We start from the raw sequence: 72089 nt of genomic DNA, 5'->3' as shown, positions 1-72089 counted from the left end.
ATGGAAGAAAGTAGTATCTCACCCGAGTCATAGATCAGTCACTAGGGATGTTTGAAATGCCGGGCTTCACTTGGCAGATCCTCAGACCTTCCCCCACAGTATTTCTAAGGTAGAGCCCAGGCATCTCTTTCATAGTTCCCTCAATTAGTTGAAAAGATTGTGTATCAAATTATTCTGGCCACAAACATATCTCTAGTTAGGACGCTTAAATTTTGCAATGTTCATTATTTGTCTGGGGTGGACGGATTCAGACCGACCAATAGTCCCCCGAACACAGACTATTTAACAGACAATGCTGGATGCCAGAAAAGTCAAAGATGAAGAAGATATTGTCCAGCCTCCAAAGAGCTCAGCTTTGCAGGAGGGGGAGCAATCAGAACTGAAAGCATGCGTGGACACCATCCCCAAGCCTCAGCATCTTAAAGGGCTTCGTTTTTCTCCTCCGTTGACTGCATCCCTGCCCTCTCTTTCTGCCTCTGTCCATTCTTCTCTTAGGTTTTCTTCTCTTTTGTCTGCTCTCTCCTCTCACCCAGAGTTTTTAAGGTCTCCAGCCTAACGAACACGTGCACATGGAGAGTTTTGATGTCTGAGCTAACAGCGCTTAAGCTAGGGTTTCAACATTAAAGGTTAACTTGGTGAGTTTAGGGTGGAGTTGGCCAGCTGACCTTTTTTCACGAGGAAGGATGGTGCCCCAACCATCCTTCATTTCTTAATGAGTCCCAAATAATCAAGAGCATCAAGGGATATTTTCTAATACAAATAATCGACTCTGAAGGAGAATGGTTTCAGGCTTGGATTTGAGTTTGGTTTTGCTTTCATTTCCTTTCCTTGGAAGGATTGTTAGAGATTTTCCAAAGTCATGCCTCCCATTCTGTTAGGATGAAGGGGAAATGAATGACTTTTTCTTTGCACCGAGGAGAAAAGGCACTGTGTGCGGGAGTGGTCTGGCACAGATCTTGCCTGTTTTGCCTGGCTTATGATCCTCACGTTGACTCATGAATCTTTTGCTTTCAGAAGCCCAGAGAACATAAGAAAGGACAATGCCATGCGGAGAGGTAATATACTCCAACTGCCACAAACCAGCTACAATTAAAATAAGCAATTGCGCAATTGGGGGAAATGTAGAATTATAGGTTATTAAGGAGATCAGGGTAGACATGGTGGCTCACGCCTGTAATCCAAGTGCATCAGAGGCTGAGGCAGGAGAATTTCTGGGTGCTTAAAGCCAGGTTAGGTCACAGACCAAAACCTTGTCTCAAAAAATATTTTTTAAAAGTTGAAGAAAAGTCAGAGATAAAGGACGGAATTCAGCCCTTTCTGCATAGTTGTTTCTGTTTTCAGACCTTTGTCCTGGCTAGTTCTGCAACCAAACTGACACAAGGTAAAGTCATCTGGAAGGAGGAAACTTCAGTTGAGAGAATGGGCTTTATAAGGTCATGCTGCGGGCAGGGAAGCCTGTAGAGCATTTTCTTGATTAGTGATAGATGAAAGAGAGAGAGGACCCAGACCACTGTGGATGGGGACATCCTGAGCTGGTAGTCCTGGATTCTATAAGAAAGCAAACTGATAGATAGGTCCCAGTGCTGAGAAGGACACTGTACTGGAAGCCTCATCCCTAATCCAAAAGCTGTCTCTAGTTGACAGCCACTCACAAAGGAAAATGCAGTTTCCTCCAATGGAGTCTCATTGGAAGTATAGACAACACTTAGGGCAAGCCCCGTGTCCTACTGAAGATGGCCAACACATCAGTGGTATTTTTGGAGATGCTTTGTCTCATAATGCTTTGCTGGGGAATTTTTTTTAACCTTACTTGTCTTTTGGTTACTTATTATGGTTTCTGATTTTGAACTTCAATGGTGTGTGTGTGTATCTGTCATGATTTTACTTTTTTATTCTCTTTATTTGTTTTGCTTTATACTGACTATTTGTTTTCTAAAGAGAGAGAGAAAGAAGGCGTGGAGTTAGATAGTGGGAGAGTGGACTGGGAGGAAATGAGGAAGAAGAAACCATAATCAAAATATGGTGTATGAAAAAAAATATTTTCAATTTTAAAAAAGCATCTGAGCAAGCCACGAGGAAGAAGCCTTAAGCAGCGCTCCCCGACTGGAGGAGCTTCTGCCTCCAGGTTCCTTCTCTATTTGGGTTCCTGCCCTGACTGATTTCAATGACTGACAAGCTGTAATATGGACGTGTGAGTAAAATAAACCCTTTTCTTCCCAAGCTGTTTGTGGCCATAGCGTTTCAGAACAGTAATAGAAACCCTGACTAAAACAACCTTCCTGTTCAAACTCAGAGTGGCGACTCATTCTGTGAACGACTCATTCCGTCTGTTCACTCTTTCTTTTAAACCATTGCAAACCTGAACTCTTAGAAAAAGGAAAGACTGTATGGTTTTCACTACCTGAATAAAACTTATCTGCTGTGCTCCAACACTGTCTAACAGCCATGAAGACAGAGGATCTCCTCCCACAGAAACAAAGACTAGAATATTTTTAATTGAGGTTGAGGGATTTAAGCAATCTATGCATCATAATTGCAAACCTTGGACTTCATACTTCCGAAATCTACCAAAGCCAGGCAGGGTGGCACATGCCGATAATCCCAACACTTGGGAAGCTAAGTTAGAAATATTGTCTCAAGTGTGAGGAACAGAGTTCAAGTCCTCAATACCCATGTAAACGCTAGGGAGTTGTGGCAGGCCACTTGTAATCCCTCCAGAGTTGAGACAGGGATTCCCTAGAGGAAGATGGCCAGCTAGACTAGCTAAAATAGCTAGTTCTGAGAACCCTGCTTCAACGCATAAAATGGAGAGTGAGAAGGAAGGCCCTGACAACCAGCTTCTGTCCTCCAGATCCACACGCACACACACACACACACATGCAATTTTCTATTTTAAAAAGAAGAAAAAAAATGATGATTTTTTTTTTCAGTGCTAAGGATTAGACCAAGGGCCTGACACGTGCTAGGCAAATATTCTGCTACTGAACTACTAATTTACTTTTATTTTATGCAATTATTAATATTCCCAATTATTACTATGCAAATGGGAATGTCGGAATTTGTATTAGAATTGTGTGAAAAAATGTTCAGACTTCCATATAACAGCTCATACCAAACTATAAAAAGAGAGAAATCTGGACACAGGTATGTAAGGACAGGAAACAGAGGAAGAGCACCAGAGAGAAGGTAGCCTGAGCAGAATGTCTTTTGCAGCCTTCAGAGGCACCAACCTCAGGGACACTTGATTTCCAGTTTCTAGCTTCCAGAAATGCAGAGCAATGAAATAATGTAGTGTCAGGGTTGCCAGTTCCGGCGTCCTAAATGATTAACATATTTTCCTACGAGTTAAACTCAGAAGCTGCCCTAACTACCTGACTAGGGGAGCCAGTACGTGCCTCTTGCACAAGTGTAAACATGATTTACACCCTTCCTTGCCCTTAAAAGTGTCTGTGTTTGCATAGCCACTTTACCTTCCAGGCCAACCCACAACCCTTCCTGGAAGCCTTCAGCTATGAGGTTCTTCCAACCACTTTGATGTCTCTAACTACTCCAGCCCTCCCTTGGCACAAGGGCAAACAGGATATTCATTTAAAAGCTTTCAACTGGTTTTGTTTTGACTAGTTTTAAGCTCAATAAAAATAAGAAACTCTTTCCTCACTCAGCATTTACAGTTCTCCTGATCAAGCTGACCCTGGGTCTCAAGCATGCTAAGCAGGTATTCTAATACACTTCTGCTCCATAGCCAACCTCTACTCTTTTTTTTTTTCGAGACAGGGTTTTTCTGTAGCTTTTTGGTTCCTGTCCTGCAACTAGCTCTTGTATTCCAGGCTGGCCTCGAACTCACAGAGATCCGCCTGCTTCTGCCTCCCGAGTGCTGGGATTAAAGGCATGTGCCACCGCTGCCCAGCCCAACCTTTACTCTTTAATAAAGGATTATACTTCCTTAAATTACCCTCTCCCAGAGGGCCGGTGGTAGTGCACACCTTTAATCTAGCACTTGGTAGGCAGATGAGTTCAGAGCTCTGTGAGTTCAAGGCCACCCTGGGCTATACAGATTGAGTTTCAGGACAGCCAGAGCTGTGACACAGAGAAACTCTGTTGGGAAATAACAAAAAAAAAAAAAAAAAAAAAAAAAAGAAAAGAAAAGAAAAGAAAAGAAAGAAAGAAAGAAAGAAAATTACTATGTCCAAATTTAAATGGTATTTGTAAATAAAGTTAACACACTTCATAAGTGTGTTTTTTGAGACAGGGTTTCTCTGTAGCTTTGGAGCCTGTCCTTGAACTAGCTTTCGTAGAACAAGCTGGCCTTGAACTCACAGAGATCTGCCTGCCTCTGCCTCCCGAGTGCTGAGATTAAAGGCGTGTGTCACCACCACCCAGCTATGAAGTATATTAGCTTTCATCATTATGAAAATAACTCAGAAGCAAAGGTTTATTTTAACTCATGGTGGCGGAGGGTTCAGTCTTGCTCATTTTGCCCCATGTAGTGGAACAGAAAAAAAACATCATGGTGTGTAGTAAAAGAGGACCTCATAACACCCAGACAGGAAGCAGAAAGTGAGCATACCGGGAAGGGGCCAGAAATAATATAACTCCCCAAACCTGTCCTGAGTGACCTACTTACCCCAGTCAAGTCCCACCTTCCAATATTTCCAGAACTTTCCAAAATACTGCTGCTACCCTGTAAGCACCCTTGTCATACATGAGTAATTTTTAAGGAGATTCTTCATCTCCAAATCGCAATACTAAGCCATAGACTGTAGGACTCTCCAGGTTTTCCTTAAGAAGCAAAAGGTGCTAAGAACAACCAAGCTGCTCTGTCTGAGTGTGGCATCACGATGCTGACTCCAGCATGAATACGCAGAGAGAAATGGAACACCTTCCTTGTGTGCGGGTATTAGGCGTCCCTAATAACGTTTGACAAAACTGAAGCAGCACTATAAAATTAAAACCAACAAAAGGAGATTGTTCCTGCAAACAAGGCAAGTCCCTGTGCCAACACCGGTGGTGAAACACACTTATATGGGCTGAACCCTATCACAAATTGCATGGCATGCAGGTTCATATATAGCCTTGCTGTGCCAGCCAGGACACCACAGACAGGTCTAGGAAGCCTAGTGTGAGACTCTGGTGGGAGAAGGAAAAAAAAAAAAACATTATCTTGATCTTCGGACCGATTTCAAGGTCAGAGTCACACAGGAAAACAAAGTCAGTTCAGGAGCACGCTCCTCAGTGCTGCCTGGGTACTTGCCCTTCATTCTCTCCTGTCAAGGAGGATAAACCTTTGATGGCACCAAGTTCAGATCCCATCCTAGGAGAGCTGGATGTTTGTCAGCATTCCCTAACATAAATGTGAGGTTCTCCAGAGGTGACACCTACCGGGAACTGGCTAATTTTCTCTACCCAGGTAGAACCTTGGCTGAAGGTATATGTGTGGCTTCTCATCCCAGTGGGGAAAATAGAGCAAAGATAGTGAGACTCTTTCTCAACATAGATACTGTTTCTTGGTTAAGTTCTAAACCACACGTGTGTCTGCAGCACTCAGAACCCTTGTGTGTGTGTGTGTGTGTGTGTGTGTGTGTGTGTGTGTGTGTGTGTGTGTGTGTGTAAGTATGTGCAGGTATGTGCCTCCTCACCTCTACCTCAAAGGAGCCCAGGGCTCCACAATCTGCCTCCTTTCCCAAAGATGGTGCTGAGAATTCTCCAAATAGTTGCATCTCTTTCAGCTTGGTCAACTCTGATCTCTCTACCAACAAAAGCCATACATCATCATTGCAGATGGGAGAAACCTCCAAAGAATGCAGGAGAAAGAAAGGGGGTAAGGAAGCGATCCTGGGAGAATGAGTTACTGGCCATTCTGACTATTTAACACAGCAGAGTCCCAAGTTCACCTTTGACCTAACTTGCAAAGATGTCTGCTTCTTTGGAAACCACATTGCTATGACCATGGACATAAAATATAGACACTGCTCTGTGCAGGAATTGGTTGCAGGGCCGTCTGCATAGGTCTGGAGAGAGAACAAGAAACTTAGAACTTGGAAGCTAGTCTGTGCAAGGAAAATCTGTTCCCAGTTCTTATTTAAACTGATTTATGCTGTTCCCAGTGTCTTTATTTACAAAGCAGCTGCCCTAGTTTGCTTTCGGTTGCTGTGATAACCATCATGACCAACGACACCTTGGGGAGCAAAGAGTGTATCTGGCTTCCTGAGCATAGTCCATCACTGAGGAAATCAGGGTAGGAGTTCAAGCAGGAGCTTGGAGCAGAGACCAGGAGGGAAGGCTGCCTTCTGGTTTGTTTCCCATTGTTTATTCATTCAGCTTGTTTTCTTGTACAACTCAGGACCGTCTGCCCAGGGATGGCACCGCCCAAAGTAGGCGGGACCTTCCTACATCAATCATTATTCAAGAAAATGCTCCCACAGACTTCCAATAGACCAACCTAATGGAGGTGATTTTTCTGTTGAGGCTCCCTCTTCCCAGCTAACTCTAGTTTGGGTCAAGTTGACAAATCCAAACAGTTCAGCTTATGTGACTAGTGGGGATGGGGTTGTGCATGTACGTACGTGTGTATGTGGGGGTGGGGAGGGCTGACCTGTTTCTAGGAGGAGGTTTAGAACACTGCAATAAGGGAACAGAAATAATGTTAGTGTGAAGTCTGACAGTAGGCAACCAGTTGTTGTCTAGGGAGCAAAGCAAGGGAAGGGTCAGTTTACAAAGGATTATGTGGCACATTTACAACACAGAGGACTCAGAAAGAGACACTGACTTCTCAGAGGAGTCCAGCTCATCTGCCGCCTTGTTTGCCGCATCCTGATATGTTTCTCTTATACATCGTGACTCAAACGCAAAGAAATATTTATTACAGCTTACCAGCTGTGTCATACACAGAGGTATCTTGACCCTCCCAAAGTTCTCTGTGTTTGTGTCTCTTTCCTTCATACTCGGGATACTGAACACTTTCAGACTCTGTAGAAAGTTTGCAACAACTACGCTAGTTATTGAAAATCGGAAATATTAGAAAAGGTTAAAAGGACGTTAAAACAGTTATTTAAATATATATATTTCAGTGCCCAGAAAACATTTACTAGCCCAGGATTATAGTTTAAAAGTAATAGAAGCCTCCTTAATCCTAGTTATTACCATGAGCAAGTTGTTATCAACGAAAAAGCACAAAGGTTAGTCACCACGGTGTTGTTTTAACACTTGGCATAAAAAAATATGTGTCCAAAAGTTCATTGAGAGAAATGCTGAGGGATTCTAAATCCAGAATCCACCCTTCCCCCAAATGCAAAAGGTAAATAGATTTGATTAAACTGAAATGAACAGGAAAATGGGATAATATAATTCATGCTTTATGAAAAGCATAGTCCTGCAAAATCAGTGAGCAAAACCCCGACACTTTACTGACTAAATAGAGTATGTGCTCTGGACCAGAATCTGCTTATTTAAGCTGGTGTTTACAGATTAAAGACTCCTAGGTAGTTGTAGGGTAGAATCGGGACCTTGCTAGTACACAACTAAAGACAATGACTCCCCCTCTTCCAAAATCTATTAGTTGTCAATAGTTCAGCAGAAAAGGCGTGTGTGGGCCTGCCTCTCACACAGAGACAAATACTCATATCTCTCTCTCTCTCTCTCTCTCTCTCTCTCTCTCTCTCTCTCTTTCTCGCACACACACACACACACACAGAGAGAGAGAGAGAGAGAGAGAATTAGAAAGAAAGAAAGGAAGGAAGGAAGGAAGAAAGAAAGAAAGAAAGAAAGAAAGAAAGAAAGAACACAGAGCCCATCACTCCCCTGGCGTGTGGAAGAAAGAGGACCCTAAAGTTAGTAGTCAAAAGCTTCTTGGAGAGAAACAGTGTGCTTGCTGTATCTGGGAGCCACCTCATGCTCCTCACCGACCAAGCCACCCACTAAATGTCCTTCTCTTCCAAAGGGCTAGTCTTGGAGACCCAGCATTTCTGGGATCCCAGGAAAATTGCCCGATTATGACTGATTGGAACCCAGAATAAGGGTGTACTCCCTTAAGAAGAGTGTGAGGTTCTCGCTGCAGCAAAGACTTCTCAGAGCAAAGGTACACAGTGACCCAACCTGGAACATGAAACCCAGGTCTTAGCAATAAGGGCAGATGACACCAGAAAATCAGCGATCTTAAATCTTTCTAGGGCCCCTGACCTGGTTCTTACAGCCAGTGACAAGGAGGCAGGTGCAGGCTCCAGATGAGGAGGAAGGAGAAGCTGGGCTGAGGTTAGGTGAAGGGTCAGACACTGGATGCACTTCGTTTTGTTAAGTGTTGTGTGGATTTGCCTTCTGTTCACATGTGAGGAGAGTAGGAACCAAAAGTACTATATATCCATAGTCACCTCAGAATCAGAACTAACTTTTACTAATTATAAAATGAGAAGAGCTTGGCAGAAAGTAATTCAGTATTCATACAGTCATTTGATTATAAGCATGTAAGAGTAAACTAACAAGAAAATGTCAAAAGTTCATTAGAAAAATGAAAAAATACAAAGGGGCAATTATAGAAGAAACGGAAATGTCAAGATTTCAAAGCTTTTAGTAAATAGTCATGCCAAGCAAGACAACAATGGAATATTAATATTTCCTCTAACAAGCAAAATTGGGATTCTGGCAGAGTTAAGTATGGTGAGTGGTATAATTTATACACACAATGGACATTGGGAGTTGGGGTCCATAAACAGCTAACATTAACAAAGAATTAAGGCCTTTCTAAATCAGATCAAACACGTGTATACACTCTGAGGTCCAGCAAGTCTTTCTTGAATAAATGGCCCAGTAAATTCTCACTCACGTTTGTCAACAAACAAACAAAACAAAAGGGGGGATGTTCAAGGAGTCAGAAGTAATACTGATTGCACTAACAGACGGAATAAAGCATTTGTATGATGTATCAATCACAATGCATTTATAACATAGTAATATGTATAGATCTTAAATCCTGACTACTTTGTTTTAAAAAAAAAAGGTGAAAAGGGACAAGACATTACTCTTCTTAGTCTTTGAAATACATTCCTCAAAACTAAGAATACAAATCCTAATTTGGATGCTTCCCTAAAGTCTGCATGTTGGGGGCTTGGTGTTGGCATGGTGTCTTGGGAGGTGCAGAGACCACAACAGGTGGAGCCTGATGAAGGAAACTTAGGTCATTGGAGACATCCCTATAAAGGGACAGTGGGACCCCAGTTTGTTCTCCTTTGTTTCTTGGCATGAAGTTATCAGGTTTTGATCTAACGTTTGTCCCTGTAATTGCATGGTATTTTGTCACAAGTTCAAAGCAGTGAGATCATCTGGTCATGGCCTAGAACCTCCAAGACTGTGAGTCAGAACAAACCTTCTCTGTTTTTTAACTTGATTACTTCGAGTGTTTTGTTATAATAATGGCAAGCCAGCTGATACACAGACTTTCTTTTGCATGTGCCTGTATAATTCCAGTTGAGGCAGAAAGATCTCAACCTTAAGGCCCAACTGAGCTATATAGTGAGCCCTCATCTCAAAACCTAACAACTTTAAAGATACGTTTGAATATTTCTTCTTAAAACCTGAGATGCTTGAGAACACTTCTAATCTCCAAGTCCCAACTGCTGTCTGTTTTCTGATTTCCTTTAGCAGAATTTTCATTTCAATCTTTTTAGCTTATTCCTCTGACTCATTCATTTATTTATTCAGCAAGTACTTATATGTTCACTCAAATATCAACTGTACGTAAAGTATTAAGGCTATTGTGGTGGTTTGAATGAGAAATGTGCCCCATCGGCTCAAGTATTTGAACACTTGGTCTCCAGTTGGTGGCACTGTTTGAGGAAGTTTTGGGACGTTTAGGTTAGAAACTTGATAGAGGAAGTACGTCACTGCAGGTAACCTAGCACCTCCTCCACTTCCTGTTCTTTCTCAGCTTCTTTTTTGCTATAGACACAATCTATTAGCTTCCTGCTCCAGCCACCTACTACCATGCCTCTCTACCATTACAGACTCTTGCTCTGGAATCGCAAGCAAAAGTAAACTAATTCTTTTATAAGTTGCCCTGGTCATGGTGTTTTATCAGAGCAATGAAAAAGCAAAGATGTGAGGAAAAAGTCTTTGAGACCTGTTTCCTGGAACTTGTAATGATGGATTTGAACATTAACCAATGAAATAGTTCATATAATCTGAGCAGCACTGATTTCAAAATTAAGAAGTAGAAAACAAGTACAGCTAATGGGATAAAAAAAAAAAGTATAAAGGGTCTCAGTGAGGTGGGAAAGGCCTGCTGGGAAGTTTATGGTTGCGGTGACCTTATATAGAAATGGGCATGCCAAGAAGAAAGGATTGGTGGCACAACTCAACAATCCTGAAGCAGAAACCTAGAGAGTAGCAGCTAAGCAGGGACTAAGATGAACCAGCAATAAATAAGCCACAAAGGACTTGCGGTCTCTTCTAGGGAGCTTTGATTTTATCCTATAGACAGCAGGAAGCTCTTGGAAGCTTTTGAATCAGGAATTGAAGAGCTTTTCTAAGTTAAATCTCACATCCACCTCCCACCCAGCATCACCGTCATTTTCAGGCACACAGAGCTACACACACACACACCCTGTCCACTGAATTCTCAGAACTGGCTCTTCTGTGCTGGCCTCCTTGCTTCCAGCCTTCCTCCTCTTAGTCCTCCCAGCTCTGCAGCTGCATATCCTGACTTCACAGCTCACATCACATTTATTCCCCTGAGTCCTTTCACTCCCCCTTACTGCATGCATTGATGAATTAACTGCTCACCAAAGACTTCATGCAGACTGTCTGGACTGGAGTGACGATTGAGTAGCTCTCCCTAACCCTGAACTAGTGTCATGCTTTCGCCTCTATAAATGTTCACACAAAGATTAGCTTTTTCCTGATGGGAACATATTACAGTTCCTGGGGACTCTAGCAGCTGCTTTGCATTCTCAGGAAGGAAATTCATCCAATAACAAACAAGGGATAGAGGGAAGAAGGAGGGAAAGGAGAGAGGGAGGGAGAGAGAAACAAGGAAGTGAGAGAGAAGATGAAGGTGCTATTTTGAGCCATACAGACTGGCTGTTTCTCATATCGGGAGCATCTTTAAGCTACCTCTGCCAATTCTATTTTATTTACATTTTAAGACCATTTGGGGGATTAAAATATGTGTTTATTTATTGTGTGTATATCTTGAAACTGTGCTCACACATGCACATGCCAGCACACCGTGGCACACATGTAATGGTCAGAGGACAACTTACAAGGGTCAGTTTTCTCCTTCCTCTATGTGGATCCTGGGGACTAAACTCAGATTATTATTAGACTTGACAGCAGACATCTTTACCTGCGGAACCATCCACCATTCCTAACTTAGTCTTACAAGTACAACATAATGGATTTCTTCATGACATTTTCATACACACACACATTATACAGATAGATATAGATAAAGATATATCGTTGTATGTTGCCCATATTCTCTCTCTTCTTCCCTCCTGTTCCTCCCTCCCCCAAATAATAATCTCATTCCTGTTGGTCTGGACTCTACTCCCAGCCTGCCTGCCGAGCGCTTGGACTCCAATTCCCAGCCTGCTAAGCGCTGGCCCCTCCCACAGGGTATTTAGGCAGCCTCCCAGAGAAGGAACACGTGGTTTATTCTTAACAATTCCTGTTTTCTATTTTCATATATATATTCTCTCTCTCTCTCTCTCTCTCTCTCTCTCTCTCTCTCTCTCTCTCTCTCTCTCTCTCTCTGTGTGTGTGTGTGTGTGTGTGTGTGTGTGTGTCTTTTAATTCTGGTTATTTTAGTCACAATGTTCTGTCACTGGTCACCAGAATGATCCCAAACAAACATAACCTCCTCCTGTTTTGCTCAGAGCCAAACAGAACCAACCGAATGCAGAAGCCCTCCTGCAGTAGAGGTGAGCGCCACTCATTCACTCAGTAGCTGTGCGTCATGGCGCCTGTGTGAACCGCTGCACCTGTATACTGCCATGAAGAAGCATGAAAAGGAAGAACAGCAGCAACAAAACTGTGTTGAATGAAGCATCCCCACCCAGAGCAAGAAGATTCTTCACTTCCCTAATCATATCGAAATATATTTTGCCTTACAGGAAAGGAATTGAAATCATGTCATTTTCAAGGAAAAAATACTGTCTTGCTGTACAGAAATGCACAGCCATAATAAACTTTCTACTAGCATGGAAATTACTGGTCACTTGACATCTGACCCCAGAGAATCCATACAACATCCAACCATCTGTTTATAACAATCAAAATGATCTATGCCATTTTCTTCACACAAAATTATCTCCAATGTATTTACTGAGTGGTCAAATACTAAGCGGTCAAATAATAAAAGGAAAGGACATTTGCTAACTGGTCAGTTAACTAAGCACATTGTTTCATCATTAATAAAAGGGTTCCCCCCCCCCAAGAATTGAAGCAATGTTGTTTGCCATACATACTTCCCTGTGCAGTCTGATTTCTTAGTTCAGAATAGGTTCACCTAATCAACCACTAAATGCATTTGACTTGCAATAGCCGTTCCCCATGACAGGCCCTGAGCATTCTGTGCTGTCTAAAATCTCACAGAAAAGAAATAAACGCAAGCAGGAGCCATGCGAAAGTTCCTTGACTTACCCTCTTCATTACCACAGCCGGGATAAGCTTGGCTCAGTCTTCAGATGTTGACTTTTGTCCTTCGGTTTCCATCCACCACACAATCAGATAAACCCCAGCTTGTGAGAATAATGGAAAGGGAGCTGTAAAAAGAGCTGCCCAACACATTCCCGTGGGCTTAATCTAGAAGGGAGAAATGTAATGTTCGCAGAATAAAAAAAAAAAACATTTAATGCCACTTAAACCCGAGGGGGTGATTTCACTTTTAACAGGAACTGTGACTAAGGTTGTGTGGTGGGAAAATGATTAACGCACCTGTTGACATCTGCTCAAGAGCTCTCCTGCTCTAGATGCCTGGCTGCAGGAACTTATCCATTCTGGGAATGGACGTTGTAAATTCCTGGTCCTAGGGAGCCTGCTTGCCCCCGCTTGACTCAAGGGCCTAGGTATTCTAAGCAAAAATGCGTCTGTGAGCATTGCTAACTTCATGAGTGGCCGTTTTTATTCAATCATATTTCTGAAAAACTTTACTTTCCTTCCCTCTTCTGTGCCTCGTATTAAAAGATGAATTATCGCTTTGACCCTTTTCTTTAAAATTCCAAAGGTTTGTAAGTAACATTAACAGAATCTCTTGCAGCCTTGCTTGTCTCCTCAAACTTCTAAGCAAGTGGCCTTTTGAAGTGTTAGCATTTATTCCTCTGGAGCCTTGGGTTGTAGAAAGAAGGGAGAGGGTGAACATAGGAGCACCCAACTTACAGGCACCCACAAGTCTCCAGAGATTTTTAAGTTTTCTGTCTACATGGTTTGCTTTGAAGAACAACATGAATAACAATCATAGTCCTTCATAGATGCTTCTAGAAGAAGAAAAGAAATATACTCACCCCATAAGAGAGATGGCTGAGATTTACTGGACAGCTGTCTAGGCAGTGTCTTTAAACCAGGGGCCCCGCGAAGATGATGCGAGTACAGACTCCGGTTCTCCTGCTCCACTCCAGCAGCGTAGAGTAGACCACGCAATTGATGCTGGCTATATGGCCAGTGACAGTAAACCTGGGGTTGAAATTGGGCTGTGGCAGAGCAGAAGAGCAGTCCAGTTGTGTTTATGGTGTCATAAACTCCACTTCCCTGATAGCCCTTGGGACTGATCTTTAGGAGGAGATTGATGACTCAGCGTTCTTATCTTTTTTTTTTTTCTGCCAGGTTCTAGGAATCCAAAGACATCTTCCTAACCTCATTCCACCACACCCTGCCAAGTAAACCAAGTTTTAATCATTTCAGGGCTGTGGAACATGTCAATGAATTCATCTCCCTCCTCTCTCTTCACCTGTGACGGCTTTCATTTCGGTAGCGAGGATTCTGTGTGAGCTTCAAACGTTCCCTGAAATACAGTGGGTACTCACTGATTCATCTGCCATTCTCTCCTTCTTTTTGCCTAGGTACATTTAAGTAGGAAGTTGGGAGAAAATAATTACATGCACACACACACACACACACACACACACACACCATCCATGTAGTTAGTCATTCTCACAGTGCCTGCTATACTGTAAGCACAGAACAAAATCATTTGCCATTATTGGTCGGTTGTCAAAGATATATAAAGCAAATCAGGAGTCTGGCAAAAAATAAAAATAAAAAAATAAAAATAAATTGAAAAAAAAACCTGAAATTGCTTTTAACATGTATGGTCGTCATGTGAATATTTCCAGAAAAAAAAAACATTGTTATAATTTATAAGATCTTTAACTAAAGGGGTCAATGACACAAAGATAAAGTCAAATCCTCTGCTTCAGAGAATAACTGAAAATGTGGAGGGATGGAGAGATTGCTCAGCAGTTAGGAGCACTTGCTGCTCTTCCAGAGGACCCAAGTTCAGTTCCCAGAACCCGTGTTGATAAGCTCACAACCTTCTGTAATTCCAGCTCCAAGGGATCCAATATTGTGTCCTCCATGGGCATCTACACATTTGTGGCAAAATCCACATAGAGACACATACATAAGAATAATTTTTTTATTTTAAGAAGTTTCACTCTAACTCAGCACAGTAGGTATCTCCTCATCACTGAAGAATAAATCCTATGAAAAGAAAACCGCGTAGTCTTCTGTGGTGCGCATATGGTATACATAGACTCAGAACTGGACTCCAGGAGTCAGGCAAAGGTGATCTGATCTCCATAAAATGGTAAAGTTCAATAGTAATTATTTTGAGTAACAAAGTTCACACTTTTATTACAAATATTATAAGCAGAATATCACCAGAACAGAACGCACACAGACAGGTGACCATTGTACATGTTCAACTGAATGAGAGTAAGCTAACGATGACCATATAAGGTATTAACTGTACACAAAAAAGGGCATGGAAACGCCTGTAGCTTATATGGCTTTTACATAGTCGTAAGTAGTTTCTCTCTTCTTGCTTTAACTTCTCAGAAGCTGCGATAGCCCAGAAGTAATATCCCAAGTGCTGTCATCCTCCTTCGGACATGAGAGTTGGTGCTGGAAGGCAGAGAAGTCACAAGGAGAGAAGATTGTCCTAACGGCATTGGGAGAGACAGAAGGAATGTCACCTGGGCTCAAGTGGGACAAAGAAAGCAGAAATCCCACAGTATGATTCCAGTTTTCCATGCAATCCAAAAGTTTGTGAGCTGAAGGCTGAGTTGTCTAGTGCCCTGGGAGCTGGTGAAGCATCAGGAGGTGGGACCTAGAGAGAGGAAGCAGGCCTGAGACATGACTGTCAGAGTGTACTGGGGTTCAGGTTCTTTCCTCTTATCCCTTTGTCTTCCTGGGTTACTTGTGGAGAAACTTTGTTCCATGTGCTTCCTGACACATGTTTGTTTCACCTTGTCACAAACCCAGAGCTACGGTGCAACATGAACAAAAACCATGCACCAAGAGGAATCTTTCTTCCTGTAAGTTAGCCTACTCTAGGTGTTTCGTCACCGTAATGAAAAGTTGTCTGACGCAGAAAACTGGCCCCGAGAGGTGGGGCTTCTTGCTGTGTCTGGTACCCTAGATACACAGAACAACCATTTCCCATGATTATTATTCAGAGAGATGGGAATGAAGAACATCAAAAGAAATAGGTGGAAAATATGCAATTTGCTAGAAATAGAAGCATGTTGAAAATTGCCGCTAAAGAGACAAGTAGCACTAAAGAGAAATCAAAGGGGACTGGAAAAATAGCTCAGCAGGTAAGAGAACGAAGTGCACTGTGCTTCCAGAGGACCTGAGTCCATACCCAGCACCCACCCACATCAGGTGGCTCGCAGTCACCTGTACCCAGTCTGCTCCGGGAAATACTATACCTCCGGCCTCTGCTGGCATCTGCACAAATGTGCACATAACCCACACACAGACACACCTACACATAATTAAAAATTAAAAGAAACTCTAAATATTAAACAGCTAAATGAATGAAGTACTTTTCAGGAGAGCAGTTGCAAGGATGCCATGAAGGTATCTTGGCAAAGACGCCCCACTCATCACAAGCTCAAAGACATAGACGTGTGAACTCCTGGGGCTGGAGAGATGCCCCAGCAGTTAACAGGACTTGCTGCTCTTGCAGAGGATCCAAGTTCGATTCCCAGAATCCATGTAGGAGTTCCCAACTGTACTTGAGTCCAGGTCCACGGGATCCAATGCCCTCTTCTGATCTCCATGGCATCAGGCATGCACATGGTATATGTACATGCAGAATGCAGACAAAAACACTTATACACATAAAATAAAGTTTTAAAATATGAGCTCATTTCAATGACTTGTTTGAGAAATCCTGAGGAACTGGTGTGGGAGGTCCTTCTGTCTCTATGTTGCTTTTATTGGTTAATGAATAAAAGAACTGCCTTGGCCTGATAGGGTAGGACTTTGGTAGGCAGGGAAAGCTAGGCTGTATGCTGGGAGGAAGAAAGGCAGAGTTAAGAGATGCCATGGAGATAGACATGCTGAAACTTTGCTGATAGGCCACGACCTCGTGGTGACACACAGATTAATGGAGATGGGTTAAATTAAGATGTAAGAGTTAGCCAATAAGAAGCTAGAGCTAACGGGCCAAGCAGTGATTTAATTAATACATTTTCTATGTGATTATTTTTTTTTAAAGATTTTATTTATTATGTATACAACATTCTGCCTTGATGTATGCCCGCACGCCAGAGGAGGGCGCCAGATCTCAGTACAGATGGTTGTGAGCCAACATGTGGTTGCTGGGAATTGAACTCAGGACCTCTGGAAGAGCAGCCAGTGCTCTTAACCTCTGAGCCATCTCTCCAGCCCCCTCTATGTGATTATTTAGGAGCTAAGGAGCCGGGAACAAAGGAGCGGCCCCCTGCAACAAGGACTCCTGTTCTCCATACCACTTAGACCGTTGTCTCCGGTACATATCCTTATGTTCAGCTGACCAGGACTCAGGGCAGGCGAGCTGCGGTTTGAGCAGGTTTGAGTGGTATAGCTCAGGCTAGTGGAAGACCTTGGCCTTGTCTAAATGTTGTTGGTTTTGTAGACAAGTACAATGGAAGAATCGCTCAGCTATGGAGAAAGATAGCAAAGGAAAGGCTGAGAGGCCAGATGATACTACGGCTAGAAGCCCTGAAATTGGTCCCACGAAAGACCAATTGTGAAGCTAGGAGGCAAGGGCTGGGGCAGATAAGCTAACACGTCAGTAGGTTATTCATGAGTTCTGTAAATGTAATTGATAAGCGGAGAGACCTGGAGGCAGCAATGAAAACAGATGTGGTTTAATGTCTTTGTGGTGGTTAAGTTTACAGCGGGAAGGGCCTTCTTGTTCCCACAGGGAGCTGGAGCTGTGCTGACTCCATCTCTCTGACTTTCTGTCATTCTCTTGCTTCCTTCCTTCTCTCAATGGGTTCTAAAGCGGAAGCACGTAGGTCAGCACTGTTCCCTTTGTGTGGGGGGAGTGGATGTACAAACTGCGCTGAAAGCACCGTGCAATGTATTCACGGCTTCAAAGAAAGGGGATCCTAAGGTGCCTCAGGCCGAGGAACAGGCACGAGAAGACTCTCTACATGTAGCAGGGAAGATACATGCATCTCCTTGCTGCTTACCTTATCATCTTGGTTTTCAACCTTCACCCTGTCCTTTGTTAAGCACCGTGTAACCAAGAGACACTTTTGTCTGGCAGGAGATAGGCAGTGTGGAGACGCAGAAGCTACACTAGTCAATCACCGTATGTTCAGTGTCTTAGCCCTCAACTCGGATGTGAGCCTTTGGTATAAGCACTTTTAACTACTCTAAAAGAGAAATAAAAATGTAAAAGAAACATTTATCTGGGAAATAGCACTTTATTTAATTTCCTTCATTAGATTCGAATAAAATTGTATATATATTTTAATCATAAATCTCATGTAAAATGATGTCCATTTACCTCTCCTTTTAGCCCATAATTGTCATTCATCCATCACAGTGTCCATCAAGAGGGGCTGGGTGGGATGGTCACCTCATGTTACTATACATTATTCTGAGTTATATTGGTGCCATTTAAAAATAATTGTTTGTGTTCAACTCTTTGCTTACATTTCACAAGTTGCTTCTTTTTAATAGACCAAAAGCCCGTGTGTGCGTGTGTGTAGGTCTGTATCACTCTGACAATTCCATACATATGTATACTGAGTCAGGTTATGCCTATGCACCACTGGACCCTTTCATCACTCCCTCTGCCTGTGTGTGTGTGTATGTAGGTCTGGATCACTCTGACAATTCCATACATATGTATACTGAGTCGGGTTAGGCCTATACACACCACCGTACCCTCTTTCATCACTCCCCATCTCCCGCTGAAAATCTGGAAATTTCAAGCTCATACATAGTCCAAAAGGCAGAAGTATGATAAAACAATACAGAATCTGGGGGCAGGGGATCAAATGTGTCTAACAATGTTCATGAGTTACTTAAAAATAAACCATAATAGATTCAAATGTATTTGTATAATTGTAGATAAGAAATAACAAAGCAAAATACTGTCTGGAGTTGTCTCTGGGAAATGGAATTTCCATTTTTTTCCTTTTATGCTTTAAATTTCCCATATATGCACATGCAATTTATATAATCAGAAAAGGAGTGCACACTATTAAGATGTTGGTTGACAGATTTAGTTTTGTGTAGACTCTCCAACTGTTACCCTGACCTGGAACTCACTATCCAGAAGATGCCTATAAAGCAGGGCTGGTAAGCAACTGGGCACCAATGAATGATCCCACACTTTCGCACCTGTAGTTTTATGAGTTCACATCAGAAAAGCTATACTAATGTAAGTAAAACGATTGTTTTGAAATTTTAATAAGCATCATGCAATAGCTCCACCTTTCATCTGGAGGGCGAGCCAGCATATTTGAAAGCTGGTTACTGACTGGAATACTAAGCTATTTATTCACAAAGCAATGTCACTTCAACAGCTTGGAGTTTCCAAAGACTCATTAGCCCCGTGAAGATTCAAAACATGTTCAGGACCAATCATGACTGTGGTATCTGTCTTGGATTAAAAAGCAAAATGAAATATGCAGATTAAAAAAAACAATTAGATAAGCAAAAGAAAAAAAGAATGACTATTAAACCTACCTTAGGATATCAGAGAGAAATATGTATATTTATGTTAATAAATTTTATTTCTCAGCATTTTATAGAGGAAGACGTCTATGCTTATGTGCATGAGAGATGTTTGTCTAGTTTTAGAATCAGAGTGACACTGGCCTTGCAAAATGAACTGAAAAAGTGTTTATGTCTCATTTTTTTGAAGGACATTGTGTTATTTCTACCTTAAGTAATTGGAAGAGTTTTCCAGCAAGATTACATGACTCCAGAGGACTGTTGGAAGGTTTCAAGGTATGAATTTAGTTTTTTTAATAGACATGAGACTATTAAGGTTACATATTTATGAAGATGCCATAGTAGTTTATGCCTATAAAGAAATGTATCCACTTGATCTAATTCCTCAAAATAAGGTTCTATGTAATATTACTTTCACCCCCCACCCCGTGTTTTTTCGTACTGATCCCAGTGACTCACCATTATACTGAACAAGCACTATAGCCCCGAGCTGCATTCCCAGCTCAGTGATTCTTAGAGCTTCAGTGACGTAAATATTCTGAGTTTCTGCATTGTACCATGTGCTGCTGAGATTCTGTTCCTTGTAGTGTTCTTTCTTGTGTTGAGCTGTGATCATTTCTTTTGCTCTACCATCAAGTTCATTGGTTTCTTCCTGTCGTCTTTGTTCTACTAAGCAAATCTACCAACTCTCTATTATGTAATATACCTCTAAATGTAATATTTATGGGCTGGGCGTGCGGCTCAGTTGTTAGAGTACTTGCCTGGCATACAGGAAGCCCTAGGTTTGATCCCCAACATCACATAAACCAGGTGAGGTGTCACACACCTGTAATCCCAGCAGGGAGGTGGAGGCAGGAGGATCAGTCCAAGGTTATTTTCACCCAGCAAAGGCGCCCACCTACAGAAGAATTAGATTACATCTATTTCAACAAATCCCAGGTGGACCAAAGACCTTAATTTAAAACACAAAATGCTGAACCTGTAGAGGAAGCATAGAAACAACTCTCAAATGTAGATATGGACAACATTTGCTGGATAGAATTCCAGCATCACAGAGCAGGATTACGTAAAATCAAGAAGCTCCTGCAAAGCAAAAGCTTCAGTAGGGTGAAAAGATGAGAGACATATGGAGACTTTGTCACACTCCAGACAAGGAGCTAATACCCAGTATACAAGGAACTGTGACACACATAAATACTGCCAACCGATAAATGTCCTTAAAAGAAACACAAGGACAAAGAAGTATTTTTTTTAAAAAAAAATTATTTCTTACATATACAATATTCTGTCTATATGTCTGCAGGCCAGAAGAGGGCACCAGATCTCATTACAATGGTTGTGAGCCACCATGTGGTTGCTGGGAATTGAACTTAGGTCCTTTGGAAGAGCAGACAATGCTCTTAACTGCTGAGCCATCTCCCCAGCCTGACAAAGAAGTGTTTTGAAGAGTTTAATGTCCTTGGCCAGCAGAGAAATGCAAATTGAAATGTAGTGATTCCATCCCACCCTTGTGAATAGGGCTATCAAGAAAACAAATGTCAAGTTGGGTGTAGTGGAACACACCTGGAGTTCCAGGGCTACACAAGACTCTGTCTCAAAAAATGAAAAAACAGATGTGGGAAAACCTTTTGTTCACGGGAATGTAAACTTGTACAGCCACTGTCAGGGTGAAGTTCTAAACAAAAAAGGAAAAAGAAAAAAATATCCCTATGCTAGACGTGGAGCTACCATATGACCATATAACTAACTACCAGCTATACCATTGCTGGACATACCGTATCCAAAAGACTCTATATCCTGCTGGAGGCGTGTGCACGTTTGTGTTTATTCCTGTCCTAGTCACAAGAGGAGTAAATGGAATCAGCCTCAGTCTATCAGCAGACAAAGAAAACGTGACACAGGTAATCAAATTTTATTCAACTACAACCAAAAAGTTGTAGGAAAACGTATGAAGTAGCAAGTACTAGGTGAGGTAACCCAAGTTCAGAAAAACAAGTATTAAATGTTTCTCTTAAAATAGATCTGCTTTTAACAAACATATATCTGAGGGGGTGAGCATAGGCAAGCCAAGAAACTAGACAGGTCTGTGATGCTGTCAACTTGACAAGATCTATTGTCACCTGGGAGAAATTATTTTGACCCCAGCTGAGATAGGGCTTGCCACTGTGTGTAGAACCATTCTTTGGGCAGTAATCCTGGACCATATAAAAAGGTGATGGCCATCGGGCTGGCTCAGCAGGTAAAGGTACTGGCTTTCCATGCCTGATGACCTGAGTTTGGTCCCCAGGAAACGGCGGGCAGGACCAACTCTCAAGTTGTTCACTGACCACCACAGAGAAAACAAGTGTCCACATACATATACAAAGTTGCCATTTTAAAGGTTATCTTAGAGTGAGTACACGTGTCCACTGCCTCCTGCCCTTGCTGCTGAGACTTCCATAAGGGGAACTATAGCCTCGGCAGAGCTGGAGTGAACCTTCTCTGCCCTAAGTGGCTTTTTGATCCTGTTGGCATCACAACAGGAAAAGAGACTGAGACAGGGGCCCCAGGAGGTAGAAAAGGTTTAAAGAAGGAGGATGAAGAGGCTGAAACAACAGCCCTGTGTATGAACAAAACATCAGGGAAGCCTGGACAGGGAGGCAGATAAGAGTGAGGATCAACCACAGAAAAACATGCCAATCAAACATAACATTTAAAAAAGTAGTCACTCTGAGGTAGATACTATTTATTATTTCTCATTTTCCTCTTACTGACATCAACTATCTTTTCTGAATTTTGGACTGGATTTAATGTCAAAAATACACAAACATAAACAAATTATTCAGTAACAAAGCCAGCATTCTGTATGCAATACAAAAAGCAGTAATTGATACATAACTCAAGCATAAACAGTGTACTTTATTAACAATAAAACTGTAACACAATAACTTAGAAGTGACAGATCCAATAATGTAACAAATCAAGGACAAGACTAACAAACAGGCATTCTTCAGCTCACTAGCGATCTCCTTTAAACAGGAAAAGCTCCTAGTCTAGTGGTTCTGGCCAGCTCTGCACAGTACAGGAATGCAGACTTGACACCCAAAACAACACAACAATAAAAGACTAACTATGTGTAAAGCCCACCTTCAAATAATTGAATGAAATTTCTCTAGGGTGGGGCTCAAAAAAACAAAACCTGTTAAAGTGCTATCAGTGTTGAGAACTGCGGGGCTAAAGTAGTCAACAGTAACAAAATGGACTCAAACCAAAACTCAATTCACTGACCACATCATTCCTTTCACTTCAGAAAAGGGGAAGAAGGGCAGGCATCTACTTCTTACTGCTCTTTATCCAGTTTTTGGCTATATCCGTTGTCTCTAATAAACAGCAAATACTGAAAGATAAAACAAGCTACCCAAATGGAAATTCTCACTAGTTTAAAATTTATAGTCTTCTAAAACAATATTAGCTTAAGAAACAATCTCACACTTTAAATTTGCATAGATACTCAAGTCTACTTGTTCAACCAAGAGGAGCCAATAAAATGTACTAGAAAGTATTTATTAGCATCAGTTATATAAATGTTAAATGTGTTCATTCCATGTACCGCAAGAAAGCTTTTTGGTGCAGAGGAGCATTTGACAGAGCAAGAGAGGAAGAGCTGAGTGCTTCCTCTAGAGCTGCAACACCCTTTCCAAGATAAGCATCTCCAAAGTTAGAGCAGGAACAGAACCCCTTTCAGTAAAAATGCAAGTATTTTGCCTCCAGCTATATTAAATCCTTTAAAAATCTCCATTAGGATATTCAGTAGTAATTACAAGTATTTATGCCTGAAAATTCTTCCCCATTTTTCAGGTTTGACAACAGTACCATGTCAAATGTCAAGGACGGAAAATAACATTTCCTTTAGTTCTTCTCAAATTAAAAAATCCACTTCTTCAGTTTCTCCTGTCAGGGCTCCATGTCAATCTCCACGACTTCATTCTTGTCCTGAAGTGTTTCTGTCAAACTGTCGGCACTCACATCCTCAAGAGCTGCCAGATCAAGAGGTGGTAGAGGGTTCCTCCAGTACTGGAACGTATTATACTGCCAAAAGTCTTCACTGGGCTTTAAGGAAAGAAGAGAGATAAAATGTTAGCACTGGTTTATAAAACACCACCCCCACCACACACACACACCCCACCCACAACACAACACCGCACATACACACTGTAGGGAATATCTCCTTCGTTCAGTTGCGCAGGTTGACATGGCCAGAATCACAGCACTGAGGGCACGGAGTGGAGGAGCTGTAAACTTAAGGCCATCCTGGGCTACCCTGGCTCAAAGAGATCAGAGGACAACCTTCAGGAGACAGCACCCCCCCCCCCTTCCACCATGTGAGTTCTGGGGACTAAAGTCAAGTCCTCAGGCTTGGAAGCAAGTGCCTTTACTTGCTAAGACATCCTGCCAGCCCAATAACTACTTTTTAAATTTCCTGTCTGAAAAAGACTTAGATATGTTTTACATACTTTTTCATTTTCAACAAAGGCAGTTTTGATTTTGATAAAGCATTTCACATACCCAATCAAATCTGTGGGTTTGTATTTGCTAAGGGTTTAAATTTTTTAAAAAATTTCCTTTAATAGCATCTTTAAAAAAATTGTAGTGCTGTAAAATTTTGATTTATGTGTATGGGTATTTTGCCTGAACGTATGTCTGTGTACTGTGGGCATGCAGTTCCTGAGGAGGCCAGAAGAAGGCATCAGATCCCCTCAGACTGGAGTTACAAACTGTTGTGAGTCACCATGTGGGTTTGAGGAACGGCAGCCAGTGTTAAGTTCAATGAGAAATATAACCTACTTTTGATTTTTCCTGATGTTTAGGATTTAGACTAACATAGAGGCCAAAATACTTCATGACCTCCTATAAAGTTTAGTATATAAACGTGATAAAGAGAAGAACACAGAATTGACTATCAGTATGACTGACAATTAGGTCTATCAAGCCAAATGAACGGTGACCCCTTAAACTTTAAGCAGTTTACCCTAAATGATTACAACATTACTTTAAGTAATGAAGTTAAAATTGGCACAACATCCTTAAAATACTCCATGTAAAGACGGCAGCACTGGAGTCCACAAAGGCTGACGGTGACAGTCCTCAACCTGAACACCCTTGCCTTACTCGCCTGTGTTACATTTACACTCGCTACAGTAACTCCATCCACCGCAATGGCAATCACATGTACTTACTCCTCCAATGATAACAGAAATAAAAACAAGGGAAATTAACTTTGATTTTCTTTAACCCAATATAGCAAAAATATTGCTTCAACATTTCAAAACGTAATAAGACACTCTTTTTAAAATTAAGAATGTACCTTACACTTCTACTATTCAAAGTGGCTATATGTCAATGCTCAGGGGACACATGACAAAGTAGACAGCAGGATAAGCTGTCATGTTACAGTCACCCTTTGAGACTTTCAGGCAAAAAGAATTAGTCTTTGGGGGAATTTCTTAATATTGGGCTAAAGATACAATAAAGTCAAAAGACAGGGCTGGTGAGATGGCTCAGCAGATAACCAAATACATACATGAAAAACTTTTAAAGGATGTATCAAAAAACATTCCACTCTAATAAACAAATGGGGTCAAAATAGTTACCCTCTAGTTCTCTACTTACAAGTACAAAGGAAAAGGATCATCTGATGTAAGCCTAACAGTGACTGAGAACGAGCTGCCATCGGGTATACCTCACTTTGAGTAACTGGCAAAAATCTCCGATCTTACCCCCTTAGAAACATGAATTAGGATCTTTGTGAGAATTAAAAATTAAGACGGTAAATGCTCACTATTGCTGGATATCACATATTATTAACTCTCGTCCTAATAAGACATTTCTGAGCCAGGCGGTGGTGGCGCATGCCTTTAATCCCAGCACTCGGGAGGCAGAAGCAGGCAAATTTCTGATTTTGAGGCCAGCCTGGTCTACAAGAACTAGTTCCAGGACAGCTAGGGCTGTTACACAGAGAAACCCCGTCTCGAAAAACAAAAAACAAACAAAAATTTCTGCTGTTATTGGAAAGTATAATGCAATATTGGCTAAGCAATTAGTCTGCATAAAACTATACCGTCATTAAAGATATTTATATATAACATAAATGCACTCTTGGCTTTGTCTTGAGTATACACGTACATCAAACTATCCCCTCTCTATATACACATATAAGCTTTCTGTACACACACACACACGTACATACGTACATACATACATTGACTCTATATAAAACCATGCAGGACCCATCCTGAAGCTTGACAGCACCAAGTAGATACGATTACTGTGCATGGAAAGAAGGCAGTTCCTACATGAGACTATGAGGTTAGGGCAAGGATTTAAGCCCTAATCTGAGCAAAGAGAAATCAGACCAACACTGATGTCAGTATGCTTTTTGTTACAGTCTTTCTTTTCTCCTAGATGATATGCTCTTAATACAAAATCTTGTCATTGAAGGCAAGAGAGATGGAGAATTTCTGTCGTTTCATAGTTCTGCAGAAGAGAGGGAACTCAAGAACAGACCTAACAGAACATTGCAGGGCTTCATGACTGCCATCTGGCTGCAACTAACACAGGGTAAAAACTGCCATATCTAGCCAATGTGTGAGGCAAGACCCAACTGAGTTAAAGCAGATGCTGTGGCAGATATTAAAAGCTCCCTTTGAGCCAGGTGGTGGTGGGACACACTTTTAATCCCAGCACTTGGGAGGCAGAGCCAGGTGGAGCTCAGTGAGTTCAAGGCCAGTCTGATCTACAAAGTGAGTTCCAATATACTCTGTTACACAAAGAAATCCTCTCAAATAAACAACAACAAGCTCCCCGTGGCCAACTTGTCCCTCTCTATCCCTTATCAGTAGTGCACATATAGACAGACTGCACCTACACTGCACACAGTATATTCTGATAGGTAAGTTAATCTGCAAGTGGACAGCTTGCCAAAGATGGTCTGGAGAGGAAGGTCTCACCCTAGACACCATGCGCCTCTACCCAATGGTCGTGGAAGACTATGATTCTGTTTTATGGAAGCTGATTTTGAACTTCTCGCAAACTAACGAAAGTCTAAATAAGGCCCATGTTAAATTATATATTTACAACTCGAAACCACAACTAGAAACAGTCACAGCAGCATTAAAAGATAATCTCTACCCATACGTTCAACCCAGCACCTGGGAGACAGAGACAGACAGATCTCTGAGTTAGAGGCCATTCTGGTCCAGGACAACCAAGATTAAAACAGAGAAACCAGGCTAGAAAATTGAAACAAAAAGAGAGATAATCTCTCACAACCAAGGGGAAGGGGGAAGTATCAAATAAAAAATTTCCATTATCAGACTTCACACGAAAAACAATGGCAAAAGTATCTCAATTATTAATTTATGGCATGATTTTTAACTTTGTCATAAATGTTTAAGACACTAAAAAAGACATTGAGCAGATGCATTCCAGGATGGTTGAGGTGGTTTTGCTGAGTTCTGAGAATTACACTTGCCAAATACCCTAACCTCCACCAACTTATACCAGAACCACTTTAAAGGCAGGTTGAGAGTTCTCAAGTCAGGTCAAGACTGTGCAGTACATATACAATGTGCATTTATAAACTCATTTGGAGTTTTCCAGTCACATCTTACAAAGTAAAATTAGCATTTCATTCCATCCACCGTGTGAAAAGTTACTTCGTGTGTAACAAAGTACAGACCCTTAGACTCCCCCATTTTTTGTTTTGTTTGAGACAATGTTTCTTTTTGTAGCGCACCCCCCCCCCCCGCTGTGCCGGAACTCCCTCTGTAAACCAGGCTGGCCTCAAACTCAGAGATCCAATTGCCTCTGCCTCCCGAGGTTTAAAGGTGTGCATCGCCACTGCGGGCAACTTTGAACTTTATCTTAACCAAATTTTAAAAGCCTACTCTTTTATACACTTACAACACATATATTTGGATAAGTTGCACCTCTAGTGTTTTTTTCTGGCTCTCATGGCTAGCTGCTGCCCAAACTGACAGCGGCACCACCCTTTCTCATAGGACTGAACATTATGAGTTAACGGGTTCTCCTAAGACCAGACGACACCCTTCCCTTCTGCCCAGCCGAGCACCATGCTCAATTAACTGATGGATGCTACTGGAAAACCTACTACAAGTTCTACAATAATCGCCGTTAAACCAAGCTCTCTCCGGCTTGCACTGAGCTGACCCCTCAGGACCACGGTCTTTACCATTTGGTCCAGCCCCTCGAATGGGCCGGACTTCCGCAGTCTGGGACCCGGCTCCGGGCTGGTGCGGGGCGGACCTACCTGGACGTGCGCCCGGTCGGCTCCGCTGCCCGCGCTCCCCATCCCGTCGTCGCCGCCGCCGGGAGCTCGGCTGCCCCGGGGTTCTTCCTGCTCGCCGGGAGGTGGCTTTCCCGGCTCCAGGCCGCGGCAAAGTTGCCGCTCCTGGCTGCCATCCCCGCCGCCGCGTCGCTTGCTGGGCGCAGCCGCAGGCTCCACCATGGTCCCCGCGTCCCCCTGCCGTTTGCGGGACCGAGCCGGCGGGACCCAGAGCGGTGGCCCCTCGGGGAAGTCGCTGAGCAAGAGCCGCTTCCAAGGCACGCGGAATGTGAGCGGCTCGGCCGCACGCCGCTTGGCCATGGGCCGGGGATGGGTGGCACGCGGGTGGCGGAGGGAGGGAGGAAGGTGGCGCGGAGCAGAGGGCTGCGGCGCCCAGAGGGGGACCGGGACGTTGGGGAGCCGCAGCGAGGCGCCCGAGATTCGAACCTGCGCCACGATGCGCGCGCAGTCGCTCCGGCCCGACGCGGCGGCTGGTTGGTGCAGGATCACGGCTTGAGTTCCCGAGCGCCTTTGTGGCCGGAAGTGCGCGCCTCTAGGAGGCGGGGTGTGGGAGGATGTGCCTGGTGGAAGTGGAGCATGGCTCCTGCTGCTGTACCCTGCGGCCCTCTCTGCTCCTGAACTGGTATTTGGGCTCCCACGGGCGGGAGCGGCAGAAGTGACCGCTTAGCCCGAGGCTCCGCTTACCCTCCCTGCTGTGGCCCGCCCGATTCCAAGACCTTTCCAGTGTCTGGAGAAGACAACTGCAAACCGTGATGGGTTTGCCTCAGGCTGTATTTTAGTCGGTTGGTTTAAATTACTCTGTGATAGACTGCTTGCCCACCATGCCTCCAGGCAAAAATGCATGCAAAGAAGATAATTCTGTTTTAGCTATGACTCCGAGAATATTAACTACTCTTAAAGAAGAAAATGTGTTGGGTGTATTTATGTATGTGAACCACGTGCATGCTCAACCGCTTGTATTTGGAGGTGTACCCTGGAAGGTTGTGGGAGGAGTGTATTAACAAGCGCAGACAGTGGTTTATCAGGAAGTTTACCAAAGCTTTTCCATTTAATCTCTCCAGTTGTTTGCAGTTAATAATTCTTCCACCTGAAACAAATGAAAAGTTTAAAGAACTTAGTCCTTCAGATGGTTTATTCTGCATAGACCGTGCTCCAAAACGATAGAATACAGCCTGGGCAGTGGCTTGTGCCTTGCCCCCCTCCCCAGTTATAAGACTGCATATGTACACAGGGTAATAGAAAGCAGGCACATGGCTAAACTAACCGTAAAGACATGCGACTTGCCTAGCCCAGTTTCAGAAACAGCCAGTACCAGAAGGGCCAAAGAGCATCTTTTGTTCCTCTCCACTGGCACCTCCTTCTCTTTTCTGTGCCCAAGTAGTCTTGTTTCAGAGTTATTTATTACTTCTTTGTAGTTTCCCCATCTAGTCACTTACCCAGATGTATCTGTGAAAGACTTTTGGTTTTGCTGATATTTTTAAGATGTACTGAGGTCTGATACATTAAACTGCTTATATTTCACCCAGATATATTTTGTGAAAGGTTTTTGATTTTGCTGGTATTTTAAGATTTATTGAGGTCTGATACAATAAACTACTTATATTTCCAATGTTACATTTTGCCATCACATACGCCTGTGAAAACACATGATAGTGCATACGTCTATCACCTTAGGAATTTCTCCCTTGTCACCCCCTTAATATCCCTAAGCATCAGATTTGCTTTCTGTCATCTGCTTTGCAGCATTTTCTCTATTTAAACGGAGCGATGCAATCTATACTTTTGTTTGCCTCCCCCCCCCTTGGCATAAGTATCTTAAAGATCCTTCCATGTTAGTTGTTCTTTATTTTTTGTTGCCAAGTAGTATTCCACTACATGAGAATGTTTATTCATTTGTTGATGGCTTAATTACTTTTCAATAAAAGTTATTATGTATAAAGCTGCTGAGAGCATTGGTCAAGAAGATTTTGTGAGGACAAAGGCTGATTTTACAAAAAATGTTTTCCTCAGTTTAAAGTGGTTTTTTTTGTTTGTTTGTTTTTGTTTTTTGCATTGGAAGGCTATTGTTTACTACTTCATTTTCTTTACATCCTCACCAGCAAACATTGTGGTCTGACCTGGTCGATGTGGAATGGATCTCATGTGGCCTCAATTTGCACCTTACTCAGTGAAGTTGGAAATCATCAGTCCTGTTTTTCCTTTTGGTTTTGGTCTGCTGTAAGGAGTTTGTCCTTCCACCACTACCTCTGCTTCAAAGCCTACACTTGACCTCTAGTACCTGCTTGGCCCAATTCGGATGGCTAGACATTGGTTAAAGGTGTGTTGCATCCTTAGCCCTCTTTAAAAATTTGACTGGGGGCTGGAGAGATGGCTCAGTGGTTAAGAGCATTGCCTGCTCTTCCAAAGGTCCTGAGTTCAATTCCCGGCAACCACATGGTGGCTCACAACCATCTGTAATGAGATCTGGTGCCCTCTTCTAGCCTGCAGACACACACACAGGCAGAATATTGTATATATATAACAAATAAATAAATATAAAAAAATTTGACTGGGTATCCTTTTTTTCTGGTTTATAAGAACCTTTTTATTTAGTACTCTAGAAATGTCTCCTATGGTAATGGCGTTATAAATACTTCTACCAATTTTTTTTTTGATTTTTCGAGACAGGGTTTCTCTGTAGCTTTTGGTTCCTGTCCTGGAACTAGCTCTTGTAGACCAGGCTGGCCTCGAACTCACAGAGATCCGCCTGCCTCTGCCTCCCGAGTGCTGGGATTAAAGGCGTGCGCCACCACCGCCCTGCACTTCTACCAATTTTTGTCTTATGTTTTCATTGTATAATATATTACTTCTAATTTGGTTTTGAGACAGGGTTTCAATATGTATCCCTAGTTGGACTTGAGCTCTATAAGTAGACCAGGCTAGCCTCAAATTCATAGAGCTGCATCTGCTGCTGCCTCCTGAGAACTAGGGTTAAAGGTGTATATTACTGGGTCTGACTTTATGTTGCATTCGTTCTCCTCTTCCATCTTGTGGGTCAAATTCAGATGGTCAAGACAAGTGGCTAGTACCTCAACCCATGGAGCCATCTCGTTGGCCCTGCCATGACAATATAGCAAGATAGATGCTGCCATGTCTAAACATTTTACAGTCTCTAATTTTCTTTCCATACTTGAGTCTTTCCTACACTTGGAATCAATGTGTGTGTGTGTGTGTGTGTGTGTGTGTGTGTGTGTGTGTGTTTATGCTAAGGACAGTATATTCTGTTCCCATGAGACAGTTGTACATTTTGTTCTTGTGAGACAGTTGTTGCTCACTGTTGTGTGGTTCCTACTCCATGCTAACTCCATTCCTCCCTGAACTTAAGAGGTTGGGCAATCTATTCATCTCAACTATTCTATTTGCAATTGTGTCTCAATAAATAGCATCTACATGCTTACAGCTTTATAGGCGGGTTTGACAGGGCCAGCAAGACAGCTTAATGGATAAAAGTGCTTACTTCCAAGCCTAAGCCTGAGTTCAATTTCTGAGACTCCTATGGTAGAAAGACAACTTCAGCAGGGTGTTCTCTGATCCATGCCATGTGTTCAAGTTAATGCACACACACACACACACACACATTGTTTTTACTAAAATACTTGATAGCTATAGAGCAATCCTTGAATATTTTCAGGATTGTGTGCAGGACACTTAGCCCCTGGCTCTTCCATATGAAACCACCTATAGCATTTCCCTTTGAGTCTTTTGAATTACAGTGTAATTATGTTGGAGACCAGCTTCAACAAGGATACTACTTACCAGGATAGAGGCATGGGGTTTAGGAACATAAGTAAAGAGAATGAAGACATGGGTGAAAATAATAAAACAGAAAGAGGATAGCACTGGGAGGGAGTTCCAGTGAATACTGAAAATCACCTGCATTTAATTTCCATTTGCTTAAATGCCCCGACTTCAAAAGATAGGAGTAAGATTTAGGGAAAAAAAAAAACCTGCATTCAAATGATACCAGGAATGAACAGAGCAATTGAAGGATTAGAGGCTACATTCTTAAACCTTCTGTTCCCCAAACAAGACAAGTAACACACCCTAGACTAAAACAAGGTATAGGCAAACCACTCCCTGGGTGGAATCCAGAGTTATCTCCCTAAGGGAGTGGGAACCTAGTTGGATCCTTAGACTTTTGTTTGAGGTAGAAACAGATCTGCTTCGTACCTGAAAAATCAGGTCTGGATTTTAGCCATACCTGTTATTTGAACTGTTGACAACAACTTTGAAGGAAAGAAGCAAGTTCTAACTCTCGGATCTTTAGCCAGGATAGAATGGACCCACACCTATGAGCCCCGTCATAATTATAGACTGGTTTGGGGAAATGTTTTCATCTTTACAATATCAAGCCCACTGCTAATTCTGGAGTTGTCAAGCTCTAGTTAGATGTTTAAATGTCCTTCGGTAAAATGTTCCAAGTTCTCATTATAGACATCTTCTACCTTTTTGCCAGGTTTAACTTTATTGCTTTGGCATATCTTTGTTGCCCGTAACTACCACCGTAGTACTTTGCCCTCAGTTGGACCAATCTACTGAGTCAAGGAATACAAGTTGTCCTAATACTTTCTTAGTGCTGGTGGAGCCTAAAATTGAGTATAGTCTTCCTAATTGTTTGGTTTTTTTGAGACTTGTTCTCGTTCCTGTAGCCAGGGTCACCTCATATTCATTGCATTACTAGAGCAGGAGCTGGGACTGGTGCACAGCAGGTCCAGCTGTCTTCTTTTCTAATACTAATATTTAAGCTGCCACCGACTCAGCTACAGTCTGCAGTTTCTGGTGTGTTGTTTTCATTGTTCTTGAGGTCTGAAATACATTTGCATTTTTATTTTTTTTTCCTGACTTTATTAAATCACCAGAATATTTTTAATTCCATTTCAGTTTAACCCCTTGGCGCTTCAGTTATAGCTCTTTGCATTAATATTTAATGGTTACTCTAAGGTTAATATTCATCTTGAACCGGTTTTCAGAGTCTGTGTTTAAACTTTGTACTGTTTATGTAAACCATAACCCAAACCATTCAACCAATTTTCATACTGACCCAATAATATCTTCTACCAATTCTGCCTGTCCTATTGTTTGATATAAAATGCAGACTGGGGCTGGTGAGGTAGCTCAGCAGGCTACAGTGCATGCCCCCAAACCTGACAACCTGAGTTTAGGCCCTGTCCAGTATATGGTAGGAAAACAACTGAGTAGTCCCGACGTTCACCTCCAGTGTGGCTGGTGCGTTTACACACATACAGTGACGGAACAAAAATCAAATGCTATCAGTAACGAACCAGAAATTGGTTTTTAATTCGCCCCGCCCCCGGTTTTCTTGGTAAAGAAGTAATACATTTTAAAGAATTTACTGTTTTGAGCCAGGTGGTGGTACACGCCTTTAATCCCAGTACTTGGGGAGTCAGAGGCAGGCGGATCTCTGAGAGTTCGAGGACAGCCTGGTCTATAAGAGCTAGTTCCAGGACAGGTTCCAAAGCTACAGAGAAACCCTGTCCTGAAAAACAAAAACAAAATTACTGTCTTGAGAGTTTTACTATTCGCGCAGACTGTCCTCCAACTCCTGGATTCAGGCAGCCTCTAGCTTTGCCTTCCCCAGGGCTGGAGCCAGCAGGAGCCTCTGCGCTGCTTTATTCTGCTCCTCATCAAGCACATCTGTTGCAGACCAAGTCATTTTAAGTGGTTGGCTTTTGTTTTTTGTTTTGCAGACCTTGAACAGATCTCAATTTTTAAAATGTTTCTAATTGATAGATAATCCTCCCCTGAGCACCAAATTCTGGCCAGTTTCTCAGTGTGCCCAACTCTGGTCACCGTAAAGAAAAGTATAGCTCTCGCTGTTTAGTCTCGTCTCCCACACTAGAAATGAGTTTCCAGTCATTAGGGCTCTTTCAAAGAATTATGTTTTTAGATTTTGAAATTACATTATTTCCTCCCTTTTCTGTCCTCCTTCCCCTACTCTTTCAAATTCATGGCTGTTTTATGTCTGTGTGAATTCCTAAATATGTAGGTGCAATCTGCTCAGTCTGTTATTTGTGTGTGTGTGTGTGTGTATATATATATATATATATTATATATGTAAAGAAATGGTATTGTCTAACCAGTCGCTGTGTTCTTCCCACTCTCACCATCCCTTGGTTGCCTGTAATTTTTTGAGGATTTGTTTGTTTTTTTAACTAGGGTTGAGGCCTTGTGAGCCTCCCCTTCCAAGTTAGCATTTCTATTGGTGGTCTTGTTCAGCTCGTGTTTCAGGCAGTTATGTTCGTGAGACTTCATGGATCTAGCTTCTCTACATCAGTCACCTAAATGTTTGGCGTGTATCAGATGGCTGGTATTTGTGGAAACAGTGACTACTATATTCCACTGTTTGTCATGTACTACTGTTTATCCACTCAGGCACACAAGTATAGCTATAAGCCCTCATAATCTTGTATCTACTCAGAGTTCACTCTTTGAGTAACCACTTTGACCATCTGCTAAGGACCAAGTTAAATAACCTCCTTCAACTCTCGTTGAAGCCTGGATTGAGGGAGACAGACAGGATATCTAATAAATGTGCCTTTATTTTCAAAAGGCAGATAAAAGGAGCTCTTTATGTTAATTTTAAAGGCCTCAGAGAGTGAAGGGAGTCATATACAGAATGAGAGTGATCCTTGGCAGAAGTCACAGCAAGTGTGAAATGTCCCTAAGTCCAAACATAAACCTAAGCATGCCTACCTGAGCAAAGAAGCCACTGCAGCCTTCTCTCCATGGTGCTATGGTTCCGGACAGCTTCTGATTTTAAATCTGCCACTAGGGCCAGCCTATTTTCCATCCCATAATATCTACTTTTCACCTTTACAAATTCAAGTTGGGTCATTTTTATTCTTCCCATGAATCTAATAATATCTGAACATATATGACTGCAGTTTTACCTGCTCTTTGCTAATTTTATAATCCATGTTAGTTTGGAGGTCGTATCATTTCACTGATCTTTCTCTATTTCCTGCTTTCTGAGCCACACAGTAATTAAAGATTTACTTTTAATTCTGTGTATACATGGGTATGTGCGTGAATATGTGCACCTGTGTGCCCATAAGTGCTCTCAGATCCCCTGGATCTAGAGTTACATGGAGTCTAACATAGGCGCTTGGAATTGAACATAGGTCCTCTCTAAGAGACCTATGTGCTCTGAGCCTTTTCCCCAACCCTGTTTAATGATTTTTGATTGGTCACTCATTGTGAACTTTATTTGCTGGGTATTAGATATTTTTGTATTCCTATAGATATTCTTCCTCTGAAAGGCTGTTACATAGTCACAGTTTGACCGAATGTGAAGCAGGTTGGCATGTGTGTGGACAGAAGGTCCTGGAGGATCGTACAACCAGAGGTGAGCTTGCCAGTGTTAGAACAGCAGATTTAAACAAGCCCAAAGAGCAAGTCAAGTAAGCATCAGTCCTCTGTGGCCTCTGCAACAATTCCTGCCACCAGGTTCTTGCCCTGTGTGGGTTCCTCTTCTGACTTCCCTCAGTGATCTAGTGTGCTGTGGAACTCTGTAAGATGAAATAAACCCTTTCCTCCCCAAGTTGCTTTTGGTCAATGTTTTTGCACAGCAAAATCTTGACAGTAACAGTCAAGGTTTCAATTACATGCTGAAATAGTACTAGTAAGAGACTTTGATGGCTGTTCTTGATTGTCAACCTGACTATATCTGGAATGAACTACAACCCAGAAATGGGGGCACACCTGTGATTCAGATTTTGAGGCAGGATGACACACACCTTTAATTCAGATTCTGAGGTGGGAAGGCACATCTTTAATCTGGGCCACACCTTCTGCTGGAAGCCTAAGACATGGAAGAAGTATGGTTTGTTTATTCTCCCTTTGCTTATTTGCCCTCACCTTAAGAGCATATCCATTCCTTCACTGGCACTTGTGCCTACTCAGGATTCCAGCACATACAGAAGACCAGCTGAGACACCCAGCCTCGTGGGTAAGTGTGTGTGTGTGTGTATTCATTCTGTAAATTCTGTGACTCTAGAGAACCTTGACTAATACAAAGATGAAACCAAAAAAAAGGGATTCCTTTTCCTCTTTCCACCCTCCTGAAACAGTGCACCAAGGTCAGGCACATTAACAGGTCTTCACCACTCAGGGAACCCTGAAAAGACTTCTGCAATACTGAGGATGGGCAAATGCAGTAGGGACAGAGTAGAAAAGGTCCCCCAGTGTATACACATTAAAAACTTGATCCCTTGGGGGCTGGAGAGATGGCTCAGCAGTTAAGAGCATTGCCTGCTCTTCCAAAGGTCCTGAGTTCAATTCCCGGCAACCACATGGTGGCTCACAACCATCTGTAATGAGATCTGGTGCCCTCTACTGGCCTGCAAGCATACACATAGAAAGAATATTGTATACATAATAAATAAATATTAAATAAAATAAAAACTTGATCCCCAACGATTGTTTAGCAGTGAAGGCTCTGACCTCATGAATGGACTATTTCTTTGATGACATCATCCGTGGACAGAATACTGGAAGGTGGATCTTCCTCTACAGGCATGCCTCTGGGACTGCTTTAGCCCTGGCCCTTCCACCTGAGGCATCAACTGCTTCACTGCATTTTGCTCCTTACCCTCAAGTTCTGCTTTATTACCACAGAAAAAAACAGCCAAGTGAGCTCAGAGAGAAACTGAGACAAAACAGCAAACTTGCTAATCTCTTTACTTTAAAGGCATGTCATGTAGTTCAGAAGAGAGAAGAGACTAGGAGTGGGAAAAATACCCATTCACAATGAAGTGTGAAGCCCTCTCCATCGGGCTTCTGTTGAGGCACCATGCAGGCCTCTGTCAAAGGCCTCTGAGACTGCCCCAAACCCCAGTCAATAGAGAAGAATTCAGGAAAATGAACCCAGAAAATAAAAATGCTCATCCTGGTCCTTGTTTTGGCGATTAGCCTCTGTCAAGACTAATCTTCTTCCTCGGGAAATTCCAAGTCCATTATAGTGAGCGTGAATGAAACAAAGTGAAAATAAATACTGTCCACCTGGGCAAACTCAAAGGTCAAATGCACATTATTATTAACTTTCTAAAAGCATAAAAAATTAGATAACCAAGAGGTGAAAAGAATATGATCAATTAAATAATACTCGCATTATGGCCATCATTACAGAGAGGGAAACAACCAACAAAAGCTGTTATAGCAATTGGCAGACTTTAATATTTAAGAAAAATTAAGTTCATATACACATTAAAAATATAGGAAATTTCATGCAGACATGAAGTTTCCAATTCAACTTTCTGGCAACATTTAGAATGTGAATTACATATAAATACCATATATTTTACAGTTCTCAAACTTGATTATTTCATACTGTGATTTCTGCAGCTTCCCTGTATATTTTATATGCCCTATCTTGCCCATTGATCAGAACCTAAATTTGCACCACATCAGAAAGTCAAAATTTAAAAACAGCAAGCACATGATCACCTTAGGATGAAAAACTTGGGTACGAGCAAATTTAGGAAAAAGAATTTAAAACTTCAAGGCTTATTTATATATGGTTAAGTAGCTAGACCTAAATATAAAAATACAAAACTAAAGTCCTCCAGTGACTCTTCTATTATTGATTTATACCTTATTTTCAAGTTTAGAATATATTAACTTCAAAAGCCAGAAAAGGGTGATACAAACTTATAAGGAATATTTTTAAAAATATTCATGATATAAGGAAAAAACTGAAACTAAAAGGATTAACTGACCGCAGAATTAAGTAAAATATATAATTTAGAAATGTAAGTGGTATTACTTAGAGTAAAACATGGCAGGGAAAAAAGACAAAACCAACCACTAGAGTCAGTCTGTTCTTACATTTGTAAGGAAGACAACAACCAGGCTACAGGAAATACTACAAAATTCATAAAAAGCATTCCTAAGTAACAACTAAACAAAAACAAAAACATGCATTCCTTGCTGTTCAGTGAATGTCTTTTAAAATACCTTTCTTTAAATTTTTTTTTCTTAAAAAAATAATTCTGGGAGACTTTTCACCCTTGCCAATAGTAAGCAGTGAGAATTTCCACCAAATGAACATTCTGAAGTACTGAGCACTGGAAGAACAAGAAACACTTTCAAAGGTGTCAGTAAAATGCACCCCATGGAGCCATGGACGACAATCCCACACTGTGGAACTCCTCCAACTAGAAGGGCAGTAGATCCTAAACTCCCCAACCTAAGCAGCACAAAGGCCTGAAGATTCGTATGAAAGCATGGCAACATGGCAGCTATGCCACAGCACATACTAAATCCATCTAATCCGAATGTCACAGAGGTCACAAGCATCTGTGAAAGATTCAGCAAGAACTTTTCTTTTCCTGGAGAAGGGAAAACATCAGTCCTCTTTACTTTCCTAGCTAATGGAAACAGAATAACAAATTAACAGCAACAAGGAAATTCCGTCCCAACCAGGCCTCCCTAGAGGTAGAAAATTAAAGCAGCACACACACTGTTTAAACTCCAACTCTACCAGGAGACAAAACTATTGTTAATCTGAATTCCATGAATGGCTGCTGCCTAGGGTATTGAAGACACAGACCATGGGCATTAACTTATCCCTGAATTTCATACTCAAAACTTCTCACATTAATTCTATCATGACAGTTTTTACTAAAATATATTTTAACTAAAAAAAAAAAGTGCTTGCTTTCATAAGCCACATACTTAAAAGACATCACTGTAAACATTACACTGACAAACTTTGTAACTCATCACTGATTTGAAGTTATGTTTCAGATGGGCAAATTTTATTCTTATTTTTCCAGTTAACACTGCTTAAAAAATTGTGCCTCCAAATGTTCACATATCATACACTTCAATGGGATTTTCCAGGAGTTAATAGAAGATTCAGTTTAGCATGGACAAAGACTGAATTTCTCTGTTGATGCATTTCATTGAATTTTCACCTGTGATACAACTGAATTAGCATTTCATATAAGACATATTTGATGCCTCTCTAAATTCAGCTGGACTAAGAAGAAAAAAAATGAATGATGAAGAATAGTTTCAATATTCTTTATAAGTTACTTAGGTCAATGAGAACGAAGTTCCAATTCCAGATGCAGAGTATGACAGAGGATCCTTAGCCTCTTCTAAAAGTAACACGGGCAATGGAAAGCCCCAAAGGAGCTTAATGTGGACTTCAGCAATATTAGTCATTAACAGGGCAGACTTGCAACAGCTTCATCAAGCCTGGAGTTTAGGTTTGTTTTTTTAAAGAAGGAAAATTCTGGGTTTCAAAGAAAAGTACTTGAAGATATCTCCTCCATTATATATCTGCACAGGAGATATTTTCTCCATTTTTTTCTGTGCAGTATAAATCTGCATGGTATAGTATATTTCTGAAAAAAAGCAATAGATATTATTAAGAAAATAGACACTATTTCTAAATTTTGATAGGAATAAGAAGGCACCACTGATTTGAGGTTGTGTCCTGTTGTCACTGATAGCTGACTGTGAGCTGTTTATTTCAGCATTTGTTCATATTAAACCTTTTTCTGGGTAGTACCACTTAGGACCATTACTGTGGCTTCCGGACCACAAACAAAACACATTCATAGTAGTATTTCATCATAGAGAGATCATTCACAGTATATGTTGACAATACAGATTCCTCTTCCACCTGTAAAAAAGCAAAAATCATAAGATCATGATTGCAACACAATTAACAAAAACAAGAAGTTAATAGCTATAGGCACTATCATAACTATATTTAAACAATACCCCTGCCCTGCCCCCACCCCCGCCTGGCGGTGGTGGCACACGCTTTTAATCCCAGCACTGTATTAATATAGATTTTGCTTTATTGATAGAGATTTAAGGTCAGTTTTGTTATATGTATATGCATATTTCTGCTATTGATTAAGATATTGTGATTGTGTAGTTCATTTAAAAATGTAATATATAATTAGAAATATAGATTGTTAATAGATAATCATAATAGTCGTTTGTAGTCATATTAGTTAGATTTTCTAGATATATAGATATATATTTCAGTTAGATAGGCATTCTTCATATCTTTCAAAGACTACATTTAGGTCTTTGAATATGGCATTTAATGTTTTAATAACTTAGGACTTTTCATGACAATGAGACACTCTTCTCCTGGCAGCACCAATCTACTTCAAGAGGAAGATGGGCATCGAAGAAGATCCTTATGGAGTTTGATAGCCATTTGGGTAAGAAACTGCTCTTGCCTGGACTATTGCATAAACTGGACACAGAGAATCCACAGAGAGAGGATTACTGAACTTGCCTAAGGTGAGATGATCTTTCGGGGTTCCTGATTCATGAAAGAGTCTGCGAGACATTCTGCAGGACACAACAGATAGTGACTGAACTGACTTTGAATTTTCCTGCTTTATGGAAATGCCTGCTGGATACCATGGGCCTGAAGGCTGAAGATGGATGCCCCAACGGTACAGAGGAACTTTGGGTGACTGTCCAGGCAGCGAGATGTCTCTGTCATTTCTAGAGTTTTAAAAGTTGCTTTTTTCTTGTTTGCTTAGGTAGTATTGTATCTTTCTGGAGTCTTTGATGGAGTTAAGAAGTTAGTTATAGTTATAGTTTTCCTTAGTTATGATAAAGATTATTGTAACTTTTACTTGATAACTGCTTTGTTATATGTAATTTTGCTATGTTAAAGTTAAAGCCTTCCTTTTTTTTTGTTTAAACAGAAAAAGGGGAAATGATGGAGGAAGATCATTGGCTAATAAAGGAACTGCCTTGGCCCATTTTATTGGTTAGAACATAGGTAGGTGGAGTAAACAGAACAGAATGCTGGGAGGAAGAGGAAGTGAGCTCAGACTCGACAGCTCTCCTCTCGGGAGCAGACGCCTCAGAGAGACGCCATGCTCCCGGCTCCTGGGCAGACACACGCAATGAAGCTCCGACCCAGGATGGACGTAGGCTAGAATCTTCCCGGTAAGCGCACCTAGCTGTGCTACATAGAATACTAGAAATGGGCTAGTCCAGGTGCGAGAGTTAGCCTAGAAGAGGCTAGATAGAAATGGGCCAAGCAGTGATTAAAAGAATACAGTGTCCGTGTAATTATTTCGGGGCATAAGCTAGCCAGGTGGCCGGGGTGCTGGGAACGCAGCCCCGCTGCTCCTATTACTACAAATGGCGCCCAACGTGGGCTGGGAGGCAGAGGCAGGCAGATCTCTGTGAGTTTGAGGACAGCCTGGTCTACAAGAGCTAGTTCCAGGACAGGCACCAAAGCTACGGAGAAACTCTGTGTCGAAAAAACCAAAACCAAAGCAAACAAACCAATTACCCCTCCCCCAATAAGACTGGTAGCATTCATAATCCCACATACAAAGTAACAGGTTATGTAAGTTCATCATCACACCGCTAATAGGTAGTTAATAATGGCTTCAAATTCAGGAAGTCAACTACAAAGTGCATAAATGCATTGCTTCTCTTTATTCTTAAGAATAAATCTATTATTTTGTAAATGAGTGTAATAGCCAAAGTACCATAAAGTTTTATTTAATATGGGGTGGCTGAGAGAAGGCCAGGCAGTATAAAATAAGAACTGTTTTTTTGATATCTGCCTTCTCCAGAGCCTGTCAGTGAAAGATTAGCCTGGCCATTATCAGCTACCATTCAATATTGAAGGTCTATTTCATCAGGAACTACAGTTTTTCCATTATATACATATTGTCCCAAATCTTTACAGTTCAGAGAGCTATGTAATAATACCTTTCTATCTGGATGAGAAAAAGTAAAGTTAGTAACTGCTGTAACACCTATATTCCTGTTTAAAGGTTTTTCAAGTTCAACATTGGCAGTGTCTTTCCATTCTTACCTCCAGCTGGAATCCATACTGCAGAACAACATTCTTGATATCCTCATAGCTCAATTCTATAGAAAGTTCATTTGCCAGATTTTCAAAATGGTACAGTAGAGGACCTATGGTGTGAGAAACTATGAATGAGTTCCATGAACATAAGCACGCACTAATAGCTTTGTACACTGAATTCCAGACATAATAGTTGAGTAGGAAATGAGGTCAAAGTGAAAAGATCCACTACATTTGCTGAGGACAGTTATCCAAACTTCTGAACATGAACGCATCAGTTTCAGCCAAGAAAACATCTTATCACAATTGTATTCTCAGATTACTCAGTCTTGTCTTTACCTCTGAGTTAATCATAAATCCTGCATACAAGTTAGCTCTATTTACACTCCTCAGACAACATACTAAGATGGAAGGAAAGGAAAGGAAAAGGATAGGAAGAAAAAAGCAAGGGAGAAAAATTAACAAGTGAGACAGTTTCTGCTCCTAAGAGGCTTTGCCATCCTGTCATCCTGTGGGTAAACATTTTCATCTCCTTAGTTTAGAGATAGGCTTTTTTAAAGTAGCCCAGGAGGCCTTGAACACCAGATCCTTTTGCCTCAGCCTCTAAATGCTAGGAATCTAGTCATGCTGCACCCTCTTCTATTTTTCCCCTACCTAAACCACTAGAATAGATGTCCATAAATATAATTTATATGTTAGCACACTCTTCGAAATAACAGTGGCTCTTCCTTAAAAGCCTACTCTTACTGAGACAATTTCTGGCCATCTGATCAGTCCTAAACTATATCAAAGCCTTTTGACAGAAGGCAGAGCCTTACAGCAATCTTTATAGTCTTCGAAGCTTATTTTACGTCTGCTCCTGTTCTACTTTTTTATGTGCATGAATGTTTTGCCTGCAAGTATGTGTATATACCACATGGAGGTCAGAAGATGCAACAGGACTTCCTGGTTACTAGAGTTACAAAAGGTTGTGAGAAACCACCATGTGGGTGCTGGAACTAAACCTGGGCCCTCTGCAAGAGCAGAAAGTTCTCTAAACCACTGAAACATCTCAATAACCCCCTTGCTCTATTGTTTTAAGAGAATCTGAAAATACAGTTTTATAGGTATACACTCACCCAGTAAGTCACATGTTGCTACTGATGTGGACTGAGCCCAGTCCACAGTAGGCAGCACCATCCTTAGACAGGTGGGCCAGGGTGTGTAAGAAAAGTAGACTACACCAGAGAAAGCAACACAGGAAGAATTCCTGTGTTTTTGCTTCACGCTCCTGCCTTGATTCCCTGCATGGTTGACTATAATCTGTAAGCTAGGATAAGTCCTTCATAGTAAAATTTTAAAATTCTTTTAGTGCAGTCTTATAGCTCACACTACCTTCAGGTAAGTATCAGCACTCTCTAGTTTGCAGACTAATCAAGCAATATATACAGATGAATGTGATGTATATGCATATGTGTGCACACAAAGGTCAGAGGATGACACTGGCTAGCCTTCTCTATCATTCCCCCACCCTATTTCTTTGAGACACGCTCTCTCACTGAACCCAGGACCATGTATGGTGGTGGCCAGCAAGCCTCAGTGATCCTCTTACCTCTATCTTCAACAGTGCTGAGGTTTCAGGAATGCTCATGGCAACATCTGGCTCTTCATTTTATAAGATTTATTTTTATTTTATTTATGTGGATGTGTCTGTGTTGAGTATATGCCACATTCATACAGATACCTGCAGAGGCCTGAAGAAGGCATCAGATTCACCCCGTGCTTGAGTTACATACAGGCTGTTGTGAGCCATGAAACACGGGTCTGGGAACAGTACTCTGATCCACTGCAAGAGTAGCACTTACTAGTAACCTCTAAGCTATGACTCCAGGCTACATACCTGCCTTTGTAAGTGGATGCTAGGAATCAAATTCAGGTCCTCATGCTTGCATAGCAAGCACTCCCATCCACATAACCATCTCACCAGCCCAAAGAAGTCTTTACGTTTCTTTTAAGTCTACCAAAATGACTAACTAGTAAACGTTGATTGTACAACTTTAAGTGTTTATAATATTACCAATCAAGGACGGTGACTGCGGTGTGAACACTTTCTGTAGTCTTTTGTTATAAACTGTGCTGTGACAGACATCTCCACATATTTCAGACCTTCCCTTACACAAAGACATTTCTTGAGTCAACTATTTTTACTGACGTGGTTCAAACTGCCAAGAGTTACAGAAGGAAGGTCTCTTAGCTGAAGTGCTTGAGTACAGGTGTTTGATATTTTAGAATATTTACATATACAAAAAGGAGGCAGAGGAGGGGACTGAGTCTAACCACAAAACTAGTTTCATACATACTTAATTGCGTAGCCTGATAGTTTGGACAGTTCTGGACTACCAAGGGCTTTGCTTATAGGAAGGTTCTAACCAGTAAGTTATAACTCTAAACGCTAAAACTAATTTTGCATAGTAGTTTTAGTGCACAAACATACTGCCTATCATCTGTCAGATGAAATCATGTATGAACTCGTTACTTGGCATATCAACATTTTAGAGCGACTTAGACTTTCAAGTTCGGAGAGATCTGTATAGCTTTTCACTCACAATTACAGGAGGAGTACTGTCTCAAAACCTTATTGGGATGAGAAGCCATGGTACTGCTACTCTGGAAAACAGGTCAGTAGTTTCTTGCAAAATCTGCTGCCCACTCATTATATATGAAATTTCTTTACTAGGTGTTAACCCAAGAGAAATGAAATCTTACAGCCACACTTAAGATTTTGTGCCAAGTGTCAATAGCAACTTTATTCCTAACCAGCAGTCTGGCAATAAATCAAATGTCCATCCACTGAGAACTGATAACAAAATGTCACCCATCCATCCAGTGATGTATCACTCCAAAGTAAAAGGGAACAACACATGGGTTACATAGCGACCTAAGTGAGTCTCAAAAGCATCATGCCAGACAATGGAAGCCGGATACATCAAACACTACACTGTCTGGTTCTGTTTATATGATATTCTGAAAAGGGGGGACTGGACTTACAGAAACCCAAACAGCAGTTCCAGCTAATTTTTCAATTATCATCTCTCTTCATATTGAGAAAGAACAAAGATGTATTTTCCTTGATCATAAAATATATACAGTAAGTTCATAATAGAAAGTTAAGGCAACATGAAACAGCACCAAAAGAAAACAAAACCATCTCTAATCCATTCACTGACTCTCAATGAAAAATATACTGAATCTCCTTGCAGGCTTTCCTTGATGCACAGTATGAAGTATTACATATATGGTTTAGCATCATTAGGACAGTGGAGAACCACTGTTGTAAGGCATTTTCTTAATTAATGATTGATGGGGGAGGGGGCACCCATGGTGGGTGGTGTCATCCCTGAGCTGGTGGTCCTGGATTCTATAAGAAAGTAGACTGAGCAACTTATGAGTCAGAAGCCAGTAAGCAGCACCCCTCCATGACCTCTGCATCAGCCTCCAGGTTCCTGTCCTGACTTCCTCCAATGATGAAAAGCACTGTGGAAATGTAAGGCTAAATAAACCCTTTTTTTTTTTTTTTTGTCTATTTGCTTTTGGTCATAGTGTTTCATCATAGCAGTAGTAATCCTAACTGGGACAGCAGCTATGTGCAATCAACACAACACTGCAACACAAGACAGCCTTCTCCGGACATCAACCACGCTGACACCTTATCCTTGGAATCCCATCTCCAGAACTATGACAAAATCAATGCCTGCTGTTTATCCAATCTGTTAGGCACTGTTTTAGTAGCTCAACTTAATCAAAAGATCAAACACATTCTTGCAATGTTTGCTGAGGTAGTTTGAGCAGATTAGAGAATAGAAAGATATCAGGGAGGCACCAGAATCATCTTGAGACATCTAGACTTTTTTTAGTCCATGAAAGACAAAACTGGCTTGGAACACAAGAGCATTATTTGAATCAAAAATACTGACAGAGAATTAAAACCAATAGGGGAAATTATACAACCAGGTGGCAAGAACGAAGTAAAGAGCCAGCACATGGTACGTAAAGTAAAAAACACTAACAATTTCCATAAAACACCAATATTTAGGGAAAACTAGATTCTATTATTTCTGAAGATTTTGCTCTTAATTACATGTATATGTGTGCATATGTGAGTACTGGTGCCTGTGGAGGCTGGGGCACCGGGAGCTCACTGGGGTTACAGGTGAGCCACCTGACGTGAGTGCTGGGCAATGAATTCTGGTCCTCTGCAAGAAAAGTATGCATGCTGAACAGCAGAGCCATTTTTCCAGCCCTGATTATTATTTGTAATATCCTTTAATTTATACATGCAAAGTATTCTATTTATGAAGTATTAAGATAAGGTAGGTGTTTTCTTTATTATAATTCCTCAGATTGTTTTGAAGCCTTGTGTCTAGATGACTAGAAAGTCTACCTGTCCTCTTTTAAGTACCTGTTCCATGACTTCTGCTGTCCACGACACATAACACAACTGCAGCATAACTAGTTTTAGAGAACAGCCCCCCTACTTAGAAGGGCCAACTTTGTTATATATATCAGGCACTTGTTATATAACTTTTAAAAGTATCAATAAAACAAGTGTTCATACACAAAGTTACTTGTATCAGTTAAATCAAGTACCTCAGAAGGACAACAAACTGTATCATAGCTCAGTAACTAGGAACCAAACCTTCAATTATGTATATATAGGATCATGTTAACACTAAGCACAAACTGGCAGTGTCAGAGTATGAGCCTGCCTCTTGCCACAAGGAAGCCTGGGACCTTCCTGCTAGTTATTAAAGCAGATCTCATTTTCTTCCACTGTTAGTAAATAGCGCCTTTTCATTAGGGCTGCTCAGAGAGGCTGAGGATGGAGCTCTGTGGAAAGAGAACCTGTCTAGGTGTACAACGTCCTACTTTAATCCTCCAGGACTACAAAACAGGATAAGGCTGCTATGAATTTACAGTATTTATAACAGCGCCTAAATCACAACACACAGGTTCTCAGCAGTATCCTTAAGTCATTCCTTGGGCCAACTTTCCCAAAGCATTTTCTTTTAAAGTTCTAAGGTTTAAGATACGTGGGAAAAAAAAAAGATATGAGTCCCTTTTTGGGGGGGGGCGTCAAGAACAAGGTTTCTCTGTAGCTTTGGGGTCTGTCCTAGAACTACCTCTTGTAGACCAGGCTGGCCTTGAACTCACAGAGATCCACCTGTCTCTGCCTCCCGAGTGCTGGGATTAAAGGCTCGTGCCACCACAGCCCAGAGAGATATTTGATTCTTATGATGACTGCATTTTACAGCTGTTCTCATCTAATCTTACAAAATTCGCGGTTTTGATCCAACGCAATGTACTGGCTTGGTGGGAGCCTAGCCAGTTTGGATGTTCACCTTCCTAGATATGGACGGAGGGGGGAGGACCTAGGACTTACCACAGGGCAGGGAACCCTGACTGCTCTTTGGACTGGAGAGGGAGGGGGAGAAAAGTGGGGGGAAAGGGAGAGGGGTGGGAGGAGGGGGAGAAGAATGGGAGGAGGGGGAGGGAAATGGGAGGCTGGGAGGAGGTGGAAATTTGTTTTTTTTTCTTTCTTTTCTTTATTCTCCTTTTATCAATAAAAAAAATTAAAAAAAAAAGAAAATTTCTTATATGCATTCAATTTGTAAAAATCAGTGTCCAAAAGCAAATGAGAGTGCCTGTAATATTCAAACCTAAATCCAAATAAAACGAAACACACAGTGAAAAAAAAAAAATTCTGAAGAGAAAGTGGGAAGATTTACTACTTCTAGTCTTGGTCCTGATGAAAAAGTTTCTAGTAAAAATAAAATCAATATACAGTCCAACTGCCAGAATCTCAGCAATAAACTAGGTCTTTATGTAGCCCTTTTCTTTGGTAGAATTATCATGAAAGTCTCATATTCTAAGCGTGGTTAACTCTGAACATAGGGCACACATCACACTTAAGGAAGACATGCAAACTTAAATGAAACTATACTCCCTCTACCTTTAAGAGGAGAAAATAGGCAATTACCTTTTAATTCTTGATAAAGGAACAAGGCATAATTATATTTTAGTACCAAGCAACAGGCTCAAATTACAAGGCATTTTTGCATGTATAAAATTGTATTTCTATTGCTTCTTAAACTCATGATAGTTAGAAAAACTATTCTATTTACTAGGAGGAGAATTCCATGATGGAGGTAAAGTCCTTCCTTTAAAGATTAAAAATAAACATTCTGTTTTTGTGTGAACTTTATTTTTGAAAATAGATCCTTCTCTCATACAATACATCCCAACCATTTTCCCTCCCCTTAGCTCCCCAACACCTCCTGTATCCCCCAGATCCACTCTCCCTCCATTTCCTCTCCAGAAAAGAGAAGGTCTCCAAGACATGACAGCCAGACACAACTAAATAAGATATAGTAAGACAAGGTGAAAGCCCTCATATGGAGGCTGCACAAAACACCCAATAGGAAAAAAGAGTCTGAGATACATACACTCCTACTGTTAGGAGTCTCACAACAACATCAAGCTGTAACGTATACGCGGAGGATCTGGTGCAGACCCATGCTTGCTGCTTCAGTCTCTGAAAACACTCTCCTCTTAATGGAATGAAACGCCACCACCTGCATGGAGCGGGGGAAGATTACAAGGGACCGAGACGAAGCAGCAGACTGAACTTAGTATGTGCTGATGATCTAAGAGGATCAGCCCAATGCTTGGATTGCCACTGCTTTCAGGAGGTTATCAGCCACTTGGACGTGGTCCTAACAGATAATACAACATAATTACAATGTTCACAATCATCTGGTACTGTGTCACTACCAAATGGGGAAAAACTCTAATCCTCAGACTGATGTGTAAAATATTAATGAACATTAAAGCACTTACCGAGGTTTATCCAAATTCCACCTGGTTTGAGTATTCTCCATATCGTATCAATATAATCAATTACATTGTGAGCTGTGTCTATGAAGAAACAGGTGGCAATACAGTCCCAGGTATCTAATCAACAGAAATCAGACCATTGCATCTGTTATTTTTTTTTCTTTCCCCCATACCTGCCAACTAACTCTTGCAGAGTACTAATATTTCATTTAGCTGAAGGGATACAGACACTATACTCTTCCGATCAACACTATAATCAACATGATTATAGCGTAGTAGATACAGTAGTCAATTTGGAAACCACTTGTTATTAACACATCAACACATACTACCAAGTGACACTGTGAAAGAGTTGCTCAGCACATACACTCAACTGTAGCCTTTAGTTTTACTATGTTTATTCTGTGATGCTCGTAACTAAACCTAGGGTCTCGGGCTTGGAAGGTGCTCTGTGATGGCCTATCCTAGCCCTCATCTAAAATCTGCATAAACAAAATAATCATCATCTTGATTTTTGAGTTCTGATTTAAACCAATGTTAATCACTGATTCTGGCAGGTTTTAGAAGTAGGCCTTTCTTGCCAATTTGAGAAATGATGACATCAAAATACCCGAATACCTAGCATGACTTGATAATCATCAGGGAGAAGTTGGCTGGGAAAGACACAGCAAAGGTGGGCCCTCAACTAGAAAACTGTTTAGCTCTTGTAAGTTGTTCCAGGCAGAGGTAGGGACCAGATTCAAGATGTACTATCTATTCTAATCCTGACGTTGTAAAAGTGCCCAGTCCAAAAGAGATCATCTGTGTCCTCTTCCAGTCAGAGGAAAATGATTCCTTGTGGCACTGTAATGCTTTCCACTACTTCACTATTCTCAGATCTTGCTCCTTAACATTTACTCAACCTCTCTTCATTGCTCCGTTCTATCTTCAGAATGCACTTTGTCCCAATCTCAGAGTTTAGGCGTTTATTTTCTATTTTAGGAAATTAGATAAATAAAATCTTTCTGTGTTGCTACTCCCTGCTCTGAGCCATATTTCAGGGCTTCCTGATCCTCTCAGAGCACAATTCAAACTTCTTGCTTTAAGTGAGCCTAACCAACCCTGTGCCCTCTTATCTCCCTCATCCCCACTACTCACTTCACCATAGCCCTTGCTGAACTCGGCCAAGCACTCTTTCCTAAACCCCTTGCCATCCCTAAACATGTAAGTGACAACCACCTTCTTAGTTTGTTGGGCTTAGTACTCTACCTTATTTTCTTACATATAATACTGTATGTTATGGCCTCTTTGTTCCTTCCAGTTATACGTCCCTTGTGGCTAAGGCCTCTGTCCTGTTAGGTTTTCGATGTCTAAGAATGTACTTGGCATTTAACAGGTGGCAAATAGACACATGTTGAAAGGACACTCTTGTTATTGCTCCGAATTCTGTTTCCTTTCTTCCTGCTATTGCCAGTTCATACTCTTTCCCTTTCCATTCCTGCCTCCCTCCAATGTCTTTAATAACCTGTCAGACTGAAATCTAACTTCCAACCTGATACCTTCTACAACTGAAGCTAACCTACTTTTTAAGACATATCACCCATAAAATTTCTTTCCTTGCCAATCTAATCCTGCTGCAGTCCCCGATGACCTTATTCTTTTAACTACTCATCTCTGTCCATCAAGTCACAGCCTCATTAGAAAGCTCCATTCCCACTATTTATTTCTATCTTACTGCAGTTACTATACATTGGACTCTTTTATTAACAGAGTCAACATCTCTTTTTATTTTTAATATTTATTTATTATATATAGTGCTCTGCCTGCATGTGTGCCTACAGGCCAGAAGAGGACACCAGATCTCATTACTGATGGTGCGCCACCATATGGTTGCTGGAAATTAAACTCAGGACCTTTGGAACAACAGGCAGTGCTCCTACCCCTGAGCCATCACTCCAGCTCAACATCTTTTGAATGTACATATATTTCTTTACATTTCCTGTCACTGCCTTTTATATGATCTTGAAAATGTCACTGACATTGCACACCTTATATTCTGGCATCAAAACAAATGGTTATAACACTGCGTCACTGTTTAGAATAACAGATAAGAACTTTAAGCACTTGCTTTGAACTTACTGCATTCTGAGTAAATCTCCTGAAAGTCTCCTGCTGTCATTGAAAAGTTAGAACCTGGTGGAAGACTGTGGGGGTCAACATCAGGGAAAAAAATGGGTCGAATTTGATCAGCTGATCTCCGATTATTGCTAAACTGATGGATCCAGGGATAAAGTTTATATTTGTTAATTTCAGAACATCTGTAAAATATGAACATAAGGTTCAATGTTAACTACACATTTTACCAAAAAAGAATCTACTTTAAGCATTAAAATATTTACTGAAGTTTTTTGCATAAAACTAATTAGACTTGAAAAGTGCCAATCCACACTACACTGGTATTGAAGGTGTGTATACATGAAATGACCAACCATGGATTAAAAGAAAAACTCAGAGATTCACATGTGCTATTCATTCAAATTAATAAAAAAAATTGTTAAAATTTTGTTGGTTTTTGAGACAGGGTCTTATGTAGCCCAGCCTGGCCTTGAACTCACTGTGTAACTAAGGACGGCATTGAATTCTTGATCCTCCTGTTTCTACCCCACAAAAGCTGAGATTAGAGGCCTGTGCCACCACACCCAGCAAAAACGTATTCTTGAACCTAAACCTTGAGTAAAAGCAAGGAAACTCATCTTGTTACCTATTTTTACCATTTTGTATGTAACCTTCTTTCCCCACCTCACCAGCAACAACACAGCACTACACTGAGGAGCCGAGTATGTCACTGTAGTGTGCTACTGAGCCAGGGGACTAGCTCTCTGTCTCTAACATGTCACTCTTGTCTGCTACCTTCTGGTAGAGGACCCAGCAGTTTTCAGACCTCATTCCAGATGCAGTAAGCATGTATGGCCACTTACTGAAAAGTCAGTTAGGGAAAACAGTTACAACTGCTGCCATAAACTCTTCACCAAGAAACAAAAGGTAAAAAGACCTTTTAAAAAAATGAGAAAAAACCCTTTTCTATATCATAATTACAACTAAAGAGTCTACAGAGAAACTGTTTTAATTTCATGAACTACCAAATCACTTTCTAAATAGCTGTTGCTTGCCCTGTGTCAACACTGCTAGCTAATTAACCCTGGCTACAGTGGCAATTGGTATAAACATTATTAATTTACTGTAAATATGATCTATATCAGTCAAGTACTTCATACTTTTCTTCTAATTCAGAATTGTTCAAAAATTGGTAAAGCAATTTAATTTTGAGAAGTTACTATTTCCAGCAAAAAGTAAATTAAATACCTGTTGAGTACAAAGTTGGAAGAAAAGAGCATAAAAAAACTCCATTCATTTCCTTGACAAGCATAACCTAGCATAGCTATTTCCCAGGCCAATCTTCCTAGTCCAGCACCAGGTACCAGAATATTTACTTTAGAAGGATCCCTGCAATGAAACAAGGCAATTATATCCTGCCCCTCAAAGAGGAAAAAAAAAAATTAGAAAGAAAAAAGACAAAATCCATATTAACAACTAAAAATTTACTGAATTATTCAATAAGAATAAGCTTACTTAGAGTCTTGACTTCTTATAGTGAAGTATTTCTAAATGTCAATAAAAGTAAGATATGGAAGGAATCATTGCATTATCAAGTGAGAATTTTATCTGACCCCCCAAATACTTCTCAGAAAAAAAAATTGAATCACATTGTATCTAAAGATTTATAGCCATTCTTATTTTGGGGAAGATAAATCATCCCAAAGTGATCCCTGAATTACATTTGGGACATTTGAACTTCATCATGAGGTGGAACACTTTAAAGTTTATACAACACAATGATTTACAGAAACAAATAAATTAACTATATTTAGATTTTAATGTATAAAGTCTCAGATTTGATAGATCTCAGGTACAAAAAGGAAGGGGCAGAAGTTCTGGGCACAGTAGCTCATACCTGTAATTCCAGAGTTGGGAGGTTCAAAGGATGGCCACTGAGTTTGAGACTAGCCTGGCCCTCATTGTTATCTCCAGAGTAGCTTGAGAGACAAAATAGGACTCTTTTTCCACTGCCCTTACTTCTCCCCCCAGAAGCGAGAAGAAGAGGGATGGGATATTCTCTTGGAGAAAATGGGCAACTGCCTTCTTCTCAAAAGGATTTCATTAAGTAGCCCCAGATTGGCCTCAAACTCATGACCTCCCTGCCACAGCTCCCCTGATAAGGACTTCTGGGCATGCACTCATGACAAATATCTCGCAACAGACCAGAGACCCTATTTATCCCATCACACTGCCGTTACATGCTCCTTTTCTTGAAGGTAGGCTAGTTTACCTGCACACTGCAATAAGCTTTAGAAGAAAAAAAGGTAGGGAGCAGGGAACTTTTCTCAGGAACGCTAGCAACTCAAATTCTAGGGTTATCAAGGTGGCTCGGGGGGCAAAAGCAGCTGTGACCAAGACTGACAATCCAAGTTCAATCCCTAGGAACAACACAGTGGAAGGAGAGAACCAACTCTTGCGCTATCCCCTGATGTCCACATGTGCACTGGTGTACACAAGAGTACATGCAGTCACACACACATAGGAAGCTAAAGGAAAATGTGTGTAACCAGTTGGCATTGTCTACAAAAAAGGAATTTAACTATTACACTTCCAAAATTTGGTTCTCTTTCAATTCTATTTCAAACCATTCAAATCTTACTACCTGTTCCCTGAGGTGTGCACTCTCAGAGATCAACAGGGCCTTTTTTTAATTAGCATTGTGTTCTATAGGGCAATCTTTGTATATTCCATTTTAAAACAACAGAAAAACAGAAACTGGGGGCCACGGAAATGGCTCAGTCAGTAAAGTGCTGGCCATGCAAGCCTGCAGACTTGAACTGCATCTCTAAAAACCTCATAGTCCTGGGACCAGGGAGGTAGAGACAAGAGGATCCCCAGGGCTTTCTAGCTCAATCAGTGAGCTCAGGTTCAATGAGAGATCCGATCTAAAAAAAAAAAGATGAAGAACAACCGAGAAAGACATCAAAGTTACCTCTGGCCTCCATCCACATGCATGTGTACACACACACGCACGTAAACAACTTACGGGAACTTGAAAATTCAGTCTACAAATGTAGTCCCAAAGGAATTAGCCCGCGGTAATTTCATTTTCTGTATCAATTTATGGAACACATGTTTGAATAATACATCTGTCAGGAATGGGCACACACCTTCAATTCCAGAACTCAGGAGACAGAGGCAGGCAGACGACTGTGAGTTTGAGGCCATCCTTGGCTACGTAATGAGTTCCAAGCCAGCCAGGTCTACACAATGAAAACTGTGTCTTTAAAGAAACAAACAAAATTCAACAACAACAATTTAGTAACTTATGAAATATTAGCTTTATAACCAGAACCATGAACTTTGTGCCAAAAGGAATCATTTTAAGTGTATATATTGCTATTAAAAGGCACTAAGACACAAAATACAGAATATGGGGCTGGAGAGATGGCTCAGAGGTTAAGAGCATTGCCAGCTCTTCCAAAGGTTTTGAGTTCAATTCCCAGCAACCACATGGTGGCTCACAACCATCTGTAATGGGGTCTGGTGCCCTCTTCTGGCCTGCAGGCATACACACAGACAGAATATTGTATACATAATAAATAAATATTTTAAAAAAACCCAAAATACAGAATATATCAAGACCCTGCCTCACAAATTAGCAAACACTACTGAAGATCTTCAAACTATTCATATTATGACAAACAACGTATTTTCAAAGGGTCTTAGAACAAATTTAGTAGAATTAAAATATGATTGATCAAGAACCAAACAAGGAATGGGGGAAATGGCAAGAAGGTTTTCCTAAATGTGTAATATTAGCTAGATGTTTCCCCCAAAGGTATACATGCTGATATGAATCTTTAAGAAGTCTCGAGCATTCCTTGTTTTCATGGAGAAAAGAAACAACTTAAAACAGATATGGTGGTTTTAAAACTTGAAAAACCAGAACAGATAGATATATAAAATGTGGGTTGCCTGCTTGAGATTCTCAGCAAAAAAGTAGCAAGTTGACCAAGTTAGTAAGGTGCATTTACAACAAATGCAACTCCTGACACATGAGGGGATCCTCAGCAGTTCATTCAAGACAGGCATGAAGAAGAGGAGGACCTACTAGGACAAAACTAAACACACAAGCAGACTGGTTATTTACCAACAATAAATACTCTTGACAGAGCTTTATTTAACTGTATTATTTCTCCTTTACAAATTAGCAAACTCTAACACACTGTACTTTGTTTTGTGGTATCAGCAGAGTGACACTTGGCTGACCCCTGGTGGTAGAAATATTCTGGAAATTTAGTTTATTGACTTCATCTGTTTCCACTATTTCAAAGCATTTAAAATTACTTATGGACCTTATATTTAGAACCTGCATATTTACATAAATTCTGAATGGTGGTCTATATAAACAAACTATTAAAACACTATACCAGGACAAGGACAGCCAGGGCTACACCGAGAAACCCTGTCTGGGAAAAACAAAAATAAATAAATTACAGGCAACTACATTACTTCTAATAGTTGGTATTATTATTATTAGAATAGTTTCCACGTACAGAAGTATATCTGCAAATCAGATTCAACAAAATTGAACTCTAAGAAAGACTTTTAAGAAACATGAGAAGCACCACCAAATTGTCCTCCATAAAATTTTTAATAATTTTTTTCTTTCACAAGAAAAATGTTTCTTCACAGCTTCACTGCTCCCTAATTTTCAAATTTTGTAATAAACTATATGAAAAATGGCTTCTTAACATAGATTTTTTTTTAGATTTGAATTTTCTTGTGAGATTGTCATATTCCTTTTATACCAATTTATGTCATTTTCTTTTCTTAATCTTAGACAGTTTTATCACTGGGGTATTATTCTAGAATTATGAACATTTGAAATTTGATTTGAGTGAAGTCTAAAAGACATACCTGTTTTTAGTCAAGAAGACTTTGAGAATAGAGAAAATGTTCTTTACTCTATCTATACAATTGCACTCTATATTTCCTCCATTTTCTCTTTTAAAATGGATTCCCTTAAGCTAATAAATCCCTTCATAAAAATAATTTAAATCTTTATTTTAATATAAATATAAAATGGTTCTTTAAAACAGTATTTTCCTAAAAAGTATAAGAAAATAAAATTTTCGCCAAGTCCATCTGCCACCGTCTTCTGGAGTACAGTAAATACTGACACACTCATTAAAAAGATCATCCTAAACTGTCTTAAAATAGGCACATCAACTAAGATTTTAAAACAACAATAACAAAAAAAATAGTTCTTATAATAAAACCTCTGAGCCTTTAAGACAGGCCCAAATGTCTTTCCTTCACATTTATGTACTTTATAGCTTGAACCAGCAGACACTTGGAAAAATGGAACATTTGTTTTGTGGTGTTTCTTTATTGTTTGCTTGTTTGGGTGAAAATTTCAATACATACTATTCTACCAAATGCTTAGTGTTACACTACCCTTGTGCTCATGTTTTTGATTGAGACATGGTCTCAATACTTAGCTTGGCTAGCTTAAAACAGGCTATACCACAGTGGCCTTTACCTTGTGTTGCTCCTCCTGCCTCTCCCTACTGAATACTAGGATTAATGATGTTCAAGCCACCACATTCTGATAAGCCCAGATTTTTTTTTTTTTGAGACAGGATTTCTCTGTGTAGCCTTGGCTGTCCTAGAACTCACTCTGTAGACCAGGCTGGCCTCGAACTCACTGAGATCCACTTGCCTCTGCCTCTCCAGTGCTGGGATTAAACGCCCAGCTAAACTTAGATTTTAAACGAAAATAAAAAGAGATGGTACTGCCTGATAACTTCAATGTTAACTGTTTCCAATATCAGCATAGAAAACCACTTTTAGGTAAAACCAAAGCAAAGAGACGAGTGATCTGGCATTTGGTAAAATGTAGAAGGTATTTCATTAACACACAGATCCTTGCAGAATTTGATCTGTGCCTTCAAATTTTGTACTTAAAAAACTGAAGCACATTATTCCCAAACATGGACAAACAGGAAAAATAAAAATGTTTACATAAAACATTGTAATGATCAGGTTCAGAAAGTTCTATGCATATCCGTTAGACATGCTATCTTTCATGGACATCTCAGAACGGCCATCACTGAAATCTCAGTAAGGAAAGGCATTTGAAACTGAGTCAAATCCAGCTCAAGTATAAATAAGGACATCAAGTTCTTATGCCTGCTGTGGCACCATCTGAGACCCAGATGACAACACTTTATCCAGAACAAACCCAGACTCTGAATGGCTGTAGTTAATGTGCCTCATCCAGGTCCTTTTCCTTCTCTGAAACAGGGTTTTGCTGTGCGATTAAGGCTGGCCTCAGATTCACCACCATGCCACCTCAGCTGTGTAGGACACAGGGACATGACATCACACCTACACCTGGCCATGGGGTTTACATTTTATGGGAAACCTATGACTTTAATATGACCCCACTGTTTAACTTTCTCTAGCTACAATACAATAAGGCAACTAATCTAAGTAAAACAAGACAAAATAATATAAAAGGAAATACACAACTTTTCCATTGGGTCTAAAACTGGAGGGAATAAACACCCTCCCCTGACCTACATATGCCATATAAAGTTTATAAGTGTGTGTAGGCATATCCTTACCACAACTGTAACATTGTTTCCAGGGGAGAAAGTGGGTGGCTGGAGAGCAGTATTAGAGGTTCACACCCTTCTTAACCTCAGCTTTGAAATCTTTTACCTACTGAAAAATGCCTTTTTCTTTTATTTTTTATGTAATTTACTAGAACCACCTAGAGTTCATTCATCCATTTACCTGCTTACACTGGCAACACTGTAACAGCAGAAAGATAACTGTTAAGACAGTAGTGAGTGTGCAAGCTTACCCCACCTTTAACAATGACACAGGTTTTTAGATAAGCTACTATTGAAAGGCTGATTAAACAGAATAGCATATATTATTCAAGAATCTGAGTATGAATAAAATTATAAATATGTTGTAATTTATGCTGACATAAACATCTGATCTTTGAGCCTTTGAAATTCATTCTACTTTGAAATTTCTACTTGAAATTCATTCAAGCTTTGGTACACTCAAATTTTAAAGAGCATTACTTTGCAATCTACTTTCAGAGACAAAGACACTTTGAATTTTCAGGGATACGTAGACTTCAAAGAAGCCATTATCTAGTACTTTAGTGAGCAAAGTACTGATGACATTCAAAGGGAATAAAAACTAGAAACTTTAAAACAAATAATATCTCCATAGAAGCAATGATGTTCATAAAGGTTCATGAACTTTAAAGCAATTACAAAAACTATAAAAAGTTAATAAGAGATTAGGTCACTGTTCTACTAGCTGTGGGATCCTTCGTGAACTGCCACTGATAAAAATCTCAGGCTAGAGTGTAACTCATTGGTAGGGTCCACGTGCAGCACATAGGCAGATAACCTGTAGTAGCACTGATGACTGACTACAGCAGTCTTGAAGAACTGAAGTAAAGTCTTCAAGATGAGTCTTACTGAAGATTGCTCCCTATCTTTCAGAGAATAAAAAACAAGCTGTAAACGTCTCAAGGTCATACGGATAGAAAGTAAATGCTTACCCCTAGGAAAACATAACTGTTGGCCACTATCCCTTATAATAAATGAGTGTAGAAACCCCAAACAAAATATTAGCAAATCTAGCCCAATAATATGCTTAGAAAATCATTTACCATAACCAAATGTGATTTATCCCAAAAAGGCAAAGGTGGTTTAAAACAAGAAAATGAGAATTTAATAAAATGGGGGGTTGGTAGAGAAGACCTGCAAGGTTGTTTCAATAGAATCAAAAGGTATTTAATATCCAACATGCTTTCTAATAAAGATGGAAATTATTCAACAAGAAAAAGAGAATTATGAAAACTCTACAGTTAGTATTATACATAGTATTGAAAAGAGAAAATTCCCCCCAGCGCAGAACAAAAACAAAGAATAAAAGGTATTCAAGTTGGAAAGGAAGAAATAAAGACTTTTTGCAAGATATCTTACATATGGAAATCCTCCCCACCAAAAAAAAAAAGTCTGCAAGAAAGCTAGATCCTATTCAGAAAGTACAGTCCAAAATGTCAAAAGATCACAAGCATTTACACCATGACTTCTATGATGTTTATTCTCCTGAAAATAAACTACAGGACATAATGGAGAAGTGAATGAGTAAGAGCCGTATCTGACATATATGCATGAAAATGTATAAAGAAACCCATTATGTTTTATGGTAACTTAAAAAAATAAAAGGAAGAAAATACTTTGGGAGGAAAAAAACTCAGAAAGCCCAAATTTTTATGATTTTAAAGAATAGCACTGAAAATACACACACAGACAGAGAGGTATCTAAACATGGAAGATAGTCAAGCATTTTATCTTAAAATTGACTCAGCAACAAAATATCCTGCTCCTAGCCTTTGTAGATGACATCTTAATAAGCTGATGGTTTCCTGTGTGCACAGTAGCTGATTTACTATTGACGTAGTAATTGTTTTTATGTAAGAGACCAGTAACTACTTACTGTTACAAAATTTTTCTTTTACTCTGTCTCAGGAAGATGCTGAAGTTAATGTGTATGAAGTAGATGAAATACAACCCAAAACCTTATAAACCAGTTGATTCTCTAAAAAGAGGCAATAATCCTGTATTTATTTCTTGATGCAAGGTTTATAGAAATTTTTCTTTTTTTAAAGATTTATTTATTTATTATGTATGCAGTATTCTGTCTGCATCTATGCCTGCACACCAGAAGAGGGAACCAGAGCTCATTATGGATGGCTGTGAGCCACCATGTGGTTGCTGGGAATTGAACTCAGGACCTCTGGAAGAGCAGCCAGTGCTCTAACCTCTGAACCATCTCTCCAGCCTATAGAAAAAAATTTTAAGAGACTGTCTGAAGCAATAAATACTTGCAAGTATTTCAGAAATTTAAGACAAACTATTTACCCTTCCCTCTATACTAGTGTCCTGACAGAAAAAGCAAAACGTCATTTATTTTTGATTAATTTTTTATGCTAATCTTCACTTTTTTTAAACATAAATGTCCCACTAAAACAAAATTGTTAATGCAAAAACTCAAGAAAATAAAGGAAGTTTTCAAAAGAAACTCATGAACAACACAGATGTTGGGGTTATTGGGTAGTGACTAAAAAACAAAAACAAATGAAAAGAAAAAAAAATCACTGTAAACTACACTGCGCTGAGATGTAACAGCACAGGCCCATAGTCCTAGCACTCTGGAGGTGGATCTGGACAGGAGGATAAATTCAAGGCCAGCATGAGTTCATGAGCTACAGTGAGACCCTGCCTCAGAAAAGCATAAAGTTAAAGCATCTAATTGAAGAGACAGACCATGTGTACCACAGAGGAATTCAGCACTAAGTATCAATATGTGTTTGTATCTGTGCAGCAGATGCCCAAAAGCAAATGACATCTGAGTAATAACAAAGAGACCCCATATCTGTTGTGGGGTTCTGGATAGCATCTCAAATTACAAGAAATCAAATCCTTGGAGAAATAGCCACACCTCACAGGAAACTACAACATGGGTCTGAAACATTTTATATATTTTCACACATAAAAAAATAAAGGAATTTGAACAACAAAATTAAAACAATGGTAATAGATTTCACTGACTACAAATGATGAGTCACTAAAATAAATATATAAGAAGAGAGAAGAGCCTTCCTTTAGTAGAAGGCAGCCTGCAAACTCTGAAGGCTAGGAGATGGCCTCACAAGAACCACCAGTGGACCAGATTCTAGAGCGGACAGGACATGTGCTAAGGAGACTACCGGGGCAAGTCTGAAATCTGAGTATATACCATCAGGCTCCATAACTGTGTTCAAGGGTCAATTTCCCGAGTCTGGGAACTGAAAGGGAACAGACTTAAGAATAAAGTGCGTCTGGGTGGAGGCACACACTTTCAATGCCAGACTCAGGAGGCAGAGGCGGAGGGATCTCGGTGCTCCAGGTGAGCCAGGGCTACGGAGGGAGAGCCACTGTGAATTCCTAGGCAGGAAGAAAGCATGCAGACACTAAGGCAAGCCTCAAAAGGCTTCACAGTCATTCTGGGTGTGTGCTCTTGGACGTCCACATGCTGGAAGATGGAGAAGGTGGGAATGATACAGCCATGTTCTAAAATGCCAAAACTTGATGAATTTTGGTAAAGAGTGTATGGAGGGTGGTTATACAATTCATGAACCATAATTTTGAAGCAATTTCAAAATTAAAAGTTCAAAGCGAGAGAAGAAAGAGAGACACAGGCACTGACATTCTTCAAGGGATACACTCAAACTCGGGAGCTCTGAACAGGGACCAATGAATCCCGGGGGTCTGAGGACAAAATTCACATTAGGAGCATGAGGAAAAGTTAGATCTTATTTTATTATTTTTTAAAAATGGTCTACTTTGAATTGTATACATTGTATGTGTTTGTGTGGGGGAAGAAGCATATATGAGTGCCGACGCCCACAGGGTCCAGAAAGGGCATCGGATCCCCTGGAGCTGGAATTCCAGGTGATTGTGAACCACCTGATAATGATCAGCTGGAAATTGAACTAGGGTCCTCTACAAGAGCGGTAAGTAGAGGCTCTAACTACTGAACCATCTCTGTAGCCCCAAACAGATTATAACTACAATAATATTTAATTGATACTTGTCTTCAATTCAAAATGCAGGCAATAAGTAATGTTAAGTTAGGAATATCTATGACTTTATCACCAATAGGAATCACATTTTTATGAAAAATAATGTACAAATTATTTAGCATTTTCTTAATATATTACATATACCCACTGCCAGGCTATATCAAATCAATACATTATATCTAATAAATACATTGTAAAAAGTACCTAGGAGCACAGTATTTGTTTAATTAAGATACATATTTTGTTTATATGAATTTGTGTCTGTGTGTTTGTGTGAGAGAGAGAGAGATTAGAAATGTATGAGTGTCTTCTTCAGTTGCTTCCCAACTTATTTTTGAGACAGGATAGGGTCTCCCAGTTCAGACTACCAAGAGCCGGCTTCTTAAGCAGGTGCTAGGGATCCAAACAGAGACCCTCATGTATTGTAACAAGCACCACCCCAGCCCTCAACAAGTTTGCTTTTTAAAGATTTCAGTAACTTTATTTCAAAATAACCAGTTCTTTGAGGTCATGCATTTCATTGTATTCATTTATGAATGTTAGTCTGAAAATCAGAACTTGAGCTTCCGAATGTCTGAAAGGTTCTATGTTAAAAAGTTAATTAAATCTCTCTGGTCAGTAGACCCCTCATTTCTTTTAAGAATGCCATAATGAGATAAAGTAAAATCTATCACTTTTGCTTTGATATAAAAACAACTTATAAAGCAGTGTGTATTATTGATTATGAGTATTTATTCTAACTTTAGTTTCAAAATTTTTTGATATTACTAGAGTAAATGTTACAGAACATAAAAACTCCAACCTCACCCAACTGCAGCATCCAGTAACGAACAGATCTCTCAGACATGTAAAGACATGCAGGCACAGAGCGGCTATGAGAATGAATCACGAGGTGAAATGTCGTGGCTAAGTGCTTACACGCCTTAAAGAAAGGGGTCAGAAATGCAGCAGACTTTACCATCTCTCTTTTGGGAAGTTTTTTATGATTTCTTTTATGATTGGCTTATAGCAGGCATCCCTTTCCGCTTTCCCAGTTTCGCTCCAGTCTCTTACAAACTGTTTCAATGTAGACTTTAACTTATCCATGTCAAACGTAGATGCTGGCATAATCTTTCCATTGCCCTGTTAAAAAGGGAGGGGAAAGAAAAGAATTATTTTCTGAAAGTCAATCTTGAATATGATTAAATGAGCATACTAAGATACAGGTGGGTCAGTGCATAGTGATTAGCCTCTCGCCTAGGGGCTCTAGCGAAGCTTGAGAGCCTTCATGAAAAACGTTCGGTGCTCTCACTTCTACCCTCAACAGGGAAGAATCATTAATCATAAAACGACCACAAAGTGAAGCAGCCCTTACTTGGGAAAGGACCAGCACTGAGCTGCTATGGAGACAGGACATCCTACCCTCCAAGAGAGGGAAGACACTCCCTCCAGCTCACTGATGAATAGCACGGATGGCTCACACTGGACTGACCAAACTGTACCATCCACCATGTGAATACAAAGAGACTTCAGTTCCTATTACTGCCAGGCACTTGATATTTAAGCGAAAATAGTTCAATTTTAAAGTGAAAGATGAATATCAACAAATAGAAGATACTGAAAACGCAACAAGGGAAATTAATACAGTTAGTAAAGTCTTTCAAAAAATTAAGTCCTTTATATACTATAAGATTGAAAACATCACGTGAAAGCACCTCCAATTATCTAGGTGTTTAAAAAATAAACAGCGAACAGATGCAATCTCTAGCATGCTGTTCCAGCTTCATCACATGGAAACATCCTCTCAGTAGAGTGGATGACCTGCTCAAGGCCTACACATACAGACGGTTACCCTCACAGGAAGAGAGACAGAACAAGTTTCACATACATCTTCTCCATATTCTTTATTTTCAAACATATGTACGCAATCGTTCACAATGGTCAGCAGTATTTCCTGATTATGGTCAATGCATTTCCGGATCTTGTCCAAGTGGAGAGGAAACTGAGGAAGCAGTTTCTGCTGGTTATCTGGAAGGGATCGGAACTGTCTTTCTGTTCGCTTCACTCGTTCATGCATACTGGTGCTAAAACAGAAAAGGTGTTTATTTTAATTGTCAAGAAGAACTCTCACCAGAGGCCAACCACACTTTAAGACTGCCATCCCACATAACTACTTCTTAGCTATGCTGGACACAGCCCTCTTTTACTATCCTTTGACTTCGGAAGAATATCAGCTTAGAAAGTTTGTTTTTCTTCATGAGGAATACTTCTTAGAGCAATCAACAACAAAATGGTAAAAACAGATATGTGTACTAATAAGAGGAAACAAAGATTAATTTACAATTCTTTTAATAATTTAAAATTTCAAATTAAACATTTTGGGCAAAACTGGCTTAGATTCCTGTATCATCAAGTAGTAACATGTTGCTGTAAAAGTACATTGAAAAGGTCTGGATAGCCGGGTGGTGGTGGCGCACACCTTTAATCTCAGCACTAGGGAAGCAGAGGCAGACGGATCTCTTTAAGTTCGAGGACAGCCTGGTCTACAAGAGTTACTTCCAGGACAGGCTCCAAAGCTACAGAGAAACCTTGTCTCCAAAACAAAACAAAACAAAAACACAAAACAAAACAAACCCCCCCCCACAAAAAAAACAAAAACAAAAAAGGTCTGAATAGATAGTTCAGTGACAAAGTAGTTGCCCAGAATGCTTAAGGAGTATAAGCTGAATCCCCAGAATCAAAATAGTAATAATATAGAATATGTTTTGAAAAAAACTAAAAGCCAGTTCAAGTTGAATTCTGAAAAACACAAAGCATATAATACCAAAGTATTAAGCAAATGGAAAATTAAGATTCTAAAGAGTTCCAAATGTAAAATTCACAATTTGTATTTCAAAAGCTTCCTAAGTAGAATGGTTCTTTGGGGATTGCTTATTCAGGAAGTAAAAAAGAGAGTCTTATTTTTAGAAGCTAAATATATACTCACACCTAAGTGTCATTTTACATCAATGAAACTGGCAAAAATCTAAAAATCCAAACTAGATCAAATATTGGTAAAACTGTGGAAAAACTCGGAATTTACACACTAATGGTGAATGCACACCACCTTGCAAAATAACAGCATACTTAGTAAAGCTTACTGTTTCATCTGCCCTACGAGCTAGAAATTATAATTTCACACACACTCAAGAAACACAAGTCACCTTCACCACAGCATTGTCAAATGGCAAACAAAAAAACCACAGACCACAGAAAGCCCATTACAGTGGTCAGGTGAAGAAATTATAGCTCTACAGTGGAATGCAGAGAAATGAACACAGCACTACCACAACCATAGCAGATAAAAAACAACAATGCAAATATTTGTTGAAAACAGCAAATTAAAGGACATATGATATACAACTCCATTTTATATATTAAACATCAAGTGAGTGCTCAAGAAAATGATGTTTCAAGAACACCCTCGTGAGAAAAAGGAATAGGATAGGTGTGTGCGTGTGTGTGTCACAAGAGTGACGGACTGTGGAAACGGGGTGGTGGCTCATAGGTATTCGGCGTACCATTCTTCACATTCTCTAAATACAAATAAAACGAATGCATCTGTAAAATACAAATGTAAATACCTTCTGTGAAAAGTGAAGAAGCAGAGACAATGCTCATGCTATACATACATGCTACGGCCATGTTTCTAAAAGCACGTGTGGCATTCTGGTAGAGAGGCCTGAGGGTGATGTTAGAGGTCACCTGGACAGTGGCTGCATGGACTTTGCTTTTTTGACACTGGGGACAGTAGGACCATCCTCCAGTCATACTACTAAGGGATCCTTTTACACTCCAAAGTGTCTTGATAAAACAAGGTAAAATAATGATGATGGAAGTATCATTTATTGAAATTTAGTAACTACCAAGCACATACATAACAGACTGGTTGGAATAAATTTCCACAATACCCACAAGGTAGGTATCATAATAGTCCTCTATTCATTTCATTGGCCTTCACTGGTTATGAAAACTAGTGAGCATAAACACTTCTTATGATTTACATATGAAGTCCCTTTCCTTAAAAAAAGAGAAAAACAAAACAAACCCAAGAAACATATACCAAAAGGCTTGGTTTCTAGCTAACATCACTTTCTGGGGATGGTTCTAGAAACTCTAGGCGTTAGCAGGAGGGCAAGGGGACACACTTTTGGCAATCTTGTCCAGATTCTTTCTGACTGCAGGCTGACAGGAGACCAGCTGCTCTGCTCAGTCATCATTCCTCACAGCTGACTGAAACCTTTGAAACAGCGCATCAAAATCCATTTGCCCTCCATCAAGTTGTTTACACTGGGTTTAGCACAGTGACAGTCTGGCAAACACAGCATGCAAATATAGCAGGCATACCTACTTTCTACACATTACCAAATCCACAGTAGAAATACCAAAAAATAAAAAAAGCAGAAAAGTAAAACTACCCCCGGGGAAAGAAATAGCAAGCCCTCCTCTAGAAGGAACTACTTCTAACCTTCCACATTTACCCCTCTTGTAACTGTTAAAGACAAATTCATTCATGACCGAATTCACAAATTCTAGATCCACACAATTATGGAACATAAAGTGGTATTTACCACATCTTCACCCCTCCGCTCCCATCTGGTGGTTAACTACTTCCTGCTCTTCTTTCTATGTACGACTGTTTAGATTCCACACATAAAAACATGAGGTATCTGTCTTTCCATGTCTGACTTGCTGTCATGTAACAGCTACTCCAAATATAACAGCAAACCTCTTGGAAGAGGTTAGGAATGGACATCCAGCCAGACCTATGTCCTACCGAGCTGGAATCTGCCTTTTAGCTAAGTTTCACAGTTGATTCAGGTACACCTCAAAGTCTAAGAATCACTTATAATTCTTCATCCTTGCAGGCTGGATAAATGTTCTCAAATATAAAATGAATAAAATGATTGTTAAACATTCTACTTTATGCAAACAAAGTTTACTAAGCTATTTCCTAACTACTGGGCACTGAGCAGTGAACTTTTTTATGTTCACAATCTGTATTTACTATGGTTTGAAACTAGCCACAAAAATGCACAGTAAAATTTAATCCTCGTTGTGAGGTATAAGGTGTTAGAAATGTAAGACAACTATGGTATTTGAAGGTAGGATTTAGAGGAAATAATTTAAGTTAAATGGTACCTGAAGCGTAGCCCCTAATCTGACAGAACTGTGGCTTTAAAAGAAAAAGAAAGGAGACCTGGAGGCTTCCCAGTCCTTCCACCATGTGATGTCCTATACCACCTCAGGGCTCTATAGACTCTCCACTAGCAAGAAGGACTTCATTAAATGTGGTCCACACCGAAACTCCACCTTTTTATAGCTTTAATACTTACAAGTAAATTATCTAACTTGGGAGATTCACTTATGACAACAGATTGTTTAGGGGGAAAAAAAGGAAGAGAGAACAAATTTCCCAAAGTAGTATTATCAGGTTCAAATAATTACAAAATGATTTTCAAAAAGTTCTTTTTTTTATCAATACCTATATAGTTCTAATGTTGCCTTAGTGAAGTCAGGAGAACAGCAGAATGGCAACAATTTCAAGTTCACCCTAAGCAGCTCAGTCTTATTGTAGACCTTTCTTCGTAGTATTCCTAGGCAATGGCTGTCCTGTCATTCTCTCACCACACCTCAAAACCCGTGACCAAAATCACCAAACTGGTTTTTAGTAGCATGTGTCCCCCCCTTTTCTTCCTTCCTTCCTTCCTTCCTTCCTTCCTTCCTTCCTTCCTTCCTTCCTTCCTTCCTTCCTTCCCTCCCTCCCTCCCTCCCTCCCTCCCTCCCTCTTTCTTTTCCAAGACAGGATTTCTCTGTGTAGCCCTGGCTGTCCTGGAACTCACTCTGTAGAACTCACAGAGATTCTCCAGCCTCTGCCTCCCAAGTGCCGGACTAAAGGCGTGCGCCATCACTGCCAGGATTGTGTCCCCCTATCGTCACAGCTAACACGGTCTCTGAATGACTTTCCTCAGCCCCACAGTGCACAGAGAGTACTCAAGGGCTTGCTACTGAGCAAGAGTGCTGCTAGATGCATGCTGTCTCCCCCCCCCCCCCCCCGCCCAAGGTCTCCCCACAGTCCCCTGCCCTCCTAGTCATTTTTCTAGGTACAACTTCCATCTTTATCGCTTTCAAATATCCACATTTCAGTAAGAACAACAACAAACCAATGCTGGGCATGCTGGTGCTTCTAGTTGCTCACACAGGCAGCAGGGGAGGTGCACTCTATTTATTACTCAGACAACCGACAGGTAACCGCAGAACTGGATAAAAGGAAGCACAGTCCTTAACCCCCAGGGAATCTAGTTGTCTTCAGGGCACTCTGGGAGATCCTTAAAGGATTTGGGCTGAGGGTCTGCAGCTTCATGAGGTACAGCATATGTTTATGGATAAGCCCTAAAAATGGTCTCCTCACACACACAAAGTTAGGAAAGAAACAAAACAAATAAAAACACGGGGGGGGGGGGCATTTTACCAGAGCTGAAAGCATGCTGTATTTGGGGTAACATAGCTATTATGGAAACTAACTATAAGCTAAGGCCCACTAGCTATTTGGTCATTTTGTAGCCTCTTTCTAGAGCAGCCACCCAAGCTCACACAATGCTCATGTGTTCCACGCTGAACATCTGTAAAGACCTCATTGGTCAAATAGAGAAACTTGATGACACTCTGCTTTTCACGAATGTCTTCAAACACCAGATTTTTTGGTACACTCAGGAGCCAAAAGGCATTTCTTGCCCAGTAATCTTTAATCAAAGTCTTTTATTCACTGTAACATTTAGTGGTAAAATCAAGCCCTCCAAAATGTGCCAGGAGTCTAGAACAGGATTGGCTGTCAGAACTGACCGCTGATGAAAAGACATCGATCCACACTCTAACGTGGTACACTAGCAACAGGTGGAGGAGCACTTGATAGACGGCTAGTGAGACTGAGCAACTCAATCCTAACTTTCAGTGAATTTGCATCTGTCCAGATGTGAGTAGTGGTTACAGTATAGTATACAGTACACACTTCAAGGCCAGACTGTCAAAAGATGTTAGAAAGCAACACAGTGCTTGCTATACCCCTCACCTCTCAGTGGCATTTTAACTTATTTGTTACTTATGTTACACTACTTTTCCAGAGATTTGGACTGTCTCACACAGACAGTACACACAAACAAAGAAAAACTTTAATGAAAATTCTCCCAACCCAATTCCACATTCAACTGTTAAAGAGAAAAGAAAGCACTGGGAACCATGTTACAACTAGAAAATGCACACAATCCCAGCACTCGGGAGGCAGAGGCAGGAGGATCTCTGTGAGTTCGAGGCCAGCCTGGTCTACAAGAGCTAGTTCCAGGACAGGAACCAAAAGCTACAGAGAAACCCTGTCTCGAAAAACCAAAAAAAGAAAAGAGAAAATGCACACAGCATCCTTTTCTATACGGCAACACTCAAGATGGGTCAAAGGTCCTCTCCCCCAGGCTAAGGGACAAAGGCCCACCCAATACCTAATAATACCAATACCTAATAATAAGCACCAACTCTTGGCTCCAATATGCTAAAATTGAACACAAATGCCTAAGTTTAACGGAGTCTACTAGGTCCCAAATTCTTCCTACTTTTCAATAGTAAAATGTGCCACTATCACAGAATAACCCTTCTTCTGAGTTTAATTAGTAAATTATTTCATCAAAATCTTTGATCTAAGAAACAGTCTGTCATGAGCCTAGAAGTGTAGCTAAGCAGTAAGTACTTCCAATTGGAAAGATTGAGATTTTGGATTCCATGCTCCTGCCACACCTGCTACAACGTAACCATCAGATCCTAAATAACTACTCAATTCAAACCAGTAACAAAGTACTGTAAGCACTGGCCAAAACTGGAGAGGGTTGCATCGGGGTGTCCTCTTTTTGCTACTATGTTTTATTCGTTAAAAATTGAGCTTCAACAACATTGCCAAGTGCCGTGACATTAAAAATGAGAAGGCTCAGTCCACGCCCTGGGGGGGAGGGGGGTCACAGATGGGCAAATGAATTACATATATAAACAACTGTACTACTAGCACAAGGGTCCCATCTACAACAGTCTGACCCACAAAGAGTTTGTCCGTCTCTCTGGTTCCAACTACAGGCTTAGAATACAGCGACCAGGGGACTCTATCACTTACCAGAATAAATCTATTATCTTTGCCCCAAAATCCAGGCGCACGAAGACCCTTTCAGACCTACATTTACCCAGTCTGATTAGACTATCTGAACACCTATCTAGACGAAACGTTTAAAGTTAGGAAGTTGTACTAAGAACGCGGAGCATACTTAAGGGTCCAGCAACCATGCCTAGCCCACGAAAGAAATTTCATTCTTACTCTCAGACTACAAGAATGTAAAGCCAGCTCCGGTGCCTGCTGTCTTTCCCTTCCCAAACTGCACATTTTGGAATTCCGGGATCACTTCTACCCTTCACCATCCGGTTTGAGCCACTCAGCGGCGCCGTTCACTTCTCTAGGAAAGTGCACGCTCTTTCGGGCGGCGCCGGGGAAAAGTGGGAAAGCCGTCCCCGGGGAGCGCGCGCAAGTGACCCGCGAACCCGCCTGCCACGAGGCTGCCCGGCGGGCTGGGGGCGCGCCTTACCCGTAGTAGCGGAACGCGTTGATGACCTTCCAAAAGTGCTCGCGCTCCAGCCGCTCCTCGTCCTCGGAGGTAGCGCGCGCGGGGGGGCCGGCAGGCGCGGCCGAGCCCAAACGCCCGGCGGAGAACTGCACCTCCAGCTCCTCGCCGTGCCCGTCGTCCTGGGCCGGCGGAGCCGCGGGCGGAGCGCGCCGCCGTCGCTGCATAGCCGCCGCGGCCCACGGTTTCAGCCGCCTGCGTTTCACCGTGCCCGACTGCGTGGTGGCGGATGGCCGGGCCTCCTCTAGACGGCGCCCGCCGCGGCCACGGCCCCCGCTCGCGGCGCGCCCCGCCCCCGCCGCCCTCAGGCCTCCATTCGCGCTACGCTCCGCCAGGGTTTCGGGACTCGCGCACTCCGCGCGCACGCGCTGACAACGAGGCCAAGGCCGCGGCCGCCCGCGCTCATTCGCTGCCGCCGGGCTTCCGCTGCGACGCGCTGACGTACAATGGTACAAGGACGCTTAGAGGGCGGGGCTTAGGGCCAGGTGGAGGTGGAGCTCCTCAGTGGGGGCGGGGCTTGAGCAGGGGGTACCTGTGAGAGCAGAGTGGGCGGGGCCACGGGCGTGGCTGGCTGAATGGGATAGTGCGGGCTAGAAGAGAAAGGAAAAGTGTGTTTCCATAAATTGATTTCGAATGTTTTAACTTTAGAAACTCAAAAAGGGAAGGTGAGACGTTCCCCCTTTAAACTCATTTTCTTAGTGGATTCCCTTTAAGCGCCCAAGGAGCTGGGAGGCAATAGGTCTTTAGTGACCTATTGCACACTGTAACCCCACCCTGGTACAGAGATGGCCTTCTGTAATCCCAGCTGCACTGGAAACAGAAGCAACCTGTGTAGCACTATAATATAACAAGATCCCGTCTCAAAACACAAAAATGCATACAAAAAGCCTTTATCGCTATTTGATGGCAGAAGATGTTTGTGGAAACCATGACAGTCCGGGATCCAGCAGTTGGCCCTTGGCCATTCTGGGTCTGACCGCTTCCTCTCTTTTGCTTAACTTTCCTTTGTTTACTTTCTGCTTCATTTCTTCTCTGGATTAACACAGCTGACCCTACCTGCACTTAATGTTATTCTAGACAATAACTGTTTCTGATGAATTAGGTACACCACCTAACAAATCAGTTTTACAAAATAATAGTAAAAAGTAAAGACTTTATTCAGAAGTTAAGCACACTCAACAATCACAAACTTTGTTGAGAAGATAGGAGATTGAAAATGAACTAGCTTTGTAGTTTTATGATTTAAGTTAATTGAAACGAAAGCAATGCTAAATCAGCTTTATTTGTGTGCTAAACTTAGATTTTACATGAGAATTCTTTAAACTTTCAGTGAATCTTTTTTTTTTCCTTTGATTTTTCAAGACAGCGCTTCTTTGTGTAATCGTTTTAGCTGTTCTGGAATTCGCTTTGTAGACCAGGCTGGCCTCGAACTCATAGAGATCTGCCTGCATCTGCATCTCAAATGCTGGGATTAAACGTGTGTGCTATCACTGCAGGGCATGTACCTTATTTTTATTTTTTAAATTTATATCTGCGGAGTGGGGGTAATGCCACATGTGTGCGAGTGCTTACATGCGAGGCCAGGAGAACCCTTGCGACTGCCCTGGAGCTCAAGTTACAAGCAAATGTGGTATGGAACCACATGGGAACCTCACACTACCACCTATGGGAAAACAATTAAGCATTATCTACGGCTGAGTCATCTCTCCAACCCCCTATTTTTTAAATGGAAACATTACCTCTATTGATAGTTTAGGATTACCAGAGACAATTTTATTAAAATAGGGAGAACAAATTCCCAAACAATGAAGTGTAAAATTTCAGCACATGAGCTAATACTCTCTCCTTTTGCACTGTCTCCCAGCCTTTTAACCCTTCCCTGGGGCAGCCATGTTATCTTGGGCTTCAGAAAGCTCTTCTGCCTGCTCTCACCCACATACAAAGGCACTCTTGGCATACATCATAGTGAACCTGTGATCTAGGTCAGTCTGAGTCTCGACAATGTCTCTGATCTTGCCCAGAATGCACACAGCTCACCGTCTCTTCTCTAGGTATATGTAGCCGGAGGAGAGTGGAGCAAGGGTAGGGTCCTGGGTTGGTCTGGAATTTTGTTGGATAAATATTTAGGGCTTCATCAAATCTGAGGAAAGCAGTATTGGAAACACCATTGGATGACCAGGTGGTTTAAGTCAGTGTAGGTTGGGTCCTGGTTATGATGATTTCTCTGGCAGATGTAGCTGGAAGTTCCTGTCCCTCTTGGTCCTGCAGTTTCTCAGTTCCAAAGAAAACACAGAGGCTTATATTAGTTATAAACTGTTTAGTCTATTAACTCAGACTTATTATTAACTAGCTCTTACAACTTAAATTAACCCATAATTCTTGTCTATGTTTAGCCACAGGGCTTGGTACCTTTTCTCA

General features: G+C 40.9%; 2 protein-coding genes across 3 annotated transcripts; both read right to left on the bottom strand.

Annotated features, from left to right (window-relative positions):
* Positions 1-21880: 21880 nt before the first annotated feature.
* Positions 21881-28022, bottom strand: C5H9orf40 (chromosome 5 C9orf40 homolog). 2 transcript variants are annotated; one of them, XM_075973657.1, is made up of 2 exons: positions 27401-28022; positions 21881-23259 (listed from the first exon to the last, which is right to left on the bottom strand). In XM_075973657.1, exons 1-2 carry the CDS (start codon positions 27812-27814, stop codon positions 23104-23106), a joined length of 570 nt encoding a protein of 189 aa, XP_075829772.1. In that variant the 5' UTR covers positions 27815-28022; the 3' UTR covers positions 21881-23103. The 2 variants fall into 2 exon arrangements, with proteins under 2 accessions (XP_075829772.1, XP_075829773.1); XM_075973658.1 differs by having other exon boundaries at positions 27479-28022.
* An 8703-nt stretch (positions 28023-36725) lies between these two features.
* On the bottom strand, positions 36726-70032 carry Carnmt1 (carnosine N-methyltransferase 1). Its single transcript, XM_075973661.1, has 8 exons — positions 69636-70032; positions 62873-63068; positions 61964-62127; positions 51603-51743; positions 50379-50557; positions 48264-48377; positions 41394-41497; positions 36726-39206 (listed from the first exon to the last, which is right to left on the bottom strand). The coding sequence occupies exons 1-8, from the start codon at positions 69836-69838 to the stop codon at positions 39105-39107; spliced, it is 1203 nt and encodes a 400-aa protein (XP_075829776.1). The 5' UTR covers positions 69839-70032; the 3' UTR covers positions 36726-39104.
* Between the last annotated feature and the right edge of the window lie 2057 nt (positions 70033-72089).

The sequence above is a fragment of the Microtus pennsylvanicus genome, chromosome 5 (genome assembly GCF_037038515.1).
Source record: "Microtus pennsylvanicus isolate mMicPen1 chromosome 5, mMicPen1.hap1, whole genome shotgun sequence".
Classification (NCBI taxonomy): domain Eukaryota; kingdom Metazoa; phylum Chordata; class Mammalia; order Rodentia; family Cricetidae; genus Microtus; species Microtus pennsylvanicus.
This window is presented reverse-complemented; position numbering and strand designations above follow the sequence as displayed.

What these genes read in the sequence shown, in the direction of transcription:
- Carnmt1 (XM_075973661.1), bottom strand. Translation starts at nt 69,838, where the DNA reads ATGCAGCGACGGCGGCGCGCTCCGCCCGCGGCTCCGCCGGCCCAGGAC. An exon ending in GGAGATTTACTCAGAATGCA is followed by an intron (nt 48,378 to 50,378) that starts GTAAGTTCAAAG and finishes TCTGTTGATTAG; the next exon opens with ATACCTGGGACTGTATTGCC. An exon ending in TGGAATTTGGATAAACCTCG is followed by an intron (nt 41,498 to 48,263) that starts GTAAGTGCTTTA and finishes CTCACACCATAG; the next exon opens with GTCCTCTACTGTACCATTTT.
- C5H9orf40 (XM_075973657.1), bottom strand. Translation starts at nt 27,814, where the DNA reads ATGGCCAAGCGGCGTGCGGCCGAGCCGCTCACATTCCGCGTGCCTTGG. An exon ending in TCGAGGGGCTGGACCAAATG is followed by an intron (nt 23,260 to 27,400) that starts GTAAAGACCGTG and finishes CTTTCCTTAAAG; the next exon opens with CCCAGTGAAGACTTTTGGCA.